The sequence below is a fragment of the Bos indicus genome, chromosome 15 (genome assembly GCF_029378745.1).
Source record: "Bos indicus isolate NIAB-ARS_2022 breed Sahiwal x Tharparkar chromosome 15, NIAB-ARS_B.indTharparkar_mat_pri_1.0, whole genome shotgun sequence".
NCBI lineage: Eukaryota > Metazoa > Chordata > Mammalia > Artiodactyla > Bovidae > Bos > Bos indicus.
In genome coordinates this window covers 48,597,944-48,670,032 of record NC_091774.1, presented here as the reverse complement: position 1 = coordinate 48,670,032, position 72,089 = coordinate 48,597,944, and the positions used below count along the sequence as shown (strand labels likewise).

General features: G+C 40.7%; 3 protein-coding genes and 1 pseudogene across 6 annotated transcripts; 2 read left to right on the top strand and 2 right to left on the bottom strand.

Annotated features, from left to right (window-relative positions):
• Nucleotides 1-991: 991 nt before the first annotated feature.
• Nucleotides 992-1,927, bottom strand: LOC109568894 (olfactory receptor 52H1-like). Its single transcript, XM_019974258.2, has one exon. The coding sequence runs from the start codon at nucleotides 1,925-1,927 to the stop codon at nucleotides 992-994; it is 936 nt and encodes a 311-aa protein (XP_019829817.2).
• A 26,317-nt stretch (nucleotides 1,928-28,244) lies between these two features.
• On the bottom strand, nucleotides 28,245-29,391 carry LOC109569419 (olfactory receptor 52H1-like; annotated as a pseudogene).
• An 11,421-nt stretch (nucleotides 29,392-40,812) lies between these two features.
• On the top strand, nucleotides 40,813-41,823 carry OR52B6 (olfactory receptor family 52 subfamily B member 6). The gene has a single exon (XM_019974638.2). It carries the CDS (start codon nucleotides 40,813-40,815, stop codon nucleotides 41,821-41,823), a length of 1,011 nt encoding a protein of 336 aa, XP_019830197.2.
• An 11,146-nt stretch (nucleotides 41,824-52,969) lies between these two features.
• On the top strand, nucleotides 52,970-71,640 carry LOC109569683 (tripartite motif-containing protein 6). 4 transcript variants are annotated; one of them, XM_019975309.2, is made up of 8 exons: nucleotides 52,970-53,050; nucleotides 61,937-62,426; nucleotides 62,916-63,011; nucleotides 63,688-63,918; nucleotides 68,078-68,100; nucleotides 70,199-70,299; nucleotides 70,561-70,587; nucleotides 70,789-71,640. In XM_019975309.2, the coding sequence occupies exons 2-8, from the start codon at nucleotides 62,004-62,006 to the stop codon at nucleotides 71,349-71,351; spliced, it is 1,464 nt and encodes a 487-aa protein (XP_019830868.2). In that variant the 5' UTR covers nucleotides 52,970-53,050; nucleotides 61,937-62,003; the 3' UTR covers nucleotides 71,352-71,640. The 4 variants fall into 4 exon arrangements, with proteins under 4 accessions (XP_019830868.2, XP_070659892.1, XP_019830869.2 ...); XM_070803791.1 differs by having other exon boundaries at nucleotides 70,842-71,113; XM_070803790.1 differs by having other exon boundaries at nucleotides 53,026-53,124.
• The last annotated feature ends 449 nt before the right edge of the window (nucleotides 71,641-72,089 follow it).

Here is a 72,089-nt window from a genome sequence, read left to right as displayed (position 1 = left end):
TTTAAGGTCACAGTAAATATGGGAGGATTTCAGACATCAGCTACCACTGGCACCCATCAAACACCAAAAATTGTTATTCCTTGACTGATTTAGTGACTGAATGACTCACTATAACCAACTTAAGCATACTGGATTTGAAAAGACAATGAATAATGTAAACAGAGATACGTTTTTGCCATCAGACTATATTTCTTTTGGGATATAAGAATAAAGAAGAGACTTGGAGCTAGCAATTTTTCTAATTGGTCAAGTTTCAAACCACATCTTAATCTGTACATACTTTTTCATCTTATTGGCCATGGGAATTTAGCTTCCTCTGTATATTCTTACTTAGAGGACTGTACCCACCCCAACTAGCTTGGTTTTTTCATGAGATTGAGTGAAAAATGAGCTTTGGGTTTCATCATCACCTTCTCCCTTGATCTAAAATAAACATCTGCATCCTCAACTTAGTCATTCATGATTATTTGCCATTTTTTTCTAGATAAACAATGTTTATGCACCAAGAACATGCCAGAAGCCATACTTGATGCCATCCGACTGAAGTATCCAAACTAAAAATCCAGAACCTCACAGAGTGTCATGGTAGAAGTCCTTTGCTCTGCAAGTCATAGAAACTACTATGATGTATAAATCTGAAAAAAATCAGATTCTTTAGAAACATCTTTATAGAGAAAAAAAGATGCTGATTATTTTATTGTTTTTCATTTAAAATTTTACAATCAGCTTGGGGAAATAAAAAGAAATTTAAAATTTTTTGATTCCTAAAATCAAAAAGTTTCCTAGACTAAAAATTTGTTTTTTTGTAGCCGGAATGGCAGAGAAGATTTCTGCTTAAAATAATAAAGAAAAAAAAAAATCACACTTTTGATTAATAAGAAATTTTTTTATCAGTCCCTTCTCTGGGGTCAAAGTGACAGATTTAGTCTTTAAAGTGGACTAGGGACTTGCCCCTGCCGCCTAGACTTCAGGCATGTATCAATGGGACCTCTTAGGGTAAGAGCAGAAGAATGACTTTCTCTCGTATCTGCTTAGTCTTTACTCCATAGACGATAGGGTTCAGGGCAGGTGGGATGACAACATAGAGGTTGGCAAACATAATGTGAAAGGTCTGAGGGACATTGTGTCCAAAGCGATGTGCAAGGATGGAGAAGAACGCTGGTATATAGAACATGAGGATGACACAGACATGGGAACCACAGGTGCCCAGGGCCTTCTGGCGAGCATCCTGAGAAGGGAGGCGAAATACAGCACAGAGGATAAGGATGTAGGAGACAGCAATTAGAATCACATCTATAATCACTGTCATGATGGGAACACAAAACCCATACCAGATATTGATGGAGATGTCAGCACAGGCTAGTCGGGCAACACCTATGTGCTCACAGTATGTGTGAGGGACGTTATGTGTCCTGCAGAAGGGTAGACGATTTACAAGGAAAACACATGGGACAAAAACACAGAAGCTTCTGAAGGAGATTCCCACAGCAATTTTGACAATGGTCCTGGGGGTCAGAATAGTGGTGTATCTCAAGGGTGAACAGATGGCCACATAGCGGTCAAATGCCATGGCCAGCAGTATAGCTGAGTCCAGAACAAAGCTGTAGTGCAGAAAGAATAATTGTGTGAGACAGCCAGGAAAGCTGATTTCCTGGGGACCAAACCAGAAGATGCTCAGAGATTTTGGGACACAGGTGGTAGACAGTGTAAGATCAGTAATAGCCAGCATGGAAAGGAAAAAGAACATGGGCGCATGAAGACTGTGCTCCGTTGCAATGAGGCAGAGAAGGACACTATTACCCACAATGGCCACAAGGTAGATGAGGCAGAAGGGGACGCTGATCCAGACGTGGTACTGCTCAAGTCCAGGGATACCCAAAAGGGTAAAGGAACCCATGTTGTAGCCAGTTAGGTTGTATATGGCCATTGAAATCTGATTAACAGGTTCTGTGTCCTAAAACAAATTATATGTAATTAACATATGCCAAGAAATAACCTCCCTTTGCTATTAAGAGCAATGCTTATCTTCTCTAAAAAGATTCTAAAATACTAGTACTCCTGATACTAAGCACCAGGTCTCTCCAAAGTCTTCTTCAAACTGCATAAAATGTTATTTCCATTTTAATGACTGAGTTTTGCCTAGGTTAATGTAATATATTGCTGTATAGATATGAGTATAGAAAAAAATAATCTAACTATAATCTGAGAAAAAAGAGAATTAGAAAATTAGGGCATTATTAAACAATTATTTGGGGCTGTGCTGGGTCTTTGTTGCTGCTCATGGGCTTTCTTTAGTTGTGGCAAATGGGGGCTACTCCAGCTGTGGTGCATGGGCTTCTCATTGCAGTGGCTTCTCTTGTTGTGGCATGGCCTCTAAGGTGCATGGGCTTTGGTAGCTGCAGCATGTGGGCTCAGTAGTTGTGGTTCCTGGGCTCTAGAGCCCAAGCTCAATAGATGTAGCGTATGGGCTTAGTTGCTCCAGGGCATGTGGAATCTTCCCAGACAAGGGATCGAACATGTGTCCTCTGCATTGGCAGGAGGATGCTTACCTATTGTGCCACCAAGAAAGTCCAAAAAGTAAGGCATTTCAATTGGAAAAATAAGGAGGCAATTTATCATTATAGGCTCCTCCCATAGACCAGTCTCATAAAGTATTATCTCATTTAGAACAATCTTCTGAGATTATTTTTATTCTCTTGATTTTCTTTTAACAGAAACTAAAACTCTGAGAGCTATCTTACCCAAGATCTCATCTTTAGTAACTGGCAGAGCCAAGAACATTAAAGTCCACAAACAACACTCTACCTCAGGTGACTTCTTCAGTACTTTGTTAGATGAGAAGAATTGAGAAGAGGTAGTGGGTGTAAAGTTTAAGGAAAGACATAAATCTGGAACTGTAATTTGACACACCAACCCTATTGTAGTTGTAATGATTTCCCTGACTCTAGAAAGTCTTGGGATTTGCAGACCATAATGTGCTCTGAGGCTGTGTTAATGTCTCACCATGGAGGATAATATGAGAAAGATATGTAGCCAGCCTCCAACACACCCTTAGGATTTAATAAGGCAGTTATTTCAAATGTGCTTTGGATAAAGACAGAGATGATTTCTAGTGAAAGAAATATAGAATTTATATATTCTAAATTCTGAACCAAGATAAAAGCAAATAAGCAACCTCTATAGTAAGAGTTCTTTTCCTTTGGAGAAAGAAATGGCAACCCACTCCAGTATTCTTATCTGGAGAATTCCATGGACAGAGGAGCCTGGGAGACTACAGTCTATGGAGTCGCAAAGAGTCAGATGCAACTGAGCAACTAACTACTGCAACTGAGTCACTACTACTACCATAGTAAGAGTTAACAATTTTTGAGAACTTTCATTATACTACACAAAACTAAAGCTCTTTACATGAAATCATTTCTATGCTCCTCTTAACAATAAGATAGATAAAAGCATTATCTATATATTAAAGATATAGAAACTGAAGCAAAGAGAAGTTAAGTAACTTGCCACTGCCACACAATGAGGAAATGGCAGAGCTGGGACTCAAACTCTAGGAGTCTTTTCCTAGACCACTGTGTATATGACCAAAATTCTCTATACAGTCTGTGGAAAATTGTATATACATGACATCTATACAGCAAAAGATTTAAATTTGGGCACATAAAGAAAACAGAAAACTGGAAACATATAGCAAATTAGTGTAATATTGAGCTCATCACTTATTATTTAAAATGTAGATGTCTGGGGCTTCCCTCCTGGTTCAGTGGTAAAGAATCTGCCTACCAATGCAGAAGACATGCGTTCGATCCCTGGTCCATGAAGATCTCACATGCCCTGGAGTAACTGAGCCCCTGTACCACACCTATTAAGCCTGTGCTCTACAGTCCACGAGCCACAACTACTGAGCCCATGTGCTGCAACTAAGGACGCCTGCATGTCCTAGAGCCTGGTACTCCACAACACAAGAGTAGACTCTGCTTATCACAACTGCTACTGCTACTGCTAAGTCACTTCAGTCGTGTCCGACTCTGTGTGACCCTATAGACGGCAGCCCACCAGGCTTCCCCGTCCCTGGGATTCTCCAGGCAAGAACACTGGAGTGGGTTGCCATTTCCTTCTCCAATGCATGAAAGTGAAAAGTAAAAGTGAAGTCGCTCAGTCGTGTCCGACCCTCAGCGACCCCATGGACTGCAGCCTTCCAGGCTCCTCCATCCATGGGATTTTCCAGACAGGAGTACTGGAGCGGGGTGCCATTGCCTTCTCCATTATCACAACTAGAGAAAAGCTAACACAGCAACGAAGACCAGCACAGCCAAAAATAATATAAATAAATTTAAAACTTTTGTAAATGTAGATTTCTGAATTCTACAGAGGAGCCTGGTGGGCTGCAGTCCATGGGTTTATGAAGAGTCGGACAGGACTGAGTGACTTCACTTTCACTTTTCACTTTCATGCATTGGAGAAGGAAATGGCAATCCACTCCAGTGTTCTTGCCTGAAGAATCCCAGGGATGGTGGAGCCTGGTGGGCTGCCGTCTATGGGGTCGCACAGAGTCAGACACGACTGAAGTGACTTAGCAGCAGCAGCAGCAGCAGCAGCATACTTAAAAGCATAGGTATCAATGAAGTCTTTTAAAATAAAATCTGATTATATGTTGCTCACATGAAAAAGATCTAAAGCAAAGTACCCAGAAAGATAAAAACAAAAGGATAAACCTGGGACCATCAGACAACTTTATAGACAAAGAACACAAACCTTACAAAATGAAAATAAGAAAAGGTAAAGTTTACCTTTCAATGTATTAAATGAAACAACAAATACTTTTCACTATTAAGAGGAACACTCCTAAGTGAAAGTGTAAGTTATACTGCCTGTAGACATCCGTTCTTAGTACTCATTTAGTATAAACAATGTTTGTTAGAAATAAGCTATTCATTTACCCAACTTTTTTATTTTCTTATTATTATCTGTCACAGACTTCCTTGTAATTCCCTTTATTATTTGAAGATATATATCTGGCTATTATCTGCAACAAGTTTAACATCCTTGCCCTTTACCTACCCAAAATTTTCCCCTCAAAGTAGCACAGCATCACGCTGGATGACTTTATTTTGTTACTGATGATCAGCCCACCCAATTCCAGGGCCATATCTTTGAAGTATTGTAACCCCAGATTGACTAACCTCATAAATGACAAATACGGTTTTATATCTCTCCTATGATGTGAGTCACCTATTACCAATCTGTTCCTCAAGAACCTCAATGCCTCTTCAGCACTGACTTTGTCACTCTCATTCCTTCAGTATCCATGTGTCTTTGCATCCCTCTTTATGTAGTTTAACATCTACGAGTCATCATTTCAACTACTCTCTTAAAATATTTTGCTGCCCTCCCTCCACTGAGCTTCCATGATATATAAATGGCAAAATATAATTCCTAGATTAAAAAACCTAGTAAGTACTCTAGGTCATGATGGAAAAGTATTTCTTAGTTAAGTATATTTGTGTTCCCAAATTTCATAATCATCAGCCTTAAACTTAATCCTCAACACTTTCCAATGGTCCAACAACATGATCTTGTACAACTCAGTCTCCCTGTATGACTTTTTTTTTTTTTTAAGATTGGTGTAATCTTAAATCCCTGACTAGGGATTGAACCCAGGCCGTTAGTAGTGAAAGCACAGAGCCTTAACCATTGAACCATCAGGGAATTCTCTGGATTTTTTCCCTACTCTCTTTTAAGCACATTAACTATCCCCAAATTCCTCTTTCTCAACAGATAATGTTTTATTTTACTTCATAGAGAAATTAGAACCATTAGATATTCCCTTGTGGCTCAGATGGTAAAGAATCTGTGTGCAATGCGGGAGATACAGGTTCAATTCCTGGGTCGAAAAGATCCCCTGGAGAAGGGAATGGCAATCCACTCTAGTATTCTTGCCTAGAGAACTCCACGGACAGGGGAGCCTGGCAGTCTATAGTCCATGGGATTGCAAAAGGTCAGACACGACTAAGTGACTAACACTTTCACTTTCACATGTAAATCATGTATAGACACACTACACAGCATATTAAAAAGCAGAGACATTACTTTGCCAACAAAGGTCCGTCTCGTCAAGGCTATGGTTTTTCCAGTAGTCATGTATGGATGTGAGAGTTGGACCATAAAGAAAGCTGAGTTCCGAAGAATTGACACTTTTGGACTGTGGTATTGGAGAAGACTCTTGAGAGTCCCTTGGACTGCAAGGAGAACCAACCAGTCCATCCTAAAAGAAATCAGTTCTGAATATTCATTGGAAGGACTGATGCTGAAGCTGAAACTCCAATACTTCTGCCATCTGATTCAAAGAACTGACTCATTGGAAAAGACCCTGATGCTGGGAAAGATTGAAGGCAGGAGGATAAGGGGAAAACAGAGGATGAGATGATTGGATGGCATCACTGACTCTATGGACATGAGTTTGAGTAAGCTCCGGGAGTTGGTTATGGACAGGGAAGCCTGGTGTGCTGCAGTCCATGGGGTTGTGAAGAGTCGGACATGACTGAGCGACTGAACTAAACTGATAATTGAAAATCAAGTATAGTGGAAAGTCCATGCAGCAAGGAAGACACAGCACAGCCCTAAATAAATAAATTTTAAAAATTAAGAGGGAAAAAAAAAGACAGTCCTTTTATTCACCCACAGAGAACCATGTACATAAGCCTTTTGGAAGGATGCATCACCATTCATTGCATTCACTTGCCTATCATCTATCTTTCTTGAGAGTAAAGATTGTCATATTCATAGCTTTATCTCCTTATTCTAGCTTAATTTTTATTAAACACTTAAGTTTTACTGGATAAATGAGTAATGTTTAACTTACTGCACACACACAAGCTCTTGTTTGACGTGGGTCTTTTGTGCATGTGCAGCCACATCATTCTCCATCCTACCTTTATTCTAGTCACCCTGTACTCATTAAAGTTCAGGTTAATGAATAAATGGCTAAAATAATGGGTTAATTAATTAACAAACACACAACATATTTTTGCACATCTACCTAGAAGCACATGGAACATAGGGAAAGTCTATACAAAGTCACAGTACAGACACTGCGTAAGGACTCTGATTTTAGAGTCAAGTGTTCTGAATTTGCACTTAACCTTTGCCTCGTTTTTCACTATACTTAACATGTTATTTGATTTCTTTAAAATGCCTGTTTCCTCATAGCATTTTTCTGAAGAGATTTTCGACAGGAGAAATGTCATCACCTCAATGACTGGAAAATAGTAGGCTCTCAATAAATAGCAACTAGTATGTAACACCATTTTGACAACAAATAGAGGCAAATGCACAGATATAGCAGAAAGTGTCAAATCACAAAAAATACGGAGTGCTGGTCCAGTGTTCTGGATCCAAGTTCTTAGACAATTTTGTTTCAGCAATTGAATTGTGCACATCACAGCTCCAGTCCTGCTTGCTTCCTTTATTTCTCCATCCTCATTTCAATCCTTAGACTTTATAATCTGGCTCCCTAGCCTGTGGACTATCTCATGGGGAAAGCTGGACTGAGCCCCCCTTATCTTTTCTCGCTCCTCCTCTCAGGTCCTCTGTGTGTCCTTCAGTCAGCCTGCCCAGGATCTGGCCTGAGTCACAACTGTGGCTTTCCAATCATATCTGACCTGTCTCCAAACCAACACTCACCAATCCCCAGCTCCTTCATAAGAATGGACAGAAACAGCACCCGTAAGGGGCCAATCTTCTTTCTCTTCCTGGGATTTCAGAGGGGCCATTCAGGCTGGTGGGCCCCTGAGGTACGTAATCCAATTGTTGACTTGTGGGAGGCACAGTGAAGCTCTTCCCAGATGGTCTAGATCATGAGGTTTTGAGGTCCCAACGGTTGGGGTGGACTCAGTCCCTGCAGGCTCAGATCTTCCTGGACAAGCAGTGTCTCAGGGAGCAGAATCTCCTGGGGCTTTCAAAATGGCTGGGAAAGCCATCGAGATACTCTCTGTATTTCTTGTGTGTGAGTGCATGTGTTTTCTGTGTGTTTCAGAGAACTTGCATGTCTTTAAGTGATATTTTGTTTATGCTATAAATTTTCAAAGGTTGTTTTCATAAAATGTAAATAGATTTAAAGTATATACATGGATTCTTCTTTCTGATACCTAAAAAGAAAATGGCTGACTTATCACAAATCATTCATCTTGATCAAACACTTGAGCTTTCATATAAAACTCCTTACACATACACTTGCTGATTTTGAAATCTACTTCAAAATATCTTTAGAATCACGTTCCTCCTTCAATAACCACTCTTCTGTCTCTCATTGCTTCTGTTATTGGGCCCTTATTGATCTAAAATTCAATTCCACCCCACCAATCCATTCTCTCCTCTGAAGCCATGACATGCTGTGCTAAGCCAATTCAGTCATTTCCGACTCTGTGCGACCCTGTGGACTGTAGCCCATCAGGCTCCTCTGTCCATGGGATTCTCCAGGCAAGAATACTGGTGTGGGTTGCCATGCTCTCCTCCAGGGAATCTTCCTGACCCAGGGATAGAACACACATCAATTATTTCTCCTGCATCAGTGGGTTCTTAACCACTAGCATCACCTAGGAAGACCAAGAGGCCATAATAATCTTTCTAAAATAGAAAAGTGATTGTTATTTCTGCAGAAAATATTTAGGATAAAGTAAATAGCTTAGGAAATCTAGCAATTTCAGGCCCAAGAGGAAGTTAATCCTATTTAGTTTCATCTTCTTCTACTTATCTCCAAAATGCCCTAAATTCCAACTGCTCTCTTTGAAGTTTCACATACACAAAATTTTGCAAGAATCTTCCTTCTGCAAATGTTGTTTCTCTTTTTTTAATTAATTATTTTTTAAACTTACATTTATTTATTTTAATTGGAGGCTAATTACTTTTGAGACTATCTTTCCTACTCTTTTCTGACTCAGCTCAAACTCTAGCATCCCTTCATTTGGAAAGTCATCCCTCACTCATCCCTGTGTTACTCCCACCGTAGCACTAATCACGCCATGTTGCAATTATCTGTGTAGTTCTCTGTCTCTCCTTTCAAAACACAAATTCCCTGATGAAAGGCTTCACTCTTTATGCTCATCACTGGCTTTCCATTGTTGTTCACAAACTATGCATTCAATTTGTGTTCTCAACTATTACTAGTAGTAGAAAGAGCATCACCTGTTTTTATCATATTCATTTAAACAATATTTTGTATGTTGAATTTACTAATAAAAGTCCAATTAGAAAATAATTTTATATTATTTGTTATAAAAATACTTAAAACTTTCTGAAGTTAGAGCATAATGTGCTGTGCTGTGCTGTGTTTAGTTGCTCAGCTATGTACAACTCTTCGTGACCCCATAGACTGTAGCCTGCCAGGCTCCTCTGTTCGTGGGGATTCTTAATCCTAAATCTTAAGAAATACTTTATTAGCTTATGATATCAAAAACTCAGATCCAACAAGGATAATTTGACCAAAGTGTATCTTAGATTAAAACCTCATTTTTATTGTAACATTTTTGTAGTCTTCTCTCAGTTCAAACTCTACCTTTAACCCTAATTTTTAGAAAAAATTCATATTCCATGACAAGCATGATTAGTAAAGAAGAAAACAAAGAATTGAGGACCCTAACACCTGTCCTCAATTTACCTTTTTCTTTAGGGAGGGGTTTATCCATGTTTTCTGTAAATTATTTATTCAGATAGAATGTTGGGGGAAACAATTGTTATTCTGTTAAGAATCAATGGTGACAAAGATAATATGAGCTCTGTGGTTCATATATAGATTTCAGGGCATTGTAATGCTGATAGCCTAGCACGTATGTATGCCTGCTATGTGCTCAGTCACTTAGTCACATCCTACTCTTTGCAACCCATGGACTGTAGCCCATCAGGCTCCTCTGTCCATGGAAGTTTCCAGAGAAAAATACTGGAGCAGTATGCATGTTGATAAGGTCCAATGACAAAACATCAGAAAGATGAGAATTCAGATAATATTTATATATATATATATATATATATATATATATATAATTAGGTAGAAAGCTGAGCACCGAAGAATTGATGCTTTTGAACTGTGGTGTTGGAGAAGACTCCTGAGAGTCCCTTGGACTGCAAAGAGATCCAATGCAAGGAGATCCAACCAGTCCATTCTACAGGAGATCAGCCCTGGGTGTTCTTTGGAAGGAATGATGCTAAAGCTGAAACTCCAGTACTTTGGCCACCTCATGTGAAGAGTTGACTCATTGGAAAAGACTCTGATGCTGGGAGGGATTGGGGGCAGGAGGAGAAGGGGACGACAGAGGATGAGATGGCTGGATGGCATCACCGACTCGATGGACGTGAGCCTGAGTGAGCTCCGAGAGTTGGTGATGGACAGGGAGGCCTGGCGTGCTGCGATTCATGGGATGGCAAAGAGTCGGACACGACTGAGCAACTGAACTGAACTTAACTGAAAACAACTAGGTAAGGTGGCTTTAAAAAGTGTTCACATGTTTTTTGATAGTCCTATCTCAACAGGTGGAGTTAATTCCCTTCCCTTGAATATGATCTGGATTTAGAGACTCAACTTTAACAAATAGTACACGTGCATGTAAACAGTGTGCATCTTCTGAAACTAGGCCACAAAAGACACTGAAGCATCTTTCTCGCTGTCACTCTTGAATTGTCCAATTTGGGAGGAGCCAACCTACAGGCCATGAGGACAAGCATCTTGTGTCGGGAGAAACTGAAGCCTCTTACTAACAAAGAGCACTACAAAAGTGGCCACCTTGAAAGCAGATGCTTCAGCTCCAGCCAACCCTTTTGATGCTTACAACCCCAATAACATCTTAACTGCAACCTAATAAGAGACCCAAGACAGAAATGCCTAGGTAGACCACTCCTGAATTCTTGTCAGTCAGACAGTTTGTGATCATAAATGTTGTTTGTTTGAAATTGTTAACTTTTTTTTTAATTGGAGTATAGCTGCTTTACATTGCTGTGTCAGATTCTGCTGTGCAGCAAAATGAATCAGTCATACATATACATATATCTTTTTTTGGATATCTTTCCCATATAGGTCACGAGAGAGGACCGAGTAGAGTTCCTTGTTCTGTTCAATAGGTTTTCATTAGTTATCTGTTTTATACATAGCAGTGTTTATATGTCAATCCCAATCTCCCGATTCTTCCCACCCCTTCCTTTCCCCCTTGGTATCGATTTGTTTGTTCTCTACATATGCGTCTATGTTTCTGCTTTGCAAATAAGATCATCTATAACATTTTTCCAGATTCCACATATATGTGTTAATATATGATATTTGTTTTTCTCTTTCTGACTTACTTCATTCTGTATGACATTTTATAGGTCCAGAAATTAATTTTTGACATAATTTGTTATACAGCATAGATGACTAATATGAAAAGGAATGCAGGTTATCATTATATAGCTCCACCTAAGGATGAGCAGAAGGCAATGGCATCCCACTCCAGTACTCTTGCCTGGAAAATCCCATGGATGGAGGAGCCAGGTGGGCTGCAGTCCATGGGTTCGCACAGAGTCGGGCACGACTGAGCGACTTCACTTTCACTTTTCACTTTCATGCATTGGAGAAGGAAATGGCAACCCATTCCAGTGTTCTTGCCTGGAGAATCCCAGGGACGGGGGAGCCTGGTGGGCTGCTGTCTATGGGGTCTCACAGAGTCAGACACGACTGAAGCAACTTAGCAGCAGCAGCAGAAGGATGAGGAAGTCAAGGTCAAGGCAGAGTATATAGTTCTTGGCCGCTTGGGCTGCTTAAAGATAGTCCACTGTAATTCTATCAACTTCAACAGAAGAGGTCACCTATTCTACATGTGTGAAATGCAGTAATCATCATGAATATCTGTAAAAGAATTTTGAAATCACTTCTTTCCCACAAAAACCATTGACTAAAACTAGGAATAATCTGTCAGGTCCGGGAAATTCAGGCATCACATCAGTTTCATCACATCACCACACATCACATTACCCCTGGCTATTCAGAGATAAATATCAGTCCATTTACTTGCAGACACAAACTACTAAGGTCAATATTATAAAATAAAATTTTAATATACAGAGAGTATTATAGGAAATCCAAAGAAGTCCTTAGAAATTGAGTACAGGCGTAATACCACAGGCTAGGGATCAGAAGGATCCTGGGAAATAAGTTAAGTTAATATAAATCCTGAGGATGAATAAGGATTAGAATAAGACACAGAAAAGATATTTGGTGCCAAGAGATTAGCATGTGCAAAGTTTCAGCAGTGTCAGAGGTTATGATGTGTTCTGGAAATGTTTGTCATTTAGGAGACCCAGGTATGCTTAGTGAAGTGCTGAGAAATGAAACTGCTGAGGTAGGCAGGCAACCAGTCATTCATTCACGCATTTTGTTGTTGCTCAGTCACCAAGCTGTGTCCGAATTTTTGGGGGTCCATGGACTACAGCACGCCAGGCTCCTCTGTCCTCCACTGTCTCCCAGAGTGTGCTCAGATTCATTTTCCTTGAGTCAGTAATGCTTTCTAACTATCTCATTCTCTGCCACCTCCTTCTTCTTTTGCCTTCTATCTTTCCTAGCATCAAGGTCTTTTCCAGTAAGCCGACTCTTTGCATCAGGTGGCCAAAATATTAGAGCTTCAGTTTTAGCATCAGCCCTTCCAATGGATATTCAGGGTTGATTTCCTTTAGGATTGACTGGTTTGATTTCCTGGCAGTCCAAGGCCTCTCAAAGGTCTTCTCCATTCATGCATGTATGTCATCAATCATTTCATACAGATGCATTGAACATTGAGTACCAGCAAGACAACAAGCTAGACATCAAGAACGCAGTGAAAAGGGAAACAGACACAATGCCTCTCCTCACGGACTGTTCACTCTAGTGAAGAAGGCATACATTATTCAAATCACCAATAAATTATATGTGTAAAAATAATCACCACCTTTGATAATTGTTATGAATATAGAGTATAATAAAGATATCTGATCAGGCCTGGGAAGGATAGACAAAGATTTTCTTAGGAAGATATTTGAAAGAATTTTAACTAAAAGATAATAAAATAGTGTTTACTGGGGTCTCACAATGTGTCACAGAGTCAAACACTTATGAAACATTATCAGATTTAGTTCTTACTCTCTTCCATTGAATTAGGTATCCTTGTTGTTTCCACATTACAGATGAGACAAATGACATGTAGAAAGTCGATCCAGATTGTTCAGCTGTTCAGTGGAGAATTTTCTAACTTAGGTAGTCTGACTCCTGAACCCTGCTTCTACTTCACATTATACCATGTTCTCTCCAGCAGGCTAAAGAAAAGTTGGAGAATATTCTAGATACAAAGAAAAGTATGTGCAAAGTCCTTTAGGTTAGAAGGAGGAAGATGTTGATATAAACTCTTTATATACTTAAAAAAAATTATGAGCCTCAGAAGATTTTTTTGGTAAGGAACTGACCTTCCCAAGAAACTATCTTGAAAGACAGCATTCAACTTAATAGCATATTCCCTGCCCCAGTTTACAGTTCACTCATTCATACATTCATCCAACCACGATTCATTGAGGCATCTATAGGATGAACAGAAGTGGGACTAAGGTGAAAAGACGTATAGGTGGACACTGACTGATGACTGCAATTTATCAATTCCACCAGTTCCCTTTGGATGAAACTGGAAGGTTCTTTTAATTATCCAAGCTTCAGTTTCCTTGTGAGTACGTGGAGCTCTTACCTATCTCACAAGTTTTGAGAATTGATGGTGATAATATTTGAAAGGCACTTTGCACAGTTTGACAATGATTTTTAAACTTGATTTTACTTTACTGTGTAACAAGTGCTGTGGATGCAGATATATCTAAGACATGTTTTACTATCCTCAAGGATGTCATACATTAGTAGGGAAAACACACATGGAAGCAGGCAATTCCAACACAAAGTGACAAGAAATATGACCTTAAAAAACAGGGAGCTGTGAGAACACAGAGGAGGGTGCTGATACAATTTGGGGAGAAGTACTCTTGCCTGGGAACCTGGAATGTCAGATCCATGAATCAAGGCAAATAGGAAGTGGTCAAACAAGAGATGGCAAGAGTGAACGTCGACATTCTAGGAATCAGCGAACTAAAATGGACTGGAATCGGTGAATTTAACTCAGATGACCATTATATCTACTACTGTGGGCAGGAATCCCTCAGAAGACATGGAGTGGCCATCATGGTCAACAAAAGAGTCCGAAATGCAGTACTTGGATGCAATCTAAAAAATGACAGAATGGTCTCGTTTGTTTCCAAGGCAAACCATTCAATATCACAGTAATCCAAGTCTATGCCCCAACCAGTAATGCTGCAGAAGCTGAAGTTGAACGGTTCTATGAAGACCTACAAGACCTTTTAGAACTAACACCCAAAAAAGATGTCCTTTTCATTATAGGGGACTAGAATGCAAAAGTAGGAAGTCAAGAAACACCTGAAGTAACAGGCAAATTTGGCCTTGGAATACGGAATGAAGCAGGGCAAAGACTAATAGAGTTTTGCTAAGAAAATGCATTGGTCATAACAAACACCCTCTTCCAACAACACAAGAGAAGACTCTACATATGGACATCACCAGATGGTCAACACTGAAATCAGATTGATTATATTCTTTGCAGCCAAAAATGGAGAAGCTCTATACAGTCAGCAAAAACAAGACCAGGAGCTGACTGTGGCTCACATCATGAACTCCTTATTACCAAATTCAGACTTAAATTGAAGAAAGTAGGGAAAACCACTAGACCATTCAGGTATGACCTAAATCAAATCCCTTATGATTATACAGTGGAAGTGAGAAATAGATTTAAGGGCCTAGATCTGATAGATAGAGTGCCTGATGAACTATGGAATGAGGTTCGTGACATTGTACAGGAGACAGGGATCAAGAACACACTCATGGAAAAGAAATGCAAAAAAGCAAAATGGCTGTCTGGGGAGGCCTTACAAATAGCTATGAAAAGAAGAGAAGTGAAAAGCAAAGGAGAAAAGGAAAGATATAAGCATGTGAATGCAGAGTTCCAAAGAATAGCAAGAAGAGATAAGAAAGCCTTCTTCAGCAATCAATGCAAAGAAATAGAGGAAAACAACAGAATGGAAAAGACTAGAGATCTCTTCAAGAAAATTAGAGATACCAAGGGAACATTTCATGCAAAGATGGGCTCAATAAAGGACAGAAATGGTATGGACCTAACAGAAGCAGAAGATAATAAGAAGAGATGGCAAGAATACACAGAAGAACTGTACAAAAAAGATATTCATGACCCAGATAATCACGATGGTGTGATCACTGACCTAGAGCCAGACATCCTGGAATGTGAAGTCAAGGGGGCCTTAGAAAGCATCACTACGAACAAAGCTAGTGGAGGTGATGGAATTCCAGTTGAGCTATTTCAAATCATGAAAGATGATGCTGTGAAAGTGCTGCACTCAATATGCCAGAAAATTTGGAAAACTCAGCAGTGGCCACAGGACTGCAAAAGGTCAGTTTTCATTCCAATCCCAAAGAAAGGCAATGCCAAAGAATACTCAAACTACCGCACAATTGCACTCATCTCATATGCTGGTAAAGTAATGCTCAAAATTCTCCAAGCCAGGCTTCAGCAATATGTGAACTGTGAACTTCCTAATGTTTAAGCTGGTTTTAGAAAAGGCAGAGGAACCAGAGATCAAATTGCCAACATCTGCTGAATCATGAAAAAAGCAAGAGAGTTCCAGAAAAACGTCTATTTCTGCTTTATTGACTATGCCAAAGCCTTTGACTGTGTGGATCACAATAAACTGTGGAAAATTCTGAAAGAGATGGGAATACCAGACCACCTGACCTGCCTCTTGAGAAATCTGTATGCAGGTCAGGAAGCAACAGTTAGAACTGGACATGGAACAACACACTGGTTCCAAATAGGAAAAGGAGTACATCAAGGCTGTATATTGTCACCCTGCTTATTTAACTTCTATGCAGAGTACATCATGAGAAACGCTGGACTGGAAGAAACACCAAGCTGGAATCAAGATTGCCGGGAGAAGTATCAATAACCTCAGATATGCAGATGACACCACCCTTATGGCAGAAAGTGAAGAGGAACTCAAAAGCCTCTTGATGAAAGTGAAAAGTGGAGAGTGAAAAAGTTGGCTTAAAGCTCAACATTCTGAAAACAAAGATCATGGCATCCGGTCCCATCACTTCATGGGAAATAGATGGGGAAACAGTGGAAACAGTGTCAGACTTTATTTTTTTGGGCTCCAAAATCACTGCAGATGGTGACTGCAGCCATGAAATTAAAAGATGCTTACTCTTTGGAAGGAAAGTTATGACCAACCTAGATAGCATATTCAAAAGCAGAGATATTACTTTGCCAACAAAGGTTCGTCTAGTCAAGGCTATGGTTTTTCCTGTGGTCATGTATGGATGTGAGAGTTGGACTGTGAAGAAGGCTGAGTGCCGAAGCATTGAGAAGACTTTTGAGAGTCCCTTGGACTGCAAGGAGATCCAACCAGTCCATTCTGAAGGCGAACAGCCCTGGGATTTCTTTGGAGGGACTGATGCTAAAGTTGAAACTCCAGTACTTTGGCCACCTCATGCAAAGAGTTGACTCATTGGAACAGACTCTAATGCTTGGAGGGACTGGGGGCAAGAGGAGAAGGGGACGACAGAGGATGAGATGGCTGGATGGCATCACTGACTCAATGGACGTGAGTCTGGGTGAACTCCAGAGTTGATGATGGAGAGGGAGGCCTGGCGTGCTATGATTCATGGGGTCGTAAAGAGTCAGACACGACTGAGCGACTGAACTGACTGACTCTTGCCTGGAAAATCCCATGGGCAGAGGAGCCTGGTGGGCTGCAGTCCATGGGGTCGCTAAGAGTTGGACATGACTGAGAAACTCTACTTTCACTTTTCACTTTCATGCATTGGAGAAGGAAATGGCAACCCACTCCAGTGTTCTTGCCTGGAGAATCCCAGGGACGGGGGAGCCTGGTGGGCTGCTGTCTCTGGGGTCGCACAGAGTCGGACACAACTGAAGCAACTTAGCAGCAGCAGCAGCAGGATAGTCAAGAATTTTTTTTATCACAGCCGTGATTTAAAGGAAAAACAAGAGTTTTCAAGGGAAATCATGGGAATAGAAACATGCTAGGCAGAGAAAACATTATTTCAAATGCAAAGAAGCAAATGAGAACATGATGAGATTTGGGGAAGTGTCTGAACCTTGATATGGGCACATCTTGAATGTGGCTGAGGCTAAGAAGCAGGAAGGTCAGAATGAGAGTTTAGGGAGGTGAGCAAAAACCTACTCTTTGTGCTTTGGAACTTGGATCTTATTATAAAGGCTAAGGGATAAAGGAGCTGATGGGAGGTTTAACTTGGGAGTATGACAAAATGAAACTAACATATTAGAAAGTTCATTCTTGCTGTTGTGTGGACTTGCTACTAGAATCAAGTAAGATGCACTTAGATTGAAGCTGTAGAGGCAGCAAAATTAGTTTGAGAAATTTCAGTGCAGTCTAGGCAGAGATGATGAGGAGTTATATTTGCTGCCGTCTATGGGGTCACACAGAGTCGGACACGACTGAAGTGACTTAGCAGTAGCAGTATATTTGCTGAGATCCCTGGAAATGTCCCATCTAGCTCACTCAACCCCATCCATTAATTCATTCCAGGAATGAATTAAATAATGCTCCCTCCAGGGCTGGGAGGTCTCTAGAATGCAAAATTTAAGGAGCTGCTCATTCTAAAGGTCTTAAGTGCTGGTTTGAGTTTTTTTGCCAAGCGCACCTTTCCAGGGCTTGCCTACTCAGTATAGGGACAATCAAAGCATTATTGCCAGTTCAGCAGAAAAGAGTTATGTATTTTCTTTATTCATTTATCTGTCTGCTGTTTAGCTGAAGGCCAGAGCAGACACCACGGCCCAGAGGTCATTCCCTTGGGACTTTCCAGGAGCAATAAATAATCCCAGTCTCACTCTGCCTTCTGTGGAGTGGGAGTCTCCCTTCTGAGGCCAAGGGAATGGATGGGGTTGAGTGAGCTAGATGGGACATTTCCAGGGATCTTGGCAACACAGACACAGAGCAGTGATTGTAACCACCTAGATTGCAAGAAGTCATTTCTGTGTCTGTGGCCTGCCCACATGGACAGCAGGTAAAGTAAATTTTTAGAGTGAACTTTTTTGACAGCTTTTCCCTGTATTTTCATTGTCTGACTCTGCATTTCCCCCCCGTTCTCCCTACAGAAATCTCTCCCTGTCTCTAGGGAGGAATTTGTGCCCTTTCCCCAAAACAGTGACCAACACAGTGCCTTGTTCTCTGAGCTTCCTCCAGTGATATTTTACAGTTGTTATGATCACATTCCAGTTTTCTACGCAGAGGAGAATGCAAGATGAGAATGCCAGAAACCAGGGCCCCTGAATGAAATAGGCTCTTAACAGGGTCTATTTCAAGAGAGTGCTCTAGTCTTTCAATCCAAGGTAGATGTGCCTGGTATGTGGCTGGGGAAAGGGGACTCTTGCTAGGTAGGGAAGTTAGGTATTTTATGAGTGCTTCTCAAATGTTATCCTTTGTGGATGTCTCTATCTTGATTTTGGCTTCCTGGTTGCTTTTCTGTGAAAGCTGGGCTCACACACACACAGCTTCTCCACTTTAGAAGTTTGAGACATCATGTCAAAGATGTCATTTGCCCAACAAGTTGATCTTTGTAAATAAGGAAAATGCCTTGGCTTTTCATTTTAAGCAATATTATGAAGATATTTAATATAAAGTAAAGAATAATAATGTGTTGTTCCATACATTCTTCCTATTTTTGATAAATATAACTCCTGTTTGGTAAATCCCATGTCAACTTATGGTACCAATGAATATTTCAAGTGATGGTAACCAATATTAGGCTTCCTAGTTTATTTTAAAAAGGCAAAGGACAACTCTAGATTCTTAATGAGCCTGGAGCTAGTCTAAGAGAAAGTTGGATTACTCTGGATTAGAGGAGATATTGGGTAAACTTTTCTAAAACCTCATTATATGAATTAAATAACTTCTATTATAAGCCCAAATCAGCTTCCACAAATTGTAGTCATATACTTAACAACAGTAAATAATATCAAAATAGAAACATAGAAGCTATCAGATAAAAACAGATAAAACCAAAAATAAAATAAAATCATTTATTAGTTCACTACCAAGATATGATAGTTAGTATTTCCATGTTTTATCTATCAAATATCCTAAATATATGTTCATGTAGTATGCTACTGTTCAACAATGATACCATAAGCATTTTTATAACCTCTTTTTTTTTTTATTTAACAGCTGGTAAATATTAAATGACATTTTTAAGATAAAAATAATTAAACTACCTTTGTGTATAAGTCAATTTTTCTTGATACAGAATAACAAAGATTCTCTGTGTTAAGAAAATTAATGTCATTTTTAATATAGATTATTCATTAATTTTTAGCATATTTGAAATGATTGCAGAGTTGGGATTTTTATTTTGATCTCTAAAGACTATAGTATATTTTATTATATATTCCCTTTTCATTGTTGAAACTCATTAAGCATCTTGAAGGGTTCACAAAAATCCCTGAGAGGGGAGATTTGAGGAACGTGCCTAAAGGACAGCATTTCCTTGTTTACTAGTTTTATTCAAATTCAGTCCTTGTAAACAAAGAATCACATGGATTATAACCCTATGGACAGAATTTCACTTTTAGATTTTGGACTCTTTTTTCCATTTGATAAGTCTGTATACACTGGAGGTGATGGCTGTGGTGGTGCTTTAGTCACCAAGTCCTGTTTGACTCTTGGGACACCGTGGAATGTAGCCTGCCAGGCTCCTCTGTCCATAGGATTTCCCAGGCAAAAATACTAGAGTCTGTTGCTGTTTCCATCTCCACATTGATGGTGATAAATAGATGCTTATGTATTCTATAGAGCAAAGTTTATTAGGTAAATATGTGTACCAGAAAACATAATTTAATTTAGTTCAATTAAAAAATTGTTTCTATTCATTTATTATATTCTTTTTTATTTTAAACTTCTTATTTTGTGTTGGGGTATAAGGGCTCCCCTGGTGTAAAGAATTCTCCTGCAATGCAGGAGTCACAGGAGACACAGGTCCAATCCCTGGGTCAGGAAGATACCTTGGAGGAGGGCATGGCAACCCCCTCCAGTATTCTTGCCTGGAGAATTCCATGGACAGGGGAGCCTGGTGAGCTACAGTTCACAGAGTCACAGTTGGGATTAACTAGGTCTCTTTATTTATTTTATTCTTTATAAAAATTCAATTTTATTTCCTGTCTTAAAATAGAGAATACAATTGATTATTATTTAGACATTTTGTATGACCATTATTTTAAATTTATGTCAATTATATAAGAAAATGGGGCTTCCCAGGTGGCAGTAGTGATTAAAAAAAAAATCCACCTGCCAGTGCAAGAGACATCAGAAACCTGTGTTCGATCCCTGGGTCAGGAAGATCCCCTGGAGGAGGGTATGACAACCCACTCCAGTATTCTTGCCTGGAGAATCCCATTGATAGAGGAACCTGGTGGACTACAGTCCATCGGGTTGCAAAGAGTCAGACAGGAATTAAGCGACTTAGCATGCACAAGCATACACATATATAAGAAAATAGTATGAGTCTCAGTATTTCCTTTGAAAGCATCTTTTAAAAATTACGTGATCCTACTTTGAATCTTTAGCATCTTTCTCTTCAAAGCAGAATACTGCACACTTGTATATCCATGATTAATACTCTGAGTATGTGGGAACTCATTAACTGACATTTTACACAGCAGATGTTTAAGCTTGTTGAGGGTTACTAAATATATGTTAGTTGGTTGTGACAAGTTAACTCTTTTTCTCCTTCTAGATAAGTGATGAAAGTTCCATACCGTAATTCAGGCATGGCAGCTCCCAACTACTCCACTGTCAATTATGATATGTTTATATGTTTATCCTCATTGGTGCCCCTGGCCCGAAGGAGCGACACACATGGATCTCCATTCCCTTCTGCCTGATGTACCTGGTAGCTGTGTCAGGAAACGGCATCCTGACCTGTGTGGTGGCAGTGGCATCAAGTGCGGGGTACTCTCTAGCTGTGGTGCGTGGGCTTCTCATTGTGCAGCATGGGCTCTAGGTGCATGGGCTTCAGCAGTTGTGTATGGCACACAGACTCAGTAGTTGTGACTCACAGGCTCTAGAGAGCTGGCCCAGTAGTTGTGGTGCAAGGGCTTGGTTGCCCTGTGCCATGTGGAATCTTGCCAGACCAGGAATCGAACCCATGTCCCCTGCATTGGCAGGTAGATTCTTAACCTCTGGACCACCAGGGAAGTTTTCCTTCATCTACTTTTTTTTTTTTAATTTTAAGTTATTTTTTTAATTGAAGGACAAGAGCTTTACAGAATTGTGTTAGTTCCTGCCAAGTACCAACATGAATCAGCCATAGGTATAATTGAGGTCTGTACATGTCTTCCCCAAGAGCTACACCACTACCACCACTATCACGTGTGTTCAGTCATGTTCAACTCTGTGGGACCCCAAGGACTGTAACCTGCCAGGCTCCTCTGTCCATGTAATTTTTACAGGCAAGGATGCTGGAGTGGGTTGCCATTTCCTCCTCCAGGGGATTTTCCTGACCCAGGAATCAAACCCCTTCTCTTGCATCTCCTACATTAGCAGGTGAATTCTTTACCATGAGTGCCATCTGGGACACTCCCAAGAGCTATAATGAATACAAATTAGAAAGAGTGAACACCAAAATTATACACAAATAGGGGAAAGGTGGAGACTCTCTCTTCTACCTCACTTTATTCACACACACACTCACAAATCTTAACTCTTTAAAAAAAAAATTAGTTCTCTATTTTTGGCTATGCTGGGTCTTCATTGCTTCATGGGCTTTTCTGTAGTTGCAGCGAGCGGGGGCTACTCTCTAACTGGGGTGGGCAGGCTTCTCATTGTGGTGGTTTCTCTTGTGGAGCACGGGATCTACAGCCAGCAGGCTTCAATAGTTGCAGCACTTGGGCTCAGCAGTTTTGACTCTGGAGCTCTAGAGCACAGGCTCGGCAGTTGTGGCACATGGGCTTAGTTGTTCCACAGCATATGGGATCTTCCCAGATCTGGACTGAACCCACATCTCCAGGGTTGCAAGGCAGATTTTCTACCACTGAGCCACCAGGGAAGCCCCAAGATCTTAACAATCTTGTAGTACAAATGAAAATAGCTTCTGACACTAAATATTCATAGCATGATCCACACAAATGAAATGACCTTTATGTACATGATTTTGGAGAGAAAAGAAAAAAGACAAGGTTATTAAGTAAAGTGCTTGGAGATATAAACTGCTTTGGATGCTAGATGTCCCCCCAATTTGCAGTCAAGCAACCCTCTTTTCAAGCTTCTTACCATCTATCATACAGCATTGTTGTATGAGGATGCAATGAAAAAGCAGATACCAAAGCACTTTAGAAATGGTAAAGTGAAAGTGAAGTCGCTCAGTCAGGTTGACTCTTTGCGACCCCATGGACTGTAGCCTACCAGGCTCCTCCGTCTATGGGATTTTCCAGGCAGGAATACTGGAGTGGATTGCCATTTCCTTCTCCAGGAGATCTTCCCAACCCAGGGATTGAACCCGGGTATCCTGCATTGTAGACAGATGCTTTATTGTCTGAGCCACTTATATGCAAATATGTTACATCACTGTCATTAATGTCATGTTCCCTGGTATGAGGTTTCACCTTTCTTGGTCAAAGGCTAAAAACAAAACAAAGCAAAACCCCAGTACTTTGTCTATAGCTAAACCTTCTCTTCCTCTTCCCTTCTTTTCCCATCTGGGTCCATCTAGCTGCAGTGAAGTACCCTCCCTACAGCTTTTCCCCAACAGATGCACACGTACCATCTACTTTGGATGGAGGATGTGACTACAGACATTATTTCAGTGCTCTATCCTTACTGCCCATATTCCAGGCAGTGTGGGCCAGTCTTGTCCAGCCCATCCTTCAGAAACCCTTATGGAAATTTCAAGGAAATTATTCCTTCCTTCTTTTCATCTGTCTGCTCAGATCCCTGGCATATTGTGAGGTATATATACAGAAAATATGTTTGTATTTTTCCTAAGTTGGGCTTTCTGAATAAATTTTGCCAAAGTCTTGAAATACTGGGCTAAGAGGAATTCTTGGAAAATGAATGTAAAATTGAAGTTAGTGAAGTAACTACAGATAGTGAGAGAACCCCAGAGAGATTTACTTAAAATTTAGAGATTTACCTAACTCCAGAAGTATGAAGACAGGGCTGGGTTTTATTTTTTATTTTTTCCAATAGACAAGATGTTTGTTTTTTTCCTTTGTACATGTGTTCCCCATCCTGAACCCCCCTCCCACCTCCCTCCCCATCCCATCCCTCAGTGCACCAGCCCTGAGCACCCTGTCTCACTCATCGATCCTGGACTGGCGATCTGTTTCATATATGATAATAAACATGTTTCAATGCTATTCTCTCAAATCATCCCACCCTTGTCTTCTCCCACAGAGTCCAAAAGACTGTTCTATACATCTGTGTTTCTTTTGCTGTCTCGCATATAGTGTCATCATTACTATCTTTCTAAATTCCATATATATGCATTCAGTTCAGTTCAGTCGCTCAGTCTTGTCCGACTCTTTGCGACCCCATGAATTGCAGCACACCAGACCTCCCAGTCCATCACCAACTCCCAGAGTTCACTCAGACTCACGTCCATCGAGTCAGTGATGCCATCCAGCCATCTCATCCTCTGTTGTCCCCTTCTCCTCCTGCCCCCAATCCCTCCCAGCATCAGAGTCTTTTCCAATGAGTCAACTCTTCACATGAGGTGGCCAAAGTACTGGAGTTTCAGCTTTAGCATCATTTCTTCCAAAGAAATCCCAGGGCTGATCTCCTTCAGAACGGACTGGTTGGATCTCCTTGCAGTCCAAGGGACTCTCAAGAGTCTTCCCAACACCACAGTTCAAAAGCATCAATTCTTCGGTGCTCAGCCTTCTTCACAGTCCAACTCTCACATCCATACATGACCACAGGAAAAACCATAGCCTTGACTAGATGGACCTTTGTTGGCAAAGTAATGTCTCTGCTTTGCAATATGCTATCTAGGTTGGTCATAACTTTCCTTCCAAAGAGTAAGCATCTTTTAATTTCATGGCTGCAATCACCATCTGCAGTGATTTTGGAGCCCCAAAAAATAAAGTCTGACACTGTTTCCACTGTTTCCCCATCTATTTCCCATGAAGTGATGGGACCAGATGCCATGATCTTCGTTTTCTGAATGTTGAGCTTTAAGCCAACTTTTTCACTCTCCACTTTCACTTTCATCAAGAGGCTTTTTAGTTCCTCTTCACTTTATGCCATAAGGGTGGTGTCATCTGCATATCTGAGGTTATTGATATTTCTCCCGGCAATCTTGATTCCAGCTCGTTTCTTCCAGTCCAGCGTTTCTCATGATGTACTCTGCATAGAAGTTAAATAAGCAAGGTGACAATATACAGCCTTGATGTACTCCTTTTCCTATTTGGAACCAGTCTGTTGTTCCATGTAAAGTTCTAACTGTTGCTTCCTGACCTCCTGCATACAAATTTCTCAAGAGGCAGGTCAGGTGGTCTGGTATTCCCATCTCTTTCAGAATTTTCCACAGTTTATTGTGATCCACACAGTCAAAGGCTTTGGCATAGTCAATAAAGCAGAGATAGATGTTTTTCTGGAACTCTCTTGCTTTTTCCATGATCCAGCGGATGTTGGCAATTTGATCTCTGGTTCCTCTGCCTCTTCTAAAACCAGTTGAACATCAGGAAGTTCATGGTTCACATATTGCTGAAGCCTGGCTTGGAGAATTTTGAGCATTACTTTACTAGCGTGTGAGATGAGTGCAATTGTGCGATAGTTTGAGCATTCTTTGGCATTTATATATGCATTTGTATACTGTATTGGTGGTTTTCTTTCTGATTTACTTCACTAAGTCAATGGTCTTATTTTCCCCCTGGAGAAGTTTATATTTCCCACCCATCTCTAAGGAAATGTTCTCAGATGGAGGGGATATAAGGGGAGGAGGAATAGTCTCTTTGGCTTTTATAATCAGAGAAAATATATATTTCTTCATTCCTCAACTTCATATGCACAGGTCACTTGGCCTGACTTTTATTGTATAGCCCTAGGGGTAAGAATAAAGTGTGGGGAACCACTGAGTTATAATTTGTATTTTAAGTGAATAATGATAATCTGTTTCTGATCCAAAAAACTTTGTGTGTACATTAATAACATAAATATGTAAAACCCAACACATGCTGGTTACAAATTTCCAGTGCAAACGGGCTTCTACTTCCATGATACTCAAACATACAAGTCTTCAGTAGCTGCTGTCCCTGAATCTCCTTCCCCCTCTATTCCCTATAGCCACACAAATCCATTTACCTAAAAGAGCCCAGCAGAGAGGATGAAAGTCAAGTGCAGCCATGGAAGGTCTGAAGTCATAGCCTGAGCCACACACAGGAGGATGGTAGCCAGTGGTGTCCTGGTGAATATTCAACACCTGAATTGGGGGATTTTGATCTGTAGATTTGATGATTCAGGAGTTACAGATACTCCTACTAGGACTGATTTCAAGCTGCCAATATGATATTGACATGCTGGCTGAATTCCTGAAAAGGTAACACTTGATTCCCATAAGCCAGTATAAACAGTATCTAGCACACAGCTAATTTTAGTTCTTATTAGATCTCACACACTGGGATTAGAATGACAAATGTAGTTTTGGTTTAATTCAGAAAAGATGTGAAGATTTCTTTGTGCTAGAGAGATCCTGTCTCACTGAGAAGTAGGATAGGGAATGAGTAAGAACAAACACTGGGAATCAGATAGACGTATCAGGCTATACATGTGTGTGTGTGCCTGCATGCTAAGCTGCTTCAGTTGTGTCCAACTCTTTGCGACCCTATGGACCTAGCCTGCCAGGCTCCCCTGTCCATGGGATTCTCCAGGCAAGAATACTGCAGTGGGTTTCCACACCTTTCTCCAGGGGATCTTCCCTACCCAGGAGTTAAACCCACGTCTCTTGCACTGGCAGCCAGGTTTACCAGTAGCACCACCTGGGAAGCCCCATTAAGCTATACTCTCATCATTTATTAGTTATATGATATTGAACATCTTATTTAATTTTTTATGAAGTTGAGATTCACAAAACATAAGATTCACCACTTTACAGTGTGCAACTTAGTAGTTTTTAGTACATTTACAGTGCTGTGCAATATCACCACTATCTAATTCCAGGACATTTCATCCCCTCAAAAAACCCCCTATGCACTAAACAGTCACTCTCTATTTCACTTTTCCACAATCACCTGCTGCTGCTGCTGCTGCTGCTGCTGCTGTCGCTTCAGTCGTGTCTGACTCTGTGAGACCCCATAGACGGCAGCCCATCAGGCTCCCCCATCCCTGGGATTCTCCAGGCAAGAACACTGGAGTGGGTTGCCATTTCCTTCTCCAGTGCATGAAAGTGAAAAGTGAAAGTGAAGTCGCTCAGTCATGGCCAACTTTTCGTGATCCATGGACTGCAGCCTACCAGGCTTCTCTGTCCATGGGATTTTCCAGGCAAGAGTACTGGAGTGGGGTGCCATTGCCTTCTCCGTATGGCTATCCTAGTGGGCATGAGATAGAACAACAAAAAGGAGTTGAAAAATCATTTCCCTTCATTCTCAAGTTCAAGCTAAGATATGGATTCCAGAGGGAATAGCATGTGTGAAGTTGCAGAAGGACAAGAGAACATAGCCTGAAAAACCAAAAGAAGTACAGGGTGATTGTAGCAAAAAGGGCATGTGAGAGAAAGAGTGACAGGAAAGGGGAGAACCAGACACCAAGCAATAACTGGTTAGCACCAATGATGCCATAAAATGCTTTGAAGTTATGCTAGGGTATTGGGTTTTCTGTAAATCAAAATGAATAACTGTTAAATGATTATTAACTACAGGATTGACATGATCTAGTTGAAGTTTAGTAAGACCAATATTGTTTCTGAGTAAAACATAAATGGGAGAGAAAAATAAATAAATAAAGTTAGAAATTTCTAAAAGAGGCTGCTGAAAAGTCCAGGGCAAAGGGAACATTATGACTATTTTTAATGTGAAACATGAATAAATTGAGGTTATTCAGAAGACATAATAAATAATAAATTTTTTAAAAATAATTTTTTCCCTGGTAGCTCAGCTGGTAAAGAATCCTCCTGCAGTGTAGGAGACTCTGATTTGATTCCCGGGTCAGGAAGATCTGCTGGAAAAGGGATAGGCTACCCCTATCCAGTATTCTTGGAGTTCCAAGAATTCCCTTACCCTACTCCAGTATTCTTAGACTTCCCTAGTGGCTCAGCTGGTAAAGAATCCACCTGCGATTCAAGAGACCTGGGTTCGATCCCTCTGTTGGGAAGATCCCCTGAAGAAGGGAACAGTTACCCACTCCAGTGTTCTGGCCTAGAGAATTCCATGGACTGTATAGTCCAGGGGATCACAAAAAGTTGAACATGACTGAGCGACTTTCACTTCACTTCAAACAATTTTTTAAGTGAATAATGAAAAGAGAAAAGCCTTTGACATCAGAAACTGGTTGAATTCTATACCACTTAATAAGACAGAAAATTCAGGAGATTGTGTTGATCATAAGAGGAAAGGAAGAGAAGATGAAATTATTCTGGTTCATTTTGATTTTGAACGTTCAGTGGAATAGCCAAGAGGAGTTATCAGATAGAGAGTTGGCTACATGGGACAGAAAGAATTTGAAGTAAAGCTTTGAACTTGAGAATTATCAACATATAGGTGGTTATTGAATTCATAAGCTTATTTCATGCTAAACAAATTTAACCTTACAAAAAGCCTACAAGTAAAGTACTATTTTTCTGTTATTTTATAAAGACAAATTGAAACAGGATCAAAGGACCTGAGCAAGAGCAAGATTTTGTGTTTTGATGTTTTTCATTGTAAAAAATTAGAATAGTTTCATCTGATGCCTCTCATTTTCTTGGGGTTTTAAAAATCCCCTCTCCCCCTCTAATTCTACCAATAATTTTTTTCCAGTAGAATTGAGGCCCTGAAATTCATAGGAATTGGATCCATTATTGATTGAAGGCTTCCAGTTATTTATTTACAAAAGAAAGTTCTCTTAAATCAATATGATTATTTGATTTCTCACAATTTTTCTCTCTGTGTTCTTATCCCCAGGTCACTGCATCCCTTTAGGTTAGAATAGAAGGATGACCTTGTCCCTGATCTGCTTTGTTTTGAATATGGGTTTGAGTGCATGTGGAATTGCTACATAGAGACTGGCAAATGCGATGTGAAATGTGTGAGAGATGCTGTGGCTGAAGCGATGAGTGAGGCCAGAGAACATGGCTGGTGTGTAGAACATGAGGATGGCGCTGACATGAGAACCACAAGTGCAGAGGGCTTTCTGGAGGGCATCTCTGGATGGAAGGTGGAAAGCAGCACGAAGAATGAGAGTGTAGGAGATGCCAGTGAGGATCATGTCTGAGATAATAGTCATTATAGGCACAGCAAAGCCACACCAGATACTGATGGAGATGTCAGCATAGGCAAGTCGGGCCACCCCTATATGCTCACAATATATGTGAAGGTTGATACGGGTCCTGCTGAATGGCAAACGCATCACCAGAAAAACAACAGGCAAAATAACAGTAAAGCTTCAACTCGCAGTCCCCACCATGATCTTAACAATCGTCTTGGGTATCAAGACACTAGCGTATCTCAAAGGGTATCAAATGGCCATGTAACAATCAAAAGCCATGCCCAACAAGATGGCTGAGTTCAGAAAAAAGCTAAGGTGAAGAAAGGACAACTGAGTGAGGAAGCCAGAAAATGTGATTTCCTGAGCTTTTAACCAGAATATGCCAAGTGTTTTGGGGACACTTACAGTAAATAATATGAGGTCTCCAGAGGCCAGCATTAAGAAGAAGAAGAACATGGGTTCATGGAGACTATGGTCCATAGTGATGAGGTAGAAAAGAATGCCATTGCCTACAAGGGCCACAAGGTAGACGGAGAAGAAAGGAATCCCAAACAAGATGTGGAACTGCTCCAGTTCTGGGATCCCCATCAAAATGAAGGAGTCTGGATTAAAATTGATCAAATTCAAAGTGGCCATCATGTGGATTGTCATTCCCTGAGAACAAAATATCACATTTGATTCCTAGGACCAACTGTCAATGAAATTAATTCCTTTCAAGTCTTTTCTACAACCAGGATCCCTCCTTTCCTATCATCTAACAAGCACTTTTCACTTTCATGCATTGGAGAAAGAAATGGCAACCCACTCCAGTGTTCTTGCCTGGAGAATCCCAGGGACGAGGGAGCCTGGTGGGCTGCTGTCTATGGGGTCTCACAGAGTCGGACACGACTGAAGTGACTTAGCAGCAGCAGTAACTTCCCTCCCAGAGAAGGAAATGACAACCCACTCCAGTATCCTTACCTGGAGAATCCCATGGACGGAGGAGCCTGATAGGCTATAGTCCATGGGGTCGCAAAGAGTCGGACACGACTGAGTGACTTTTTACTTTTTACTTTACTTACTAATAAGCACTAGGGAAAATGTAACCTACTTATTGTCACAACCACTACAGCATTTACCAAAATGCCATGAGATCCCAATTAAACCAATGATCCCCCATCTATGGACATTGCCACAATTGCATTGTTGCTGCAGTGGAAAAAAGCCCCGACAGACCTATGACATAGGAGCATATTGGCCCTTGGATGTTAACTAAAATTTCAAGATTAGCTTGCTCTCACAAAGTAAACCAGTCTGAGATATCTCAAGAATGTAAATATCAAATGTCTTACCTCCATGAGTCTAAGTAATATCTTCTCTGAAGTTTGAATCCAAAGAAGTAACAGGAACTACATGTGAAATAGCAAATCTACATTTGTAGTGCCAATGTATCATTAGGTTTTTGACGAACCAATCTTTTACTTTCTAGTTACTCCAACTACTTCAATAGCTAGAAGAAAATATTCATCTAAATATCCTGTCAACTCTTCAGTTCTCTAAGACTCATTATTTTCTGCCAATTCCTGACCAGCTACTGCACTTTAAAATCATATCATTCCCCAGCTGCTGGAACACAGTCATCTGAGGACTGGCTCTGCTGACTCTCCATTCTCCTTCAGTCTCTATATCTCATTTGCTGGCTCATATGATCCTTTTTTGAAATTCCTGTTTGGTCTGACTATTCCATTTCTTTTCCTCCCTCTCAAGTCATCTTCATCACTAATTAGAAACATAGAATAATTCTTCCAATGTCTTGCAAGTCCCTTCATCACCTTATGCTGTCAGATTTCTCTTTTGAAAATATGAAATTTTTAAGACACTACTCCTTAAAAGGTATTCATATGGGCCCCTCCATAATTTTCCATCATCCCTACATTTAATCACATATATTTCTATGCTTTCCAGAAATGCAATCTTGTCTACTTATTGCTCCTGATCCTTAAAAGTGCCAATGATTCCAAGAAACCTTCTCTAGTATAGCTGAACCATACAGTCTACTTCCCTGCTTATATAATCACAGTTATTAATCATTTTACCAAACAATCAGGTAGTTAAATCTATGCATTATTTTCTTATTTATTTTCCTAGATCATCTTTCCTAGATATGTAGCCATCCTTCATTAATGATTGAAAACTCTTCTTAAGGACACATTTTCTGTCTGAATGTGTCTATTCAGACTGGGAGGAGGTAAGGTTTCACGTAGAATAACCATTCATACAGTCTCAGTAGTAAAATTGATATTTTAAGTCTGCCATTGTTTACTTATTTTTTTTCTGATTTTTTTACAAGAAACCTTTCCCTTAGACCAAAAGAGGTGTGTGTGTATACACACAGAGAGGATTTAGTCTTTTACACAGAAGTCACTATTCTGACTTCTGACCTTTGTAGTCACATATTTCTCTCTGATTATAATCTTTTCAATCTCCCTCTCCATTTATAAAAATCATTGCAATTGCATTGCATTAGATAATCCAGTATAATCCCTCCATTTTTAAGTCAGCTGATTATCAAGCATAAATCTTCTTTAACTTGTAAATAATATATGCACAGTTTCCAGGAGTTAGAATGTGCATATCTTTGAGGGGCCAGCCACTACTCTGTCTACCACAGGACCTTTTATACGATCTGGATCTCTCCCAGTCTACCACCCCAAGACTTGTACCACCATTCCCACACTCAGATAACATTCACAGGCCTCTGATTTTGAGTTTAGTGCTGAGTTAGAAAGTCAGGAGAGAGGTTGTCACGGAGAACTCCAAGGATAATAACAGCAAGATGCAGGAAAGAACAATTGAGGAAGATATATAAAAAGAAAAAGAAGGGTACCCAGGTCAGAAGATGAAGCATGGGGAGAAACAAATTTAATTCCAGCCAGGAAAGACAAACATATATGGTTGGCATGACTTTTACCTCATGGTGGTTTGCTCCACCAGGGGATGGATAGCAGGGACTCTGAAAAATGAGTGCTCTAAAAGTAGGGGGATTCCCGGGACTTCAGTTCCAAGTCAGTACTATTAGTATCTAATTGTCTATCATTTTCGTAGTCTATAAATGATAGCATTCACTCATAGGATACGATTTTAGGTTTTCCTTTCAGTTTATTTTTAGTTGGAAGATATTTGCTTTACAATGTTATGTTGGTTTCTGCCGTACAACAATGTGAATCAGCCATAAGTGTGAAGTGTTAGTTGCTCAGTCGTGCCTGACTCTTTATGACCCCATGAACTGCAGCCCACCAGGCTCCTGTGTCCATGAGATTTTTCAGGCAAGGATACTGGACTGGGTTGCCATTTCCTTCTCCAGGGAATCTTCCCAACCCAGAGATCGAACCCAAGTCTCCTCCACTGCAGGCAGATTCTTTACCGACTGAGCTACGAGGGAAGCCAAATCAGCCATAAGTATACATATATCCCCTCCCTCTTGAATCCCTCTCCCACCTACCCCTCATGCTACCCCATAGGTTGTCACAGAGCACTGCGTTGAGCTCCCTATGTTATACAGCAACTTCCCACCAGCTGTCTGTACTACATATAGTAATGCATATGTTTCAGTACTACTCTCTCAATTTGTCCCCCCTCTGAGTTTTAGACAGAGGCGAGAAACCAAAATGTGCTAGGATTCTTCAGAGTATGGCTTGTGTAGACTAGCCATTTATAGACAATCAAAAATTTGGCAAAACTAATACAATTATGTAAAGTTTAAAAATAAAATAAAATTGGAGAAAAAAAAAATTAAAAAAAAAAAAAAAAAAAACACTTTTTGAAAGAATAATGAATTAAAGTAGATAGGCACCTGGATCTGAATCAGAAGAACAGTATGATGATGACATTGCAAATTCTAGGTCCCAGAAGATGCTTTTAGGAACTGTTGGAGAAAAGACAGTTGATTGGTTAGGGATGCTAGTTAGTTCCAGAAGATATGGTTGCAGGACAGATGTGACTATCAGTCTTTCAAAGTCCTCCAAATTCTGATTCATTTGGTTTCTCAGCCCCAACTACTCCATCAAGTGAGGGTCTTTCTGGATCATTGCATCATCTTCTATTTCACTGAATGAGACTTTCTGGTCTCTACGTGTTACTGTAATGAGATATTTTTTGGACTGAAAAAACTCAGTGACTTCTGAGCAAGATGAGGTAAACTTTTATTACACAAACCACTCCCTTAGGTCATTGTCTGTTTAGTATACGCCTACCACATGGCTGGAGATGAATTATTAACATCCAGCTACTTATGGTAGAAACCTAAACACTCTTGACATCCTTTTTTCTCACTTACCATACTTTCATTTTATTGATTATGTTAATGTTTTGCAAAAAAAAAAAAAAACTATCATAGATCCCAGTGTCATACAGAGACCTTTCATACTTGAATTGTATTTTATGACAGTGTAATGGATATATAATGCAGACCACACTTTACATATTGCAGAAAGGGCTGAAATACATTGTAGTTTTGTATTGCTAACTATTCTTTGCATTTTACTATAAATGCAAAGGTATATCAAGTCCAGAATATTATAAGGAGAAACAGAACAGAGTGGCTATATGTTTGTTGGCTTGGTGTATCAATTAAGATAGATTTTTTAAAAAGGATAAAATAAAATTCTGCTTCCCTAAAAATTACCTATTCTTTTGACTCTGGCCATGTGAGTGAGTTCATGAAGATCTCTCAGTTCCTTACATGAAACTGTCTTTCTCTCATTTCAATATGTCACAGTTGATATTTCATGGCAAAAAAATCAAACTGAGCTCACAGTAACAACAAATTCATCCATTTTAACAATGTAAAAAATATAACATTTTAAAATAAAAGCATATAACATATATACAAAAGAGCTATTTTTTAAAATAAAATTAAAATATTAAAAGACTGAAAACATTTATGAACTAAACTGTTGCATCCAAAAGAGTCTGAGGAGACATGAAATTAAATGTAATGAGGTTTCCTGGGTGAAATTCTGGAACAACAACAAAAAAAGAACATTAGGTAAAAACTAAAGAAATCTGTCATTTCTGTATGGGCTAAAATGTACTGTCTCTGACCCAGAAGTTTTGTGTTTTTTACCAGCCTCATGAAACTGTAACAGACTAACTTGCTGTCTTGCAAGTAGAGTACAATTTCAGACACTTACAGTTCTTGACAGAGACTATTTGATAAGATGTCCCTAAGAAACAGTGAGTCACAGAAATAGACACTATCTTTACTATTGACTGTCCTCTCTATTAAACCAAGAAGATTATAATTCTTTGGAACACATATTCTTAATTATAAAGTGATTGTTGTAAATGCAGCAGATATATGCCATTCTAGAATGCTATACCAAAATAAGTAATATTAAGATGCAGCTCTTCTGAAAAAACATGAGTTATTTCCTGAACTTACAAAACATACTAAATGTTCAAAAGATATTAATTACTGTTAGCTGTTGTATATAAAAAAAGATATATATGAATGCATAAATTCTATAGTCTATTATTGATATTCTATAAATGTATCTATATAAATAATCTTAAAGAATTACATACCAATATTCTACTGCAAATACACTATAAACAGAATATATACTTCTGATACAAATTATATCAGAAATTGACTTCGGTTAACATATTTTTAAGGGCTTCTCTGGTGGCCTAACTGGTAAAGAATCCGTCTGTAATGCAGAAGACCTGGGTTCAATCCCTTAGTTGAGAAGATCCCCTGGAGAAGGGAAAGGCCACCGACTCCAGTATTCTGGTCTGGAGAATTCCATGGACTGTATAGTCCATGGGGCCGCAAAGAGTTGGACACGGCTGAGCAACTTTCACTCTTGCCATATATTTACCTTAATTAATACTAATGCATCAATATTGGCTCATTGATTATAACAAATGTGTCATACTAATGTAAGATGTTAATAATATCTTTATCATAAATTACAGGACTCTGTATTCTATAAAATGTCTGGAATGGGTAAACCTATCAAAAACAAATTAGCATTTCCAGGAACTGACAGGAATAAGGTCTGAGCTGTGACTACTCTCAGGCATGTCAATTATTTGCAGGGTATAGGAAATGTTCTGGGAATAGGGGCCATGATTCGACAAACCTGTGAATATACTAAAAGCCACTGAATTGTATATTTTAAAAAGGTGAATTTTATCTCAATTGACAAATAAAATTAAGTAAATCTTGGCTCCAAAAGAGGAGTCATTCTAAGTGTGGAAGATCCTAAGACAGATTAATACTATTTCCTATCTCCTGAATTCTAGTCTCTGCTATCTCTGTTTTATTTCTAGTATTCTAATTCCACTCTTATCGTTCTGTCCAAATTCACCAAAGTACTATTTCATTTGGAAAGTCTTTTCACCTTCATTGTCTCAAGCAGCACCCACAATAAACTCATACACATGCCCTCCCACACACACAAGTGTACACACACACTCATCCTTTACAGCTTGAACTGCAATTTGACACTCTGTGAAGCCTCTCTTAGAAACACCAGGCAGAATTATTCTTTTAGCCTCTGACTCCCACAGCATGGTATACCCACTGTTTTATTATAATTACTGATAGCTTCTCATGGTAAGAGGGCACAATTCCTTCCTCTCTTGACTTAAAATGCTAACTCAAAGAAAGGGTCAAGCCTTGTCAGATTTTTAAAAAATCACACAATATTCATTTAAAAATTTTTTTAAGTTTGGCCACATTCTAATTCCCTGACCAGGGATCAAACACACTTGATCCCCTGAAGGGGAACCACAGCATCTCAACCACTGGATTGCCAGGTAAATTCCCCTTTGTCAGATTTTTGAACGAGCAATCACTACATACTCTTTCTTTTAGGATGACATATGAATATACTAGACTTTTAGAGACAGTGGAGGAGTGATGAGAAAGCACGAAGGTGAAGTACAAACATGGATTTGAAAAAAAAAAAAAAAAAGGTGATGAATAAAAGAAGCCTAAGAGGAAATGCTTTAGGAAGGACAATGGAAAGAGAGAGAGAGAAGGGGTAGGATTAAAAGTGTGAAAGAGTTCTAGTATTGGAATGGGTAATACAAAAACAAGTTCAATGAAACATTCAGGCTAAGAGCCTCAGAGCTGGTGCTGACCACCTCCTCTTAGATGCCCAGATTATCTGTCAATGGCTCTCTTCCATCTAGCTCTATACCATATTCCTATGTGCCTTAGATCATGTTGAACAGAGGCATATTGGTCCAAATGGTATACAGGATAAGTTGGAGCTGAGGAAAGGAATGACAGAGAGGGTGGAGAATCTGTGCTCCCAAAGGAGACGAGGGAATAAACACCATATGAGGCAAAGTGTGAGCTTCAATTCTATATATTAAAGAAGCCTAAGTTGTACATGAAATACTGAAGCAACTGTGAGTCTGAGAAGGTTGCCTTGGGAAGGTAAGTTTGGATTAGATATTTCAGGATGGAGAGAAGGCTATTACTATGAAGGAATGGATGCAGAATAGGAACCAGGTAAGTGGAAAGTTTTGTGTCAGTGTTCAAGGAGGAGTAGAGGGCTGATGGAAAAAAAAGTCTAGAGTAGCTGGAGTGAATTGTGTTTTCCTGGGAAGTCAGAAGAGAGAAGGGCAGTTTGGAAGATCACTCTCTAGGTAAGGATAGAGAGGTAGATGACTAAGTGATCTTTGATTCCTGAGGATGATGCAAGAATCATAAATGATATAGAGGTTCTATCCTCAGACATTAAGGAAAAACAAAAATTTATTTTGCTGCATTTGGGGGATCACTTAAAAAGGACAAATTTCCTGGACAGAGCAGTCAGATAAAGGATTCAAAAACAGGTGGGGAAAATTCATTGATATATAAGGGATACTTTTTCTTGCAATTTTGCCAAAGATGACAGAAGCAGGAATCAGTGGGCAAGGAAATGGAAATCAGCTATTTTAAAAGTGAAAGTTCTGAAAACAGAGGTTGCTAGAGAGAAACTTTAAGCAGAGTGGTTGGAGTTGCTCTGGTTTGTTTGGTTGCTTGGTTTGGGGATGTGGCAACAGCAATAGGTACCTGAATTGGAAGGAAGCAGAAATCACATAAATGAGTGATAGAGAGATAATGTGAACAGAGTCTGCCTATTAGAAGGGGAACTGAAATGACAGAAGAAAATTTTGTGCAGGCGCTGATGTGACTGACAAAGGTGGGTGCATGTAGTAGAGGATGAGCATGTGGAATGATGCTGTAGAAAGAACGAGCACAATGCACACACAAGGAAAGAATGTGAGCACAGAAGATCTATGATTATAAATCCATGATTTTTACAATATTTGCTTGTGTCCTTCACCGTGTGAACTTCCATGGTTGAGTGGGTGGAAACTTACATATTCTCTTGTTTTCCTTTAACATTTGCTACATGTCAACTCTGTCCCAGACATCAGTGAATAAGATACAGCCCTGACCCTTAGGAAGCTGATAATATATTGAGGCTAAAAATGTTTCAGTGTGATAAATCCTAGAGAGAGAAATACATAACTACAGGGGAATATAGGAGTACAGAGGAAGTACATAACACAGTCTTAGGAAATGAGAAAAGTCTTCTTGAATGAGATATTTAAATTGGCTAGATTAAAGGAGAGGATGGAGATAGAGGGAGTGGAATGTATAAAAGACCACCAAGAAAGAAGAGACACTTCAGAGACATGGATCTTGACCAGTATCAGTGGAGAAAGCATAGACCATGATTCTGTTAGGCAATGGGAAATTAGTATCAGTGATCAAGTAAGCAGAGTACTCAAAATTATCTTTAGGAAATATAATTTATTTATGGAGACTGGTTTAGAGACTAGAAGGACTAAAGGCTAGGATACCAGTTGGGAGGTCTTCAAATAATTAGATCTGGAGCCTGGAAAGCAATATAAATGGCAGTTATAGATTTGGGATGTCTTATTACAAGCAGAGTAAATGAACCTAAGGCAGGTGACAAAATTGGCCAGGTAGATTGAAAAGTAAGGGAAGCACAGAGACAACCATAGAAAGTACTAACACCAAACCCTCCTTCAGGGACAGAGGAGCCCTTCATGAGGATAGAAAGAAAGGTCAGGGGCAAGAGAAGAACCAGTGGAGGGTAAAGACATCAAAGCCAAAAGAAGCATCTACCAAAAAGCGTGACTTTGAAGAAAAGGAGAGAGACAGAACAGAAAGTAGTGAGACAGACTAGGTGAATAAGAAATTTTACTGTAGCTGCTAAAGTTCTTGTTTGCTTTTAAGACTAAAAATATATGAATGTTCATAAATAATCCTGATTCAGGAAATTAGGAGTAACTACTGATAAATAAGAGAAGGGATAACTGATGGAACAAAGTCCCTGAGAAGGTAGGAAAGAAGGTTGATTCAGAGATTAGGTGGGGAAATTATTCTTGAAAATACACATACATACTTTACATATATTTATAGCTTCTCTGGTGGCTCAGACAGTAAAGCATCTGCCTGCAATTCAGGAGACCCAGGTTCAATCCCTGGGTTGGGAAGATCTCCTGTAGAAGGAAATGGCAACCCACTCCAGTACTCTTGCCTGGAAAGTCCCATGGATGGAGGAGCCTGGTAGGCTACAGTCCATGCAGTCACAAAAAGTCAGACATGACTGAAGTGACTTAGCATGCATGCAAGTGAGCATATGCATATGCACGCACTGCCACTTCAGTCATGTCTGACTCCTTGTGACCGCGTGGACTATAGTCTGCCATGACTGAAGTGACTTAGCATGCATGCAAGTGAGCATATGCCTATGCACGCACTGCCACTTCAGTCATGTCTGACTCCTTGTGACCGCATGGACTATAGTCTGCCAGGTTCCTCTGCCCATCGAATTCTCCAAGCAAGAATGCTGGACTGGGCAGCCATTTCCTCCTCCAGGGGATTTTCACTACCCAGGAATCAAACCTGGGTCTCTTGCCTTGAAGGCAGATTCTTTACCATCTGAGCCACCAGGGAAGCCACACATATGCATATATTTATGGGGGTTTTGTGGGTTTTTTGGTGTGTGTATATGTGTATCCAGCTTGTTTCAAAAATTACTTGAGATAAGGCACAAAATTAAAATGGCAACTGTGTGAGGTAATGGGTATGTTAACTAACTTGGTTGTAGCAATCATTTCATATTGTATACATATGTTATCATGCTGTATACCTTAAATATACACCATTTTTATTTGTTGATTATATCTCAATAAAGCTGGAAAATTAAATTTTAAAGCTATATATTTATTTTGAGAAAATTGATGTTTTAACAATCAATTGGGTTTTCCATTCTGTGTACATGGTACACTTCTCAGCCATGTCCATCTCTTTGTGACCCCATGGGCTGCAGTCTGCCAGGCTTCTCTGTCCACAGGGATTCTCCAGGCAAGAATACTGGAGTGGGTTGCCATGCCCTCCTGCAGGGGATCTTCCCAATCCAGGGACTGACCGCAGGTCTCCCACATTGCAGGCAGGTTCTTTACTGTCTGAGCCACCAGGAAAGCCCAAGAATATTGGAATGGATAGCCTATCCCTTTGCCAGGGGATCTTCCTGACCCAGGAATCAAACCAGGGTCTCCTGCATTACAGGTAGATTCTTTACCAGCTGAGCTACCAGGGAAACCCTATACTTCTCCATTTATTTTCATTAAAAAAAAATTCTTCTAGCAATATTTTGCAATTCTTAGTGCAGAGGCTTTGAAAATTTGAGTTAAATATAAAAAGAAAATTTTCAATTTAGTCTTATAGTTGTTTGCTGCTAGTATAAAAATATAATTGATTTATATTGTCTTTGTACTCTCTAAATAAATACATAGATAAGGGAGCTTTCTCATGCCTAGGTAAAGTAAAACATAGTTCTAAGAGAGGAGATATTGAAATGCAAAAAAGACATCATCACTGCTTCCTCTGACAGTGGAGGAAAGGAGACACGGACACTTACAGAGATAAGACAAATTTACAGAAGTGGAATAATAAGATGAGGAGTTGGCTCCTGACAGTCTTTAAGTTTCAGTTAGGTAGGAGGGACATTCAGCTGAGAAGAAGGAATTTGGGCAGCAGTTAAAAGCTTTATAGTCGTGAGAATAATTTAATAGGACTGAGGGGGCAAGTGGTCTAACATGTTAAAGACCACTGATATGACTGTGTCATTTTCTTCACATCCTGACTAGTTAAAGCTTTGGTTTTCCCAGTAGTCATGTATGGATGTGAGATTTAGACTATAAAGAAAGCTGAGTGCTGAAGAATTGATGCTCTTGAACTGTGTTGCTGGAGAAGACTCTTGAGAGACCCTTGGACAGCAAGGAGATCCAAACAGTCCATCCTAAAGAAAATCAGTCCTGAATGTTCATTGGAAGGACTGATGCTGAAGCTGAAACTCCAATACTTTGGCTACCTGATACGAAGAACTGACTCATTTGAAAAGACTCTGATGCTGGGAAGGATTGAAGGTGGGAGGAGAAGGGGATGACAGAGGATGAGATGGTTGGATGGCATCACCGACTCAATGGACAGGAGTTTGAGTAAGCTCTGGGAGCTGATGTTGGACAGGGAGGCCTGGCGTAGTGCAGTCTATGGGGTCGCAAAGAGTCAAACACGACTGAGTGACTGAACTGACTATGTGAGTTGAGGGAAGCACCAGTTAGATTTATATGAAGTTTAAGTATTTTCCCAGAGAATGCAGCAGAAACTAATTGGGATGGAGAAGTTATCAGTCCTGTGAGACAGACATCTAGACTAGAAAGGGAAGAAAGTAAAGACATTCTTACAACATTGGTTCATAAACGTTAGCTGTAATCAGAATCACCTTGTGATCTTGCTAAAATAGAGACTGCTGCTCCAGTTTCTGATTCATTAGGTGTGTGGCAGGGTCCAAGAACCTACAAGTTCCCTGGTGATGCTGACGATGCTAGCCTGGGGATGGCACTTTAAGAAGCATTGCTCCACAGCTCCACACCTTCCTTCATATTCTAGGTGATAGCACCACACTTCAGAGCCACAGTGTTTTCAAACTCAGAAGATGCCTGAAAGTCTTATAGCCAAATGGGGTAGAGGGTCTGAATGACGACACTGAGACTGTCTGTGGACAGGGTCTAGAACTGTGTACTTTGCACAGACATTGGGTGTGATTTTCTATAGAGAATATGCATGTGTGCAGAACCCATCATGGTTGTAGGATCTGTGAGTGTGTGCAGACCTGGTGGCTGATTGCAAACCTTTATGTGCACTCTGCTAATAAATACAAAGTCTGATGCTATTTTCCCCCTATGGCACAGGTGAGATCTCTGCAGAAAATTATGGCCTTTTTGTCTGCTAACAACACAGCTGCTGTGAACAACTCTGATACTCGCCTGGCGGGCTGCTTCCTTCTTGGCATCCCTGGGCTGGAGGACCTACACATCTGGCTCTCAATCCTCTTCTGCACCATGTATGTAGCTGCCCTGGCAGGCAACAGCATTTTAATTTGTGTCATCCTCTCCCAGCCAAGCCTGCATGAGCCCATGTACATATTCCTGTCCATGTTGGCCAGTACTGATGTCTTACTCTCCACATCCACCATGCCCAAAGCCCTGGCCAACTTCTGGCTAAGTTCCAACCACATTTCCTTTGATGGCTGCCTAACCCAGATGTTCTTCATCCACTTCCTTTTTGTGGCTGAGTCTGCAGTCCTGCTGGCCATGGCCTTTGACCGTTATGTGGCCATCTGCTCCCCTTTGAGATATGCCACAATCCTCACCAGCACAACCATTGGGAAGATCGTGGCTGCCACACTGGCCCGCAGCTTCATCATCATGTTTCCATCTATCTTTCTCCTCAAGCGCCTGCACTACTGCCGGGTCAATATCATTGCGCACACATTTTGTGAGCACATGGGCATTGCCCGTCTGTCCTGTTCTGATATCTCCATCAATGTCTGGTATGGGTTGGCAGCTGCTCTGCTCTTCACTGGCCTGGACATCATCCTTATTGCTGTTTCCTACATTGACATCCTCCGAGCTGTCTTCCACCTCTCCTCTCAAGATGCCCAGTCCAAAGCCCTGAGCACTTGTGGCTCCCACATCTGCGTCATCTTACTCTTCTACATCCCTGCACTCTTTTCCATCTTTGCCTATAAGTTTTGGGGGAGACACATCCCACGCTATGTTCATATCCTCCTGGCCAATCTCTATGTGGTCATCCCACCTATGCTCAATCCCATTATTTATGGAGTGAGGACCAAGCAGATTTTGGAAGGGGCTAAACAGCTGTTTTCATATCTTATCAAAGAATCTAAATAAATGCTCCCGACTTGACTTCAACTTAATTCCTTTCTATATGTCTCCTCATCTCTACATCTTCCATTTATCCTTGTGTTATTATCATCCATATTCCAATAATGTAAATATATGTTCTACTCAAATCCACATTTGACTTGGAAATCTATAGTAATACCCAACCCCCTTTCTTCCATCTATTATTCAAATAGCTCCTGATTCCCCTCTAATTCAAGGAAAATCTAATTAGGGGAAATGATCTAACTTACCTGAAATCTACCATATAAATAGGACTTTTCTCTGTATCTACTTTCATTTTCTCCTTGATGTGGTAATTAATCACACATATAATTTTTTCATTTAGATTTTCCAGTTCAACATCTTTCTCACAATGGGAACCCCTGAAAACTGTCATGCTTATAAATTCACAGTCCCTTCGGATATTTCTTTTTATTATCAGCTATACATGTCCATAATTACACGTTTAAATATCCAAGTTCAGAGATGCTAACACAGCATCATAGTAGGTGAAATAAACACATCAATTCATCACCAACTAAATGTGGCTCTGCTGGATCATGGAAAAAGGAAGAGAGTTCCAAAAAAACATCTATTTTTGCTTTATTGACTATGCCAAAGCCTTTGACTGTGGATCACAATAAACTGTGGAAAATTCTGAAAGAGATGGGAATACCAGACCACGTGACCTGCCTCTTGAGAAACCTGTAGACAGGTCAGGAAGCAACAGTTAGAACTGGACATGGAACAACACACTGGTTCCAAATAGGAAAAGGAGTACGTCAAGGCTGTATATTGTCACCCTGCTTATTTAACTTCTATGCAGAGTACATCATGAGAAACGCTGGGCTGGAAGAAGCACAAGCTGGAATCAAGATTGCTGGGAGAAATATCAATAACCTCAGATATGCAGATGACATCACCCTTATGGCAGAAAGTGAAAAAGAGCTAAAGAGCCTCTTGATGAAAGTGAAAGTGGAGAGTGAAAAAGTTGGCTTAAAACTCAACATTCAGAAAACGAAGATCATGGCATCTGGTCCCATCACTTCATGGGAAATAGATGGGGAAACAGTGGAAACAGTGTCAGACTTTATTTTTTGGGGCTCCAAAATCACTGCAGATGGTGATTTCAGCCATGAAATTAAAAGACGCTTACTCCTTGGAAGGAAAGTTATGACCAACCTAGATAGCATATTCAAAACCAGAGACATTACTTTGCCAACAAAGTTTCATCTAGTCACGGCTATGGTTTTTCCAATGATCATGTATGGATGTGAGAGTTGAACTGTGAAGAAAGCTGAGTGCCAAAGAATTGATGCTTTTGAACTGTGGTGTTGGAGAAGACTCTTAAGAGTCCCTTGGACTGCAAGGGGATCCAACCAGTCCATCATAAAGGAGATCAGTCCTGGGTGTTCCTTGGAAGGACTGATGCTGAAGCTGAAACTTCAATACTTTGGCCACCTCATGTGAAGATTGACTCACTGGAAAAGTCTCACAGAGTTGAACATGACTGAGCGACTTTCACTTCACTTCAAATATGAAAATACCATTTCAAAAACTTTTATCAAATAAGCCTGGGCCACTTTTACCTGTTACAAAGCTTTCCTCAAAATGTAGATAATTGTATAGGAACAGAGTAGTCTTTTCCATCCAAATATGTTTTGTATTTGAAAATTATACTCACAATTAAAATAAGTCAAATACATACTCTTATATAATAGACAGAGACTTACATATTCTTTAAGAACTCATTATTTTTCTTGTTCTCAGTGATGTCCTACTCTTTGCAACCCCATGTACTGTAGCTCAACAGGCTCCTCTGTCCATGGGATTTTCCTGGCCAGAACACTGGAGTGGGTTACCATTCCTCCTCCAGGGGATCTTCCTGACCCAAGCATCAAACTTGCATCTTTTGCGTCTCTTGCTTTGGCAGGCAGATTTTTTACTCTTTTCATCTATTTTTTTGGGTCCTGAGAATATGCCTTCGTGTTTATTAGAGTTTTCCTTTTTAATGTTGGTGACTTTACACCCTGTCTAGAATGCATTCCTTGAGGAAAGAGGTTATTTTGAAAGGTTCTATCACTATTGCTTCAAATATAAGCACCTATACATAGCAATTATGTATTATGTGTGTATGTGCATAACATTTGTATTTTAAAGATTTTTTAATACCACATTTATGCTCAAAATTTATTCTTCTTTGAGTGAGCTCCTCTCAGCCCTGGGATTCAGTGTCAAGTAGAAGAAAGAACTGTGCTAGGTGCCAGGATAGTGAGTTAAAGCCAGGATCTACTGCTTATTCAATGAATTCTAGATGTTGCATAGTCCCTGTGAACTTCACTTTCTATTCATCTGCAAAGAAGATGAAGATGACATAAACAGTTCAGTTCAATTGTTCAGTCATTTGCAACCCCATGGACTGCAGCATGCCAGGCTTTCCTGTCCATCACCAAATCCCAGAGCTTGCTCAAACTCATGTCCATCGAGCTGGTGATGCTATTGAACCATTTCATCCTCTATCATCCCCTTCTCCTCCTTCCTTCAATCTTTCCTAGCATCAGGGTCTTTTCCAAGGGGTGAGTTCTTCACATCAGGTGGCCAAAGTATTGAAGTTTCAGCTTCAGCATCAGTCCTTCCAAGGAACACCCAGGACTGATTTCCTTTAGGATTGACTGGTTGGATCACCTTGCAGTCCAAGGGACTCTCAAGAGTCTTCTCCAGCACCACAGTCCAAAAGCATCAATTCTTTGCACTCAGCTTTCTTTATGGTCCGACTCTCACATCCATACATGACTATTAGAAAATATATTTATTATAGTAAGCATTCAATGAATGTTCAGTTCATTTTTCTTTCCACAATGCTTTCTGCATCCTGAAGACAATATAATGAGAGTTATAGAAAGAAATTATTAGCATTTATCATGTGGAGGAGAAAACAGGAGAAGTTTTGGGTTCTGGATCTTCATTAGAATTCTGAATCTTCTGTACATTATTTTTTTGACTTTGGGCAAGTTACTTCACTTCTCTATATCTCAACTTTCTCATATTTAAAAGAAAATACTAATAGTACTTTTCTCCTAATGATTTGATGAAAAATATATATTTTATAGTATATATTCACATATATATCATATAATAGTACTTGGGATATAATAAATGCTTTACAAAATAGCTTTATTTGTATTATTGCTTTAATTAATAGCTCATCCAACTCAATAGCTCATCACCTCATAATTAATATAAGGTTGTCTTGATTAGAATTGATGCTTTTGAACTGTAGTGTTGGAGCAGACTCTTGAGAGTCCCTTGGACTGCAAGGAGATCCAACCAGTCCATCCTAAAGGAAATCAGTCCTGACTGGAAAGACTGATGTGGAAGCTGAAATTCCAATACTTTGGCCACCTGACGCAAATAACTGACTCATTTGAAAAGACCCTGATGCTGGGAAGGATTGAAGGCAGGAGGAGAAGGGGAGGACAGAGGATGAGATGGTTGGATGTCATCACTGACATGATGGACACGAGTTTGAGTAAACTCCAGGAACTGGTTGATGGACAAGAAAGCCTGGGGTGCTGCAGTCCATGGGGTAGCAAAGAGTCAGACATGACTGAGTGACTGAACTGAACTGAACTGATTATATATATATTTTATATATTTCATGCAATAAGCTCCAATTTCATTTTTCTAATGAGAAAAAAGAAAACAATCAAAAAATTTTAGTTTAATGTTTTAACCTAATGTTTACAATAATTGATTACAAACAAATATAATTTTGAAATATCAAAATTAAGTACATTAAAAAATCTCTGAGAGCTTCCCTGGTGCTTCAGTGGTTAACAGTCTGCTTTGCAATGCTGCAGGCTCTGGTTCAATCCCTGGTCCCGGAAGATCCGGACATGCTATAGGCATCTAAGCCCATGTGCCACAACTGCTGAAGCCCACCTGCTCTAAAACCCATGCTCCACAGTAAAAGCATGTGTGTTCAGTTGTGTCTGACTCTTTGTGACTCCATGAACTATAGCCTGTCAGGCTCCTCTGTCCATGGGATTATCACAGCAAGAATACTGAAGTGGGTTGCCGTTTCCTGCTCCAGGGGATCTTTCCCTTCCAGGGACTGAACCCATGTCTTCTGTGGCTCCTGCATTGGCAGGTGGATTCTTTACCACTGAACCACCAGGGAAGCTTAACTTATTATTAAATACATCTCAATTATGCTTCAGTTCAATTCTTCTAATTATTTTTAATTGGTAAGCATGTTTTTGCTTTAAATTGTGATGGAAAAGTAAAGATCACTGAGGCTGAGCCCTCAATATCACTATCTATTAGCCTGTTGAATTACTGAAGCCTACTACTCTTTAAGGGCTTCCCACGTATACTAAAAACCACTGAAATGCCCACTGTAAAGTGGTGAATCTTATGTTTTGTGAATCTCAACTTAAAAAGTTAAATAACATGATCAATATCATACAAATAATAAATGATGAGTGTATAGCTTAATGGGGCTTACCAGGTAGTGTTAGTGGTAAAGAACTTGCCTGTCAATACAGGACACATAAGAAATGTGGGTTTGATCCCTGGGTGGGGAAGATCCCCAGAGGACAACAGCATGGCAACCCACTCCAGTATTCTTTCCTAGAGAATCCCATGGACAGAGGAGCCTGGCAGGCTACAGTCCACAGGATGGCAAAGAGTCAGACACGACTGAAGCAACTTAGCATGCACGCATGCACTGTTCTTTAAAATCCTGATACAGTTGTTTCTTGCTTAGAACACACATTTCTTCCTCTTCCCACTTTCTGATTCATGGTGCAGCATTCTAGACTTGGAATGACTGAACGTATTTGAATTCACATTATAGGAGGTTTTTCTGGCTCCTCCTGCCACTTCCCCAGCCCCAGAAGCTATTCTTATTTTCTGTTTTCTTCTGGACATGCAGGTATAGGCGAGTGAAGCCAGGAGGCCTTCATCCTCCCTTCAAAGGGTTTTGCCTCCTCCACCAGACTTCAGTAGTTGGCTGATGTTGGATAAAGATATGTAGAGAATTTTGCAGGTTTAAAATGTAACCCAAGTTTGCGGAGAAAGCATAGAAAAGCTGATCTCTGGCCATGAAGTGGTTGTGTAAATAAAGGCCATTCATTGTCCACCAGACCCTGGCCCAGGAAGCTAAATGGGATGGGAGAGGCAGCTTCTTGGATTAAGGCATTAATTCCTTGAATAAAGGAATTTAGTCATGAGATAAGAGGAGATTGAGAGGCCCGCAGCTCACATTTCTTTCTCTTTCTGCTGCAGGAGTCCAGTTTCTTTTCTTTTCTTTAATTTAAATTAGCACTTTATTGAAATATAATTTATATACCATATACTACCTAAAAAGAGATACCTTTTTTCCTACTGTCTCCTAGGTCTGACTCAGGGGATAACTGATATACCACACTAGCACACCATTGTCTCAGATATCAATCTGTCCTGGTTTTACTTCTTGAAGTCTCTGGATATAATAAGTGCAGAACATCTTGTTGAAGAGCAGTACAATTCTCATTATTCTAGAGTTCAATTTGGCTCAAGTCTTTCCTATAGTTCAAAGGAACATAGAGTCTTTGCCTCCTCAACTAAAGCCAAAGCTTCATAAAGGACAAATCACCCTGCCTTTCTGAGTACAGGAAGGGAGTAAAGGAAGAGTTAAAAGAAGTCAGAGAAGGACAATCTCACTAGCCTGACAATAACTCCACAGGAGAGGCTTTTATAGTGAGTGACTAAGTATGGAAAAACTCTAGAAATTCCATGATCTAGGGTATGGATCTTATACGGCCTGAGGGCAAGACTTGAGTTCTTTCAACAGTGATGGAAAGCTTGGCTCATAATACTACAACTCCCACAATGGTTCCCTCAGAATAGGGCTTCCCTCATAGCTCAGTTAGTAAAGAATCTGCCTGCAATACAGGACACCTGGGTTTGATTCCTGGGTCATGAAGATCCCCTGGAGAAGGAAATGGCAACTCGTTTCAGTATTCTTGCCTGGAGAATCACATGGACAGAGGAGCCTAGCAGGCTACAGGCCAGGAGATCACTGGAGTCTGACATGACTTAGCTACTAAACCACCACCACAGACTCGTTCAGAATTTGAAAGGCATGTGAGTCAAAGCACCCCAACAATGAAATCAACAGGCAGAATTTAACGGCTCAGACTGTAATTCCTGCAGCCCAATAACCAAGTTTTCAGTAATAAAATATGAGGACTTAGAAAAAGAATTACCAATCCTGAGACTTTTTTTACTCCACCTTCCCCACTGACTTTGAGAACATGCCAAACTCGCTTACCATAGATACTTGCTCACTCCTACTGATCATGAATCCTTAATACTCAGCTCAGTGACCTGTATCTGCTAACTGCTCAGTAATGCATCTTCACTACCCTGAGTCCCACAAGGGCTCACTGTGAACTGTGATATAGTTCACCAGGCAAAGTGGCTGACACTTCCCACCCCAAACCCATCCATATATTCCTTTCTGGTTTCCGTCCTGTGGGAGAAAAGAAAAACAGGTTCAATCTGGAAATCACAGAACGTTGCCCCCTTTCAGAAAGGTTTAGTATTACAGTCATAAAAGCAAGATCAGGGTCCAGGCAGATAATTCTAGTGAACCAACAGGGGTCAAGAGAAGATAAAAAAATAATAACTCCAGGTTGCAGAGTCTGACAGACTTGTAGGAGACAAAGAGGAGTCTATATTATTTTCTTTCTGTGATCTGATCCCTGAAAAGGAAGTCATGTACTTCCTTCCACAAGCCAATTCTGAATAATTAGTACATTATTCTACACTGTAGATATACACATATGAATACAGAAATGATCCCTGGCCTTGAAGAGTTCAATATGTTATTCTTCAGCCTCTTGTTTCCCATCATTCCATACATAACTCCTTAGGGATATAATTGCATTTTGTGGCTTGAACACTTGTACAGTGTGTTGACTCACAAATCTGTAGTAAAATCTAGTGACTACATTTTACTTGGAACTCAGTTTTTTAATCTTATCTGAATGATATTCAAGATATGCTAGTTTGGTTTAAAAAACAACAACAAATGTGCATTTTTTCCCCCCAGAAAATTGCTTTGTCTCCGTAATTCCTCACCTTGTGAACAGCTTCACTGTCTATCCAATGGCTTAATGTAAAAATCAATCTTAAGAAATTTGGGATTAAAATATACACACTACTGTATATATGGAGAAGGCAATGGCACACCACTCCAGTACTCTTGCCTGGAAAATCCCATGGATGGAGGAGCCTGGTAGGCTGCAGTCCATGGGGTCGCTGAGAGTTGGACACGACTGAGTGACTTCACTTTCACTTTTCACTTTCTTGCATTGGAGAAGGAAATGGCAACCCACTCCAGTGTTCTTGCCTGGAGAATCCCAGGGACGGCTGAGCCTGGTGGGCTGCCGTCTATGGGGTTGCACAGAGTTGGACACGGCTGAAGCGACTTAGCAGCAGCAGCAGCACTGTGTATATAATAGGTAACCAACAAGGACCAACAGGGAACCACACTAAATATCTTGTAATAACCTATAATGGAGGGGAATGTAAAAAAAGAATATATACATAAAACATACATATGTGTTGTCTGTATATTTATATATATGGGCTTCCCTGGTGGCTCAGACGGTAAAGAATCCGCCTGCAATGCAGGAGACCTGGGTTTGATCCCTGGATTGGGAAGATCCCCTGGAGAAGGGCATGGCAACCCTCTCCAGTATTCTTTCCTGGAGAATCCTCATGTACATGGGAGCCTAGTGGGCTACAGTCTATGGGGTTGCAAAGAGTTGGACATGATTGAGAGACTAAGCACAGCACAGCATATATATATATATATATATATATATATATATATATATATATAGCTGAATCACTTTGCTGTACATCTGAAACACAGCATTGTAAATTAACTATATTTCAACAAAAATTTTAAATAGAAAAAATCAATTTCAGATTCCTCCTTCTGCCTTCCTCCAATATGCTGCCATTAGTGGGCCTAATCATTCCAACTTAGCAACTTGTTTTATCAGTTCCTTCATATTTTCACTCTACTGCTTTAGTTTCATCTGGACTGTTTCAATAGTCATTGATCTCCTTGATTTCAGCATTGGGCATTTCCAAGTCCCCAGCTATCCAGCCACCCTCGGATCTATCCAAAATACAAATAACTGAATTTTCCATTGCCTATGAGAGAATAAAATCAAACCCCATGGAATAGATTAATCAGGCTTCCCAGGTGGTGCTAGAGGTAAAGAATCTGCCTGCCAATGCAGGAGACATAAGAGACAGGTTTGATCCCTGGGTTGGGAAGATCCCCTGGAGGAGAGCATGGCAACCCACTCCAGTATTCTTGCCTGGAAAATCCCATGGACAGAGAACCCTCATGTGCTACAGTGCCTACATAGGGTTGCAAAAAGTCAGACACAACTGAAGGGACTTAGCACACACACCCAATAGGAAATAGATGAGCAGATACGTTACAGGACAACAGCTATTCATTACCTGATCTGCCAGTTAATCTTAGGCAAACGATGTAAATCGGGGGTCTCAGAGTTTCTTTGTAAAGCAGGTATTTCACCTTTCACTAACTTCTCTGTGATAAATTGTATTTCAAGTGTAAAAATCAAATCTATAGTCACATGAAGATATCTTTTTAAGGGGTGGGGGTGAGTGGATTGGGCTTGAATAAAGTAGGGATTCAAAAATGTGGAATAGAGTGAAGGAAATAAGAAAGATCAAGGAAAACTTATTAGGAGAACTTGAAAGATAGACATTCTAAAAGCAGCAGTGTAACTTCTACCTTGAAATTCTGGAATAGCTATTCTCAAAAACAATTCAGAAAAAGAAAACGCAAGTTGTATTTAATGGAATGTTATAAACTCTTTGGTTTATTAATCCTCACGTTTTAAAAAAAACCTTTTGATGAAATGAATTTTGAGTTAATTCCTGAGCTAGATATCATCCTTCTTTTGAATCTATTCCTTGCTAGATACTGGTCTTCTTTAATAACAAGGCTCTCTTGAACTATCTTTTTGGCTTTTTGCTCTGTTCCTTCAAGATACTTTCCCTGGAAATATGTTTCTTCAGTGGGCTCCTTTGAATATCAGCTCACATTTCTCTTCTTACTCGTATTTTTCATCTCTTAATTTTACCTTTTCTTCTGAATAGACGTCATTAACAGAGCAAAAGATCTGGCTATACGTCGTGATTCACTTATCCTTAATTTCCACCTACACTTTGTCATCAATTTCAGGAAGAGAAAACCAATTATTAACAAATTCATTGTCTTCTATCTATACTCAGTAGAATCTAGTTCAGCAATTTTCCTCCAAATTAAAGCAATAGTTAGACATTTATTTTCCCTGGATTTAGGCATTGTCTGTCACCTCCAGACCTCTTCAACCTGATCAGTGCTGCCAGGTGATCTTTTCTTACATAACATTTAGACACTGAAAATATTTCATTCCCAACTACACCCTACCATCTCTCTCTCTTTCACACACACACACACACAAAACTCCTTAATGATTTCCCAACAATGTCAAGACAATTCAATGAGGAAAGAATATGTTCCTGAGACAACAGGCTATCCACACTCAAAAGAATAAAACAGAACCTCTATCTCACACAGTAAAAGTGAACTTAAAATAGCTCATAGCTCTAAGTATACGAGTTAAATTATAAAATCTTTAGAAAAAAATATAGGAGAAAGTCTTCATGACTTTGGGTTAGGCAAAAGCTTCATAGACATGACATCAAAAGTACAAGTGACAAAAAAAATGGACTTCATCAAAATTAAGAATCTAATCCTCAAAGGATGCAATCAAGAAAATGAAAAGACTACCCTTAGAATGGTAGAAGATATTTACAAATCACAGAACTCATAAAAGACTTGTATTTAGAATATATGAAAATCTCAGAAAAAGACAAATAACCCAATTAAAAAAAGGATCAAGGACATGAATAGACATTTCTCAAAAAAGGTACACAGATAGTAAAGTGTATGAAACGATGATAAACACTATTAGTCCTTAGGGAAATGCAAATTAAAATAATGATGAGATAGCACTTCACACGTTATTATAAGAGAAAACAAAACATAATAACAAGTACAGGCAAAGATGTGGAGAAACTGAAACCTTTCTTACAAAGCTGGTGGGAATGCAAAATATTACAATCACTTTGGGAAACAGCCCAGAATTTCTTCACAAAAGTAAATACATGATCCAGCAATTCTATTCTTAGGTGTATACCCAAGAGAAATAAAAAGCCTATGTTTATTTAAAAAAAAAATTTGTACAAGAAAATTCATAGACACATTATTCAGAACAGCCAAAAAGTAAAAACAATCCAAATGTCTAAAAACTGATGAACAAAATGTGAAAAACCCATCCAACAGAGTATTACTCAGGCGTCAAAGGAACAAAATACTCATACAAGATACAACATGGATGAACCTAGAAAATATTATGTTGAATCACAGAGCCCTCTGCTCTGACTTTTATCTGGACACCCTCATAGGTCCAGGCCCTCCTTCCCCTAACTGCCTTCCCAGACCAAGTCAGTTTCCTTGGGGCAGAAAGTTTAACCTTTTTTTTCTTCTCAGAATTGCTGTGCTATCAAACCCCTACAGTTGAAGTTCCCGAAGCTTCATAAAGCTTGCTTGTATTCCTGAGGACTTAAGAAACATTTAGTCTCTCAAGTTATATCAATTAAAATTAGATACAAAGTTATATCTGTAATACAAGTTCCAACTATATTTGTAAATTTAAATTGATAAACTTTAATGATCTTTTTGCAAAGCATGCCATTATAATGCCAAATTGTTACCTTTCCTTATTCGTATAACTTTATAAATACTTTTATTCAGACATTTTAATTGATATTTTAATATGGAGTACAGGTATGCGTATCCTAACCCTGACATGAGGTCGGAAAGCCAAACTGAAGACAATCTACAAGTACCATCCCTGGCCTTCAGGGTGGCCGAGGCCTCACCATTTGCGGTTCAACCGGTAAGCGGAACCGCCTTCTTGAAGCTGGATGCGGCCTTGGAGCGCAGGACCCAACGCGGCGCTGGACAAATCAGCAGCATCTCCTCCCCCCGGCCCCGCCCCCGCCCCTTTCCCCCTGAGCCTTTCTGCCTCGGTGGCGGCGGCAGCAGCTGTAAATCCTCGGCTCTGATCCAAGTCACAGATTGCAGGTTGGTGAGCGAGTCCATTTTCTGGCCAGCCGCCGCTGTCCCCACTAGTGTTCAGAGTTTGACCCGTCCTACAGGTTGGTTGGGGGTGTTCGCGGGTGGAGGCCGAGTGAGGGAGACCTCTGCAGTTTTGAGATGACTCAAGTTCAGGAAGGGAGTGAGGAAGACACACCTTTGGAGCTGGGAGTCTCCTGTGTAAAGGTGGTGATAATGAAACCCTGATTCTGGAAGCTAAAGGATGTCGGGGAGTCACCTCTGAAAGTCCTGTTAGGGAATGACGTTAGGAAATAACGGCCGACCTGGGGACTGGCTTGGATCCAGAGGTCAGCAGCCCATCCCCCCATCTTCAACTTTACAGCTCCAGGAAGTGAGCACCGTTTATCCTGCCCCCACCCCTCCACCCCTCCACCCCTGAGGCCCTGACTCCTCCCAGAGGGAGCTGGGGGATGAGCCTTCCGGACGCGCTCAGTCTGACCTGCGGGCTGCGTGCAATTTCCCCATAGCGGGCAGGGCGGCGCCCCACCGAGCTCAGGAAAAAAGACCTTTTCGAGAGTAGTCTGTTCTTCAGAGACTATTTTAAAAACCTTTCGTTTGCCTTGACTCTCTGAAGCCTCTACGTGCCCTTCACGCGGAGATATCTGCCCTCTGTGGCTGGACCACTTACTGTCACTTGAAGTGACAGGGCGGTATAAGAAATGGGGTCCCTTCCCTTGTGGGGCTCATGATACAGATACTGTCTTTCTCATCCTCACTGCGAATGAGCTCAGCGAGATTAGAGACAGCGTTTAATCTGTCGATGGAGACAAAAATGTCTGGTTAGGAGCATAGGAGCTGTGGCCAGAGTGCCTGGGCTCAGCGTCGGTCTTGGACACTTAGACCCAGCCTGTGTGCCCCCTACCTGTTGCTTGAGCTTCAGCTTCTTCTATCTATGTAATGAACAGCGTCATATTTACATTCTAGAGTTTTGGTGAGGTTTAAGTGAGGCAGAAGTTTAAACAGGAGAGCGCCTGAAAAAATCGTAAATACTCAAAATATTAATCAAACTCAATGCCTACCTTAGAAAAGTATGAAATCAAAATTTTGGAAAGAATACCGATTTACTGACTTTTACTCTGAAAGCCGTTTTAATATCTAGTTGTGAGCTTTTATTCTAAAAGATGTTTCAGATCTAAGTATCAGTTCATTCTCTGCCATTCCCTACCCACCGTCACCCCTTTCTATTTTGCACCCTAAATTGCAATTACCTGGGAGGAAAGCAGAGCTTCTGAGGAGTTAATGTGCATACGAATCGCCTGAGATCTTATACAAACGCAGATACTGAATTGGTCTCTCTGAGGCCCAGAAATTCTGGATTCCAGTGAGGCAAGTTAGCAGACCACTTTACCATTTTCTGGAGGCTGCAACTGATGTAATTGGTTCCACCCAGTCCTGGATTTGGCTTCTTTCATTTGCTAATTTGGGCTTCCCAGGTGTTGCTAGTGGTGAAGAACCCCCTGTCAATACAGGAGAGACGTAAGAGATGGAGGTTCGATCCCTGGGTCGGGAAGATCCCCTGGTGGAGGGCATGGCAATCCACTCCATTATTCTTGCCTGGAGAATTCTCACGGACAGAGGAGCCTGGCAAGCTACAGTTCATGGGGTCCTAAAGAGCTGGACCGGACTGTAGGACTTTCATTTGCTAATTTGATCTTCAGAGCTCTTCCCCTTAGGCTCTGGTATCTGCTCTCACACAGCGGGACTCATTTTTCTGCCACCCACACAGCTCTTGAGACGTGGGACTCTGTTGGCTTTTCTTGTGTCATTTGGGCTGCATTGAGCAGTAGCCATTGGTGAAGCGCCTAATGGGATGTGGGCGGGGCTCACGCAAACCTTTATAACTGAAAGTTAGCTGAGTCTGTTTTCTTCCATTCCCCAGGTTCAACTTCATAACAAGAGACATCAACTCTTACATAATCTTTTCTGTTCAAGAATCTTACTCTGCCTTGAATATCTCAAGTAGAGCATTAGATGGAAAAGTTATATAGAATTATAGGGCCACATATATAATTTAAATTTTTCTATTGGATTCATTAAAACATTAGAAGAAACTATTTTAATATATTTAACTTCATGCTCCCCAAATATATTTAAACAATGTAATCAATATTTTAAAATCCATTAATGAAATGTTTTAGATTATTTTTCTTACCAAATCTTTCTTACCAGATTATTTGCTTCTTACCATATCTTCAGTGTGTATTTTATACTTCAGATCAGATCAGATCAGATGCTCAGTCGTGTCCGACTCTTTGCGACCCCATGAATCGCAGCACGCCAGGCCTCCCTGTCCATCACCAACTCCCGGAGTTCACTCAGACTCACGTCCATCGAGTCAGTGATGCCATCCAGCCATCTCATCCTCTGTCGTCCCCTTCTCCTCCTGCCTCCAATCCCTCCCAGCATCAGAGTCTTTTCCAATGAGTCAACTCTTCGCATGAGGTGGCCAAAGTACTGGAGTTTCAGCTTTAGCATCATTCCTTCCAAAGAAATCCCTGAGCTGATCTCCTTCAGAATGGACTGGTTGGATCCCCTTGCAGTCCAAGGGACTCTCAAGAGTCTTCTCCAACACCACAGTTCAAAAGCATCAATTCTTCGGCGCTCAGCTTTCTTCACAGTCCAACTCTCACATGCATACATGACCACAGGAAAAACCATAGCCTTGACTAGACGGACCGTTGTTGGCAAAGTAATGTCTCTGCTTTTGAATATGCTATCTAGGTTGGTCATAACTTTCCTTCCAAGGAGTAAGCATCTTTTAATTTCATGGTTGCAGTCACCATCTGCAGTGATTTTGGAGCCCAGAAAAATAAAGTCTGACACTGTTTCCACTGTTTCCCCATCTATTTCTCATGAAGTGGTGGGACTGGATGCCTAATTTTCCGATCTTCTGAACACAAGTTAGAAATGTATTGTCAAGCATGGTAGCCACATGTGGCTCCTGAGCACTTGAGATGTGGCTATACATCTTATTTCCAATTAGCCACATCTCAAGTGCTCAGGAGCCACATGTGGCTACCGTGCTTGACAACACATTTCTAACTTGTGTTCAGAAGATCGGAAAATTAAGCCTCAGTTTTTCTCATTGCATTTCTTCTATTTTTTGTTAGCTCTACTGAGTTGTCATTTACATTTAATAAGTTGGCAGTTTTAATAAGCCTACAATTCCATCAGGTTTGACCATATATAGTTGTCCAAACAACACAGTCATGATATATATAGGGGATTTCCATCATCCTCCATACTTTTTTGTGTCCCTTTGTAATTTATCCCCTTCTGGCAGCCCTGGGCCCTGGTATCCACTAGTCTGTTCTCAAATAGTAGACTTTTTTGTCGTTTTTAGGATTTCATATAAATGAAATCATACAGCACCTTATCCTTGGTGTCTAGTTTCTTTAATTTTGCATAATTCTTTTGAGATTTATTTTGTTGTATATATCAGTACGCCCATTTTATTGTCTAGTAATATGCACTGAGGTCATGGTTTTAGCTCACTAGATCTCTAGCAATGCCTTGTACTCACCTTACTTATCTCACAGATTGTTTTCTTGGTCTGGAGCACTTTCTCAGGCACTTCTGTAAGGGCTTGTTACTGGCAGGCAACTTGATATTTTTTTAATCTTATTACACTCTCAAGAGGGGAAAATTGATGTCAATTACAGGACCTGTCACCAGTTTCAGTGGGTCTATCAGTTGGGGTGCATAGCCAATGAACCACCAACTAGTGATTAAAGTAGAAGTGTTTCTTACTTGCGACAAGTAAGGAGACAGGGAGAAGATCTCAAAAACTGTCTTTCTGAACAGCAGGATCAGGGAAGTTTTGTGTCTGGGGTGCATGGCTATTCATGAAATGGCAGGCTTGATCTTCCATGTAGTATGGGTTTCTCTAGCTTGCCAAAAATGGCGAGCAAACAGGTGCTTGGTGGTTTGCTCACACTGTGGTTATCTTGTTGATTGGAATGCACTGTAACCTTTGTGAAACATCTGGTATTTGAAACTTTTTGCATCTTTTTGCAATGGTTTCTGCAAAACAATGCATACCTTGGTTTAACTCCATCAGTTCCCTGCTGCTGCCTAGCTAACAGATTTTGTTTTCTTAAATTTTGCCCACACTGAGCATGTTGTACACAGTATACATCCACCTTTGCTGGGGGCCAGTTAAGAAACATAGAATTATATCTGCACTCAAGTCACGCTATGGCCTACCTTGTACATGAGGGTCACAGCTGGAATCAGAGGTAGTGTACCTTCAAGTAGGCAGTGTCTTTGTCAGCTGGCTCTTTGGTGACCCAAACTAGACTCCTAGGCCCATTCCTATATAGGCAAGTGGAACATGTGGTTTCCAATGAGTGATTCAATGCTGCTGCTGCTGCTAAGTTGCTTCAGTCGTATCCGACTCCTAGCGACCCCATGGACTGCAGCCTACCAGGCCCCTCCATCCATGGGATTTTCCAGGCAAGAGTACTGGAGTGGGTTGCCATTGCCTTCTCCGTGATTCAATGCTGGAACACTATAAATAAATACTTTTAAATTTCTTTAAAATTATGTGATTTAAGACAACAGTAATATAATTTAATGACTGAAAACTTTCAAGAATGAGAAGATATTTTTCAATGAGGACATCTATATTAATTAAGCACAGGCAAAAAATAAAGTTAGGGTCAGTTTCAATATCTTGAGTTGTCTCATCAGAGAAGCTACTAGCTTCCCTAACTAACCCTTATGTGAGCCATGGAAAAAAGACTGGGCCAGGTCCAGCTTTCTCACCTTGTCCTTAAATGCCATCTTATTAAATCTTGTAAATGACTTGAGATAGTGGATTTTTTCCCCCTAGGTCCGAAAGTAGGAGGAAGATATGAAAGGGGTAAGAAAATGATGCATTCATGATTAACGTGATTAACACTGCTATATGTTACATAAGAAAGTTCTTAAGTGAATCCTACGAATCACAAAGAAAAAATATTTTTTCCTTCATCTATTCTTTTATGATGGATGTTCACTCAACTTGTGGTAAACATTTTATAATGTCACTCAAATCATTATGTCTTTAATGTACACAGTACTTTATTCCAATTATATTTCAATAAAACTGTAAGAGGGGAAAAGGCCCAGCAAAAAAGTAAATAAATAATACATATATATATATAAAAAATATATATTTATATAGAGCTATCCATTCATCAGATTTTGCTGTATCCCTGTTCCTGGTAAAAATATGAAAGAGGCTCTTTTCATCATGGTAATAGGGCAGACCACTAAGGGATTGGCAGGCAATGGTGGTATAAATGTAGTGACAGCCAGTTTTTACTGAGACTCTTCTACACAGGCTCAGGTAATTTATGACAAGTGTGCTATAAGGGAGAACTTGTCATCAGCAATTCACAAAATCACCTCTCAGATCAGGAATTACCCCAGTGTTCCAGAACCAGAGACAGACAAATTCAGGATTCAGAGCTGCATCTGTGTTACCCGAGTTGGCAGTGCCTTCTCTTCTCATCTCATACTGTCAGGGAAAGGGAAGCATGGAGTCCCAGGGATGTGCCGTGAGGAATGAAGCAGAGCAGGGCTGGAGAAGGAGCCTGCAGATAGCTTAGGAAGTGCTGTAGGATGCTTTCAGACATCAGAAGAATGGAGCTATCATGCTGAATCAGTACAGCTGAAAAATGAGACAAGCACCAGTCAGGAGTGGGTAGAAACAAGCTGAGCAGCTTTGTGATCTGAGTGCCTTGGCAGGTAGTGCGTGGGGGTGGGGGTGCATAAAGGAAACATTCTCTTCTTTTAAGGACCAGACAACAACTGAGGTTTGGATTTGCATAAAACTAGATTATAACCTTTGCTTCATCAGTTATTCATTCCGAGACCTTTGGTAATTGACTATCTTTTTAAGTTCACTTTTCACGTTTGTAAAAAAAAAAAAAAAAAGTGTTACTACATTTATCTGATTGAGTTATTATGGGATTAGATTATATAATGCCTATAAAAAGTTCAGCCATTGCCTCTCACATAAAAAGCAATCAGAAAATGGTCTCTGTGATTATTTTTTGTTTTCCACTGTCCCTTCATGGGTACATACTTGCTTGCATTAATAATGATTGTCTTTGCTATGTGTTCAAAAGAGGTTATGTTTCCTGCTCACAGTCTGAGTGGTACACTTCCTTGTACGGGATTTATTTCAATCATCCCTATCTCCCCATATCAGCTACAGCACCGTGCTTGACTCAGGTCTTTTCCCACAGCTGCCTCGTGTAAAAGCTGTGGAGTTGGGAGAGCTCTGAACCAGAAGTCACAAGATAGCCTCTCCCTCTTTTTTTTTCCTGTCATATAATTTTTTTAAATTGAGATATAGTTCATATACCATAAAATTCACCCTTTCAAGGTATACAAATAAGGTTGTTGTTTTTTTTTTAAATCACAAAGGTGTTCACTAGCGCCACTGTCTAATTCCAGAATATTTTCATCACCCCCCCGAAGTGATTCCAAATGCATCAGTAGTCCTTCTCTAGTCCCTGTCCCACCAACTCTTGGCAGCCACTAATCTACTTTGTGTGTCTGTACATTTACCTACTCCAGATTATTTTTAACTTTTATTTATTTATGCTGCATTGGGTCTTCATTGCTTTTGCATGGGCTTTCTCTAGTTGCAGCAAGTGAGGGTTACTCTTCATTTTGGTGTGCCTCTCATTGTGGCTTCTCATTGTGATGACTTCTCTTGTTGCTGAGCACAGGCTCTTAGGTGCATGGGCTTTGGTACTTGCAGCATACAAGCTCAGTTGTGGCACGTGATCTCTAGGGCACAGGCTCAGCAGTTGTAGCACATGGACTTTGCTCCGCTGCATGTATAATCTTCCTGGACCAGGGATCGAACCTGTGTCTCCTGCATTGTCAGGTGGATTCTCATCTACTGTGCAACCAAGGAAGTCCTAGACATTGCTTATAAAAAGAGTTCTATAATATGTGATCTTTTGTATTTGGTTTTACTCACTTAGCATGTTTTCACAGCTCATCCATGTTATTAAAGGTATCAATTCTTCATTCCTCTTTTTCCTCCATTTTTATCTTTTTCTCCTATTAGTGATTCTGAAATACTTTCCCCAAATGCTATAAGACTTCTGTCCCAAACACCCCACCTGCATGCTTCTGCCTAGGTCTGCTCTCAATGAATTATCCTATCCCTAAACCATGTGTGACCTCAACTGCCCACCTGTCTCTTCCTCTCCCATTCACATGGGCCCCGTAAGCCTCCTGCTAGAGTTTTGGACAGGCCTGGTAAAGTCTTTTCTCGAAAGCACCAGGTCAATGCCAGACTATGAGCACCCTTAAGACCATCTTTGCAGTCCATGGGGTCGCAAAGAGTTGGACACGACTGAGCGACTAAACTGAACTGAACACCATCTTTCCTAGAGAAGGCAATGGCAATCCACTCCAGTATTCTTGCCTGGAGAAGTCCATGAACAAAAGAGCCTGGCAGGCTACAGTCCATGGGGTCGCAAAGAGTCGGACATAACTAAGTGCTAACACACACACACACCTTCTTTGGGGTTAAAGTTACAAGATTGAGGATGGAGCTTTGAACTAGGACTCGACATGAGAAGTATTGCCGGCTCTGTGCTTTATAAGCTGTGTGATTTTTATAAAGTCACTTAGGTTCTCTGTTTATCAAAAGGCCAAAAATAATTTATTCATAGTTTTCCTATAAGGTATAAAGCAGGGGAATATGGTTTTGAAATCACAACTGGTTATAAAAGTGTTGGTTGTAAAGATATGACATCATCTTATTGTGGTCATTGTAATTTCTTTGGGTTTTTCTGGGAAAGTGACCGTGAGAGATGAAAGGGCTCTGTGTAAAGCTCTGTTAGAAGGTGGTTGTGTCTTCCCAATAAATGATAACCTTTGAATTTGGAGATTAAATCCTGGAGAGCCATGCCAGCATGATGGCAAAGAGAGGTGAAGAAGCTACTGAGAAAGATCTAATCATCTATGGAGAGATGAGGAGGTTCTAGTTTTCTTCATTGAAAGTTGAGGACCTGTGTGTCAGGCACTGAACTCATTCAGTAATAAGAAAACAGTCTCTGATCTCATGGAGCTTATATTCCAGTGGGAGGATTCAGACAATTAAAGCGTTGCTTAGTCATGTCTGATTCTTTGTGACCTCATGAACTATAACCCACCAGACTCCTCTGTCCATGGGATTTCCAGGCAAGAACACTGAAGGGGGTTGCCATTTCCTTCTCCAGGGGATCTTCCTGACCCAGGAACTTGCATCTCCTTCATTGGCAGGCAGGTTCTTTATCACTGAGCCACAAGGGAAGCCCCCCAAAAGAAATGTGTTAGGTGGTGATAAAAAGAAAAATAAAGTCATTGAGTATATGGAAAGTGATGGTGTGGGTGGCTGTGCCTTAGCTAGGCTTGGCAGAGGAAACCCTTTTGGTAAGGAAACATGTAGGGAGAAAGTTGAAGGAAGTCAGAGAGTCATGTGGATACCAGGGTGAAGGGGCTTCCTTGCAGTAGGAACAGCAAGTACAAACATCCTGAGGGAGCAGCATGTTCTGGTGTTTGGAACATTGAGGATGTGTGTTTGTGGGCTGAGAAAAGGTTAAACAGACTCACCCTAAAGCCACTTCTCTCCAGGATCTCATTGTCCCTTTATCCAGTGAGTAAAAGGAAATTGTTTTATTGCTATAATGAGGGTACAAATTGATGTCGAATGTGAGGCAGGGGCAAAGAACATGTTTGAAGTTAGAATGAGAAGTTCCCATTACCCCAGTGCTTGACCTCTTTATCCAGAACAGTCAGCCTCCCTTTGTCTCCCTCATTTCTTACCCCAAATCCTTTTTTGTTTGCCCGTCTACCCAGGATTCCAAACACAAGAAGCACCTTAGAAGTCAGGGCTGGGCAGGCAGAGGCCAGGAAAGTGGCTACAATGACTTCAGCAGTCCTGGTGGACATCCAAGATGAAGTGACCTGCCCCATCTGCCTGGAGCTCCTGACCGAACCCCTGAGCATAGACTGTGGACACAGCTTCTGCCAAGCCTGCATCACTGCAGACAACAAGGAGTCCATGCCTGGCCAGGAGGGGCAGAGCAGGTGTCCTGTGTGCCAGACCAGCTACTGGCTTGGGAACCTGCGGCCCAATCGGCACCTGGCCAACATAGCCGAGAGGCTCAGGGAGGTGGTGGTGGGCTCAGGGAAGCAGCTGAAGGTGATTCTTTGTGCGCACCATGGAGAGAAACTCCAGCTTTTCTGTGAGGAGGATGGGAAGCTCATTTGCTGGCTTTGCGAGCGGTCTCAGGAGCACCGTGGTCACCACACGTTCCTCATGGAGGAGATAGCCCAGGAGTACCAGGTGGGTGCCCAGGTGGAGGGAAGACAGGCAGGAACAGACTGCTGGGTAGATTTTAACTTTTCTTTATGCTCTAATCTAATTTCTTTGTAGTCCTCCCATTTACCTAGAGGGTGAACCTAGAAAAAGCCCTTCTGACCAAGAGCAGAGACCGTCTCTGTCTTGCTTACCACAATCGGCTCTGCATGAGTAGAGACTGCTGCTGAAGGCCAGCTGGGGGCTACACAGGTTGAGTGCAGGGGATATATTGGCAGTGAGAGCAAAGAACTTAAAGTGATTCATGGTCAGGTGGTTCCCCCACAGAAAACAGAAAGTGCCTATTCTCACTGGTTTCCATCCATTGTTTGTAAAAGGTAACTTTGACCTTCTCAGTTTTTCATTCTAGGGCTGGCATCTCCTGAGGTCAGCATAATCTCTCCCCCATTCTTTCCATGTCTTGGCACTGAGACAGTTTGACACTTGACCCTGCTTGACTTGATGTGTTTCTTCCAGGAGAAGTTCCAGGAGTCTCTGAAGAAGCTGAGGCAAGAGCAGCAGGAAGCCGAGAAATTAGCAGCTGTTATCAGAGAGAAGAGGATATCCTGGAAGGTAAGAGATTCTTCTTAAGGTGTCCTGGAGCAGAAATCAAGCCAGGGCATGGGAGCTGAGGGCAAAGGAGACCTGGTTTTATCTGTTCCCCAGTTTGGCTAGATAAGCTTCCTTTTGCCCAGTTCTTCACTGCAAGCCTTCCAAACAAGCATATTGTTCTTGGTGCAGAGTAAGGGGGAGAGAAAGGGGAATAGAAATGAACATATCAAAGGGAATCTAAGTTTCTGAAGACAATCATATGGGAAAATAACCATAGTCATTGGCAGCCCTTAATTAAGGATTCTGGACCTTGTCCTATAGTTTCAAAAGTTGGAAAAATAGGTCAGGCACAGGCCAGTCATTCTTATATCAATGTTGAAAACTGGAAAAGGAGGCTGATGCCTAATCCTGACCGGCTAGGGAAGATGTTTAGAATCTGAACCACCCCCAGGAATCAAAGTCTCTGTCTTAGAAGCCTAGATAAGGCAGCCTGGGGCCAGTGGTCTGAGAAGAGCTGAAAGGAGAACAGGAGGAAAGAGCAGGTTCTGCAGGGCCTACTCCCTCATTTGTTCCTCCAACCCAGTGAGACTTTCCAGGAAACCAGTGCGGAGCCTGCCCTCCCCACACCTCCGCTCCTTATACAGGAGACCCTCAGCTCAGCAGACTAGCAGCCTCTTTCTTTTCCATGTTCCTTAAGAATCAGATGGAACCTGAGAGACACAGGATCCAGAAACAGTTTGATCACTTGAGGAGCATCCTGGACAAAGAGGAACAGCGACAGCTGAAGAAGCTGGAGGAGGAGGAAAGGAGAGGGCTGAACATCATAGCAGAAGCTGAGGTCGAGCTGGTCCAGCAGAGCCAGTCCCTGAGAGAGCTCATCTCAGACCTGGAGCACCGTTGTCAGGGGTCAGCAACAGAGCTCCTGCAGGTAAGAGTAGGAAAGGGGCCTGCGATCTGAGAGTCAAGACCAAGAGAAAATAACTCTCCTTCCCTTCTGATGTGGGACTCCTATCCTGGTGGAGGAAATAAAAAAATTTCCTTTGATCATACAGTGCCTCTTTGCTATTAGACAGTTCAAGATTTATCCATGGATAAAGCACAGGATAATTAAAAGTACAAATGCTAAGGGATTGTCTCATTTTTATTTCCTATGTATAAAGGATAGTCCAAAAGTTAATTCAGTACTATGTCAAAGATCTTGTATAGTGAGTGATATTTTATAGCATCAATTCTCAGTCTTGGTACTATTGACCTCTGATGCTGTGTTGGGATTGGTCAGGTTCCTTTCACCCAGATTAGTCACAGGCATACACAACCAAACTCAAGTACTTTAGAGATTTTTTTATGTAATCACCAGCTCTTCTTTGCTGTGACTCTCTTCTGTAGGACAGAATCATTGAAAATGTTATAATAGAAGTTCAAACAGAGCTTTTGAAGAACAACGAAAGAACTCCGGTCTCTGTGTATATATAGACTAGGAGGGTGCAAGCTGTCAAATCCAAAAATCTGATAGAGAGATTTCAACTGAAGTGGAAATCTGAGTGGCTATTTCTTCATAGAGTGAATAGTGTGACTGTTAAGTTGAAGCAGGATGTACCTTGAGACATTCTGAAACCTTCAGGCTATTCCTTATTTTCTGTTTGGTTTCTTGCTTTCCAATTGCTGTCTTTCCTAGTAGAATAATCATTTCTTTACTTATTCTTGGGCCCTAGTTCTGGGGTCAGTTCAGTTAAGCGCAGTCACTCAGTCGTGTCTGACTCTTTGCAACACCAGCACGCCAGGCCTCCCTGTCCATCGCCAACATCCAGAGTTTACTCAAACTCACATCCATTGAGTCAGTGATGCCATCCAACCATGTCATCCTCTGTTGTCCCCTTCTCTTCCTGCTTTCAATCTTTCCCAGCATCAGGGATCCGGATCTTTTCAAGTGAATCAGTTCTTCACATCAGGTGGCCAAAGTACTGGAGTTTCAGCTTCAGCATCAGTCCTTCCAATGAATATTCAGGACTGATTTCCTTTAGGATGGACTGGTTGAATCTCCTTGCAGTCTGAGGGACTCAGGTTTTCTCCAACAGCACAGTTCAAAAGTATCAATTCTTTGGCGCTCAGCTTTCTTTATAGTCCAACTCTCACATCCATACATGACTACTGGAAAAATCATAGCTCTGACTAGACAGACCTTTGTTAGCAAAGTAATATCTCTGCTTTTTAATATACTGTCTAGGTTGGTTATAACTTTTCTTCCAAGGAGCAAGTGTCTTTTAATTTCATGACTGCAGTTACCATCTGCAGTGATTTTGGAGCCCAAGAAAATAAAGTCAGCCACTGTTTCCACTGTTTCCCTATCTATTTGCCATGACGTGATGGGACCAGATGCCATGATCTTAGTTTTCTGAATGTTGAGCTTTAAGCCAACTTTTTCACTCTCCTCTTTCACTTTCATCAACAGGCTCTTTAGTTCTTTTTCACTTTCTGCCATAATGGCTGTGTCATCTGCATATCTGAGGTTATTGATATTTCTCCTAGCAATCTTGATTCCAGCTTGTGCTTCTTCCAGCCCAGCATTTCTCATGATGTACTCTGCATGTAAGTTAAATAAGTAGGGTGACAATATACAGCCTTGACGAACTCCTTTTCCTATTTGGAACCAGTGTGTTGTTCCATGTCCAGTTCTAACTGTTGCTTCCTGACCTGCATACAGATTTCTCAAGAGGCAGGTCAGGTGGTCTGGTATTCCCATCTCTTTCAGATTTTTCCACAGTTTGTTGTGGTCCACACAGGCAAAGGCTTTGGCATTGTCAATAAAGCAGAAGTAGATGTTCTTCTGGAACTCTCTTGCTTTTTCTATGATCCAACGAATGTTGGCAATTTGATCTCTGGTTCCACTGCCTATTCTAAATCCAGCTTGAACATCTGGAAGTTCATGGTTCATGTACTGTTGAAGCCTGGCTTGGAGAATTTTTTTTTTTTTTTTTTTTTCTCTAATTTTAGTATTACTTAACTAGCATGAGAGATGAGTACAGTTGTGTGGTAGTTTGAGCATTCTTTGGCATTGCGTTTCTTTGGGATTAGAATGAAAACTGCCTTTTACAGTCCTGTGGCCACTGCTGAGTTTTCCAAATTTGCTGGCATATTGAGTGCAGCACTTTCACAGCATCATCTTTTAGGATTTGAAATAACTTGGCTGGAATTCCATCACCTCCACTACCTCTGTTCGTATTGGGATCATGGGGTAGTTCGAATTGAGGTCATGGGGTCATGGGGTAGTTATTTTCCACCTCTTGGAGCTTTTCCTCATTCACTGCTTCTGATTTCATGTTTTTAGCTTATTCTTCTTGCTTTTTTATTCATCTTTGATGTTGGGTTGCCCTAATGCTTGCTTCTAACACCACTTATTCTAACCCCTTTACAAGTGTCCTCAAAACGGAAACATTGCTTCATAAGTACAAATGGATAGTCAGTTTGTTTAATAGTTGAGGCCCCTGCTCGACTCTTCTACCCAGAACAGCCAATTGTCATTTTAACGAGAATGTTATCTTAGTCAATTTTCGCAGAACTTGCCCATCATAGACTTCCTCCTTCTCTTTTTCGTATCTGTTTAACATTGTTGCCCATGAAGATTTGACAGCTGGACACATACCTGCGGCTTTCAAAATGTGAACCCTGAGAATAAAGCTAAGCTAAGAGGAAAAGGCATGAAGTGGCATCCTGACTTGATCATTTGAGTGTCTTATTATAAGTATGCCTTAAGATTAATACAGCCTTGGGACTCCCCTGACTAGTCCAGTGGTTAAGACTCCGTGCTTCCACTGCAGGGGGTGCAGGTTCAATCCCTGGTCAAGGAACTTAAGATCCCACATGCAGTGTGATATGGCCAAAAAAAAAAAAAATTGTTACAAACCTGAATCTACATCTGCCATTTTACATATTCAAGCAACTTTGAGTTGTGTTTTTACAAGATACAACCAAAAATAGCTCCACTACTATGAAAATAGTTATTCTTGTATTGCACAGATCAAACCATTGGCCTTTTCTTCTACTGAATTGAAGTGTATAGAGCAGAAGTTAGGAAGATTAATTAAGAGGCCATGAGATAATTCTACTCAAATGAATCAGGCAGTGGTGGTGATGATAGTAAAGAGCAGTGGCTAAAAAAAGTTAAGGGTGTGAAATGGACTACTTTGGTCTAAGATGGGATGTTGTGGTGAATATCAGTTTTTTAGGACAGTACTTTGTCTACCTTTGGTGACTGAATGCTGATGTCATTGAAAAAGATGGAAAGTAACAGAGGAGACTTTATGGTTGCAGAAAAAGTAAGTTTTCTTTCAGACATCTTGAAGTTGTGATTCCTGTAGCTTATGTTGTTCTAGTCACTAAGTCGTATCTGACTCTTTGTGACCCCATGGACTATAGCCTTTCAGGCTTCTCTGTCCATGGGATTTCCCAGACAGGAATACTGGAATGGGTTGCCATTTCCTTGCCCAGGGGGTCTTCCTGACCCAGGGGATTAAACCCGCATCTCCTGCATTGGCAGGTAGATTCTTTACCACTGAGTCACTAGGGAAGCCTGTGGCTTGTGTACTGGGGTATATAAAAGAAATGTGAGCATCATCAACAGGTATGTGTGTTGAAATCAAGAAAAATACAAAGTCAGCAAAGCAACCTAGAGGGTTAGGGGAGGTGGGATTTGAGAACCAGCCGCATTTAAGGTCTTGTATCCTCAGCAACCGGAATGTAAGCATCTAGATCACAGAAATTAGGACTTAGTCATGTAAGAGCATCTAGGACCAGGCACAGTGCCTGGCAATTAATAGATGATGCACATATATAACATCACACACATACACACACATTTATAAAAATAAATGCACCGTGGCATGAGTTGAATCATTTCCTGATATGCCTGGATAGGGCCTCAGGGAGAGTCTGCCTTGAGTTCTTACCTCTGCTTTGTGGCCTCCATATTGGATCATCTCTAGCCCCAACATATCATGGGGTGGTAAGGGCGGGATGATAGACATGGATGTGGCTGTAGTAGAGGACAAGGTCTATTACTCCTTATCTTAACCTCTCTCTTTCTTTTCTAGGATGTGAGTGACGTTGCGAAAAGGTATGTGTAGAACATGAGGTGGTTCTCTTGGGTTGACAGAAGATTCCTATACCCTGTTAGGAGGGGTAGGATGCTCCTGTAGTAGAGTCATCTTACAGTCAATGAGAAAGGGGAAAAAGTCACCAGGCAGGGGAGATTTAGGACTGTGGTGTCTTGAATTGCTTAGCATGAGAATTTGGGGTCCTCCAGAATAAAGGGAATGGCTTGGTTTCTATGTTAGGAGAAATTGGTTTGTGGTAGGTCACAAATTGAGGATGGTGGTGTCCTTAATCAAGGGTTACAGTATCACTGACTCACCTTGTACCTTGTGATAGAACAAACCTCTGTATACCTGCTTCCAGCCCTGATTCCAGTACTTTATAGCTCTCTAAAAATACACAGTGATTTTCTTTGCCCATATACTTTATTAAAGGGAAATTTTCCATTTGCATTTTTTTTTCAGGGTTCAGGAATCAGCTCTAGGGACCTCTGCTTAAGTTTCCCTTTCTCTCTTGGCTTTGGAACAATCCATACCTTGCTACCAAGTATTCTTCAGACTAGCATTTTTCTCAGTTACAATAAAAACATAGACTGAGGTCTTGAAAAAAAGTGGCTTTGGCCCTGGAACAAGAACATATTCTGTATCACATACTGTAGAATTTCATTCTTCAAGGTGACCCCTAAAGTTGCCCACATACCTGGTACCTTGAGGCTCCTACAGACATGTGACCTGTGGAGCCTGTTGTCCCTCTGGAAGTTTTCACTCCCGGTCTGGAGGTGAGGACATTTCCTTTCTCCAACTGAGGTAACATTCCCAGAGACTAAGGGACTGTTCTGCAGGTCTTTCTCCCTAGGCATCTGTAAGACATTAAGAACTAAACCACAGACTCTTCAGAGGGAATCCCTTGTCTGATAACTCTGAAAGCCCCATAGCAGGTCCTGATGTTCTGCCTGTCCACACAGATACCTGTAGACTCTCTAAGAAGTCACTGATGTTTTAAATATTTTGCGTCTTTTTTAGAGGTAGCAAAAAATTTCCCAGCCATTATTTTATTTAATATTATACAGTCTCTGGGCTTCCCAGGTGGCTCAAGAGGTAAAGAATCTGTCTGCCAGTGCAGAAGATGTGGATTCAATCCCTGGGTCAGGAAGGTCCTCTAAGGAAGAAATAGCAACCCACTCCAGTATTCTTGCCTGGAGAATCCCATGGACAGAGTAGCCTGGCAGGCTACAGTCCATGGTTGCAAAGAGTCAGACACGACTTAGTGACTTAGCATGCATTTGGTCTCTAGGATGCAGACAAAGAAGGAAAAATTGTTGTGTTTCACAAAACAACAAACCAAACAAAGAAACCTAAATGAGGCTTTGAGGGATAAATCCTATCAACTTTAAAAAAAATTGTTCTATAGTTGAATCAAAAGACTATATTAGTTTAAGGTATACCACATAGTGAGTCAATATTTTTATACATTGTACCCCATTTAAAGTTATTAGAAAATATTGGCCATATTCCCCAGTCTGTACGAAAGATACATGCACCCCAGTATTGTAGCACTGTTTACAATAGCCAAGATGTGGAAGCATCCTAAGTGTTCGTCAACAGTTGACTGAATAAAGATGTGGTGTAGATATTAATAAATAGATATAGATAGAGATACTATTTTTGTGACTTTATGCTCAGTTGTGTCCAACTCTGTGCAACCCCATGGACTGTAGCCCGCCAGGCTCCTCTGTCCATGGGATTCTCCAAGCAAGAATACTGGAGCGGGTTGCCATGCCCTCCTCCGGGGGATCTTCCCAACCCAGCAATCAAACCTGTGTTTGTTGCATCTCCTGCATTGGCAGGCAGATTCTTTACTACTAGTGGCACCTGGGAAACCCAGATATAGGTACTACACAGTCATTAAAAAAAGCATGAAAATCTTATCAACATGTACACATATGGTGAGAAGCTAGTTTTTAGTCCAGGTCTTCTGGCTCCTATGCCGGAGCTCTTTGCAGAATGATGCTAATTTTCTTCAGGAAAGAATGTTGAAGTTCACCAATGGGCCTGAGACACAGGAATTAGAGGCACCCAAGTTTAGCAGTGTTGGAGTTTCATAATGTCTTTTCTCTATAGGAGTGAGTTCTGGACCCTGAAGAAGCCAGAGGCTCTCCCCACGAAGCTGAAGAGTATGTTTCGAGCTCCAGATCTGAAAAAGATGCTTCGAGTGTTTAGAGGTGAGGAGTTTCAGGAAACAGAGTTTGGATGGGGGATCATGGTAGTAGTAGGAAATGAAAAGAATGGAGGGCATGGTTGGTATTTGGGAACAGTGGCAGAGGGAGCAACACAATATGCTGAGGAAGATGCGGTTCATACTTAAAAGGGGAATGAAGTGGCCAGTTCACAATCGGAGAGAATTCCCTGACACTCCCCTCACCCAGGTGAGGGAGGGCAGCAGACCTGAGAATGCTGGTGTGATTGACTCTTTGTTGTTACAGAGCTGACAGATGTCCAGAGCTACTGGGGTAAGTAGAAACTGTGGCCTCTTTAAGCTGATGTGTGCTTATCCTCCCCACTCATAGCCACACACACTCTCAGATATGAGGTGTCGCTATTCCCCCCACCACCCAGCTCCATTTCTTCCCACTCATAACCTGTGTTTCCTCTTCTCAGAGTCATAAGACCATGTACCCATCCTCTGCTGATGCTGTACTTTTCTCCCACAGTGGACGTGACCCTGAATCCACACACGGCTAACTTAAATCTTGTCCTGTCTAAGAACCGGAGGCAGGTGCGATTTGTGGGCGCTCAGCTGTCCGGATCTCATCTGGAAGAGCATTACGGCTGTGGTGTCCTGGGCTCTCAGCACTTCTCCTCAGGGAAGCATTACTGGGAGGTAGATGTAGCCAAGAAGACTGACTGGATCCTGGGGGTGTGCAGTGATTCAATGGGACCTGCTTTCTCTTTCAACCAGTTTGCAAACAATCGGAATGTTTACTCCCGATACCAGCCTCAAAGTGGGTACTGGGTGATTGGATTACATCACAAGCATGAATATAGAGCCTACGAGGAGTCATCCACTTCCCTGCTCTTATCCATGACAGTGCCCCCTCGCCGAGTTGGGGTGTTCTTAGACTATGATGCTGGCACAGTCTCCTTTTACAATGTCACCAACCATGGCTTCCCTATCTACACCTTCTCTAAGTATTACTTTCCTACAACCCTTTGTCCGTATTTTAATCCTTGCAACTGTGTGTTCCCGATGACTCTGCGTCGCCCAAGCTCTTAAACATTCTGAGTTTATACCCTGTACTCCAAGTCTCTCCTGAATCTCAGTTTATCCTTTCTTTCCTGTTGACCATTTGGTAAAGATTTTTCTTTGTTGATGCAGTATTAGGAAATAACAGTTCTATCTGATGTCAGTTTATGTACTGAATGGAAAATTTTCAACATATATTGTGTCTATAATTATTGAGATAATTACATGTCATTTTTATTCTGTTACTGAGTATATTGATATGTTTTCATTTTTAAAACCAACACAAATTTCTGGAATAAACCACTATTATTATTCACAAGCCATACTGGATTTGTTTTTGTTCATACGTTGTTTAGGTTTTGTTTTCATCTCTGTTTATAAAATAAATTGACCTGTAACTTTATATTCCTGTAACATTGTTGTCAGCTTTTATAAAATGCAATATATGAGCATAGAAATTGCTGGGTTTCTTGTGTAAGTATATATAGAATTGAGTGCTAAAATCCATTGAGTGTTTTTTTGTGTAAGTATATAAGATTGAGTGCTAAAACATTAATTTTGGTGGTTTTAAATTCAATTTAAAGAAAGGTTCTAACTTCAGTTTTCACTATAAACTTTGTGGATTTTAAAAATCGAAGATACTAATTGAAAAAAAAATTATTCTAAATGGATTGAAATAAAAACAGGGGAGAGGAAGAAAATGGCCAAACCAATACAGATTTTTCTGCCAGAATGTGGGGAAAATGTAAAGAGAAAATAATCAATATA

Coding starts and splice junctions, on each gene's coding strand:
- OR52B6 (XM_019974638.2), top strand. CDS start 40,813: ATGGCACAGGTGAGATCTCTGCAGAAAATTATGGCCTTTTTGTCTGCT.
- LOC109568894 (XM_019974258.2), bottom strand. CDS start 1,927: ATGGCCATATACAACCTAACTGGCTACAACATGGGTTCCTTTACCCTT.
- LOC109569683 (XM_019975309.2), top strand. CDS start 62,004: ATGACTTCAGCAGTCCTGGTGGACATCCAAGATGAAGTGACCTGCCCC. Junction 63,012..63,687: donor AGAAGAGGATATCCTGGAAG/GTAAGAGATTCT, acceptor ATGTTCCTTAAG/AATCAGATGGAACCTGAGAG. Junction 70,588..70,788: donor AGATGTCCAGAGCTACTGGG/GTAAGTAGAAAC, acceptor TTTCTCCCACAG/TGGACGTGACCCTGAATCCA.